Here is a 62500-nt window from a genome sequence, read left to right as displayed (position 1 = left end):
ATTAGGAGCACACTCTTAAAGGGAGTTCTCCTAATCTCAGCTGTTACCTGTATAAAAGACACCTGTCCACAGAAGCAATCAATCAATCAGATTCCAAACTCTCCACCATGGCCAAGACCAAAGAGCTCTCCAAGGATGTCAGGGACAAGATTGTTGACCTACACAAGGCTGGAATGGGCTACAAGACCTTCGCCAAGCAGCTTGGTGAGAAGGTGACAACAGTTGGTGCGATTATTCGCAAATGGAAGAAACACAAAATAACTGTAAATCTCCCTCGGCCTGGGGCTCCATGCAAGATCTCACCTTGTGGAGTTGCAATGATCATGAGAACGGTGAGGAATCAGCCCAGAACTACACGGGAGGATCTTGTCAATGATCTCAAGGCAGCTGGGACCATACTCACCAAGAAAACAATTGGTAACACACTACGCGGTGAAGGACTGAAATCCTGCAGCGCCCGCAAGGTCCCCCTGCTCAAGAAAGCACTTATACATGCGTCTGAAGTTTGCCAATGAACATCTGAATGATTCAGAGGAGAACTGGGTGAAAGTGTTGTGGTCAGATGAGACCAAAATGGAACTCTTTGGCATCAACTCAACTCGCCGTGTTTGGAGGAGGAGGAATGCTGCCTATGATCCCCAAGAACACCATCCCCACCATCAAACATGGAGGTGGAAACATTATGCTTTGGGGTGTTTTTCTGCTAAGGGGACAGGACAACTTCACCGCATCAAAGGGACGATGAACGGGGCCATGTACCGTCAAATCTTGGGTATGAACCTCCTTCCCTCAGCCAGGGCATTGAAAATGGGTCGTGGATGGGTATTCCAGCATGACAATGACCCAAAACACACGACCAAGGCAACAAAGCAGTGTCTCAAGAAGAAGCACATTAAGGTCCTGGAGTGGCCTAGCCAGTCTCCAGACCTTAATCCCATAGAAAGTCTGTGGAGGGAGCTGAAGGTTCGAGTTGCCAAACGTCAGCCTCGAAACCTTAATGACTTGGAGAAGATCTGCAAAAAGGAGTGGTACAAAATCCCTCCTGAGAAGTGTGCAAACCTGGTGGCCAACTGCAAGAAACGTCTGACCTCTGTGATTGCCATCAAGGGTTTTGCCACCAAGTACTAAGTCATGTTTTACAGAGGGGTCAAATACTTATTTCCCTCATTAAAATGCAAATCAATTTATAATTTTTTTTTGTTGTTGTTCTGTCTCTTACTTTTCAAATAAACCTACCATTAAAATGATAGACTGATCATGTCTTTGTCAGTGGGCAAACGTACAAAATCAGCAGGGGATCAAATACTTTTTTCCCTCACTGTATATGGACGAGCGACATTAGAGCTGCATGGACTAAGATACCGTAGAATAGTATAGAATACAGTATATACAGTGGCTTGCGAAAGTATTCACCCCCCTTGGCATTTTTCCTATTTTGTTGCCTTACAACCTGGAATTAAAATTGATTTTGGGGGGGTTTGTATCATTTGACAAAATATTTCCTGAGCTAATAAAGTAAAAAATAATACATAAAAAAACAAAATACCGCAAAGTTTCCTAAGAGCTCGTCGCGAGGCCGCCATCTCCGTCAGCGCCATCAGGTTAGGCCGATACCCGCTAATGATCAAAATCCAGAAAAGAGCTGTTAAATTCTTCAAGCACCTAAAAGGAAGCGATTCCCAAACCTTCCATAACAAAGCCATCACCTACAGCGAGATGAACCTGGAGAAGAGTCCCCTAAGCAAGCTGGTCCTGGAGCTCTGTTCACAAACACAAACAGACCCCACAGAGCCCCAGGACAGCAACACAATTAGACCCAACCAAATCATGAGAAAACAATATAATTACTTGACACATTGGAAAGAATTAACAAAAAAAGACTGGAATGCTATTTGGCCATAAACAGAGAGTTACCTGACCACTGTGACTGACCCAACATTAAGGAAAGCTTTGACTATGTACAGACTCAGTGAGCATTGCTATTGAGAAAGGTTGAGACCTGGCTCTCAAGAGAAGACAGCAAGATTTGTGACCTGTTGCCACAAGAAAAGGACAACCAGTGAAGAACAAACAGTATTGTAAATACAAGCCACGTTTATTTATTTTCTGTTTTGTACTTTAACTATTTGCACATACTGTATATAGACACTTTTTTGTTTATCCATTTCAGAGAGAGAGAGAGAGAGAGAGAGAGAGAGAGAGAGAGAGAGAGCACACACTCTGGGATAACATAGTGAGTGTGGGTGCGGTTGTGTACTCACTACACCAGGTCATTCTCTCACCTCTCAAACCAGTCACCATAAAAACTACCTTGACACATCGTCATTTGTTTGGTTTGGCTCTGTGTTTGAAGGGCTAGATCAGGGTGTCACACATTTCATACTTCTCGCTTATGAAAGATTGTACTTAACTCCATTGTTAGGTTACAGAATAGTTCTCTCTCATCTTCTCTCCCTCTCTCTGGGAAGGTTGAGGGGTAAATGAGGGCATCTTAGCTCTTATGAAAGGATGTATGCCTACTTCCTTCAATTCATTGTGAGGTGAGTATAAGGTTATAGAGTAGCTGTCGGGCAAACACTGCTCGTGTGTGCGTGCGTGTACCGCCGAGTGAGAGTCTGATTATGGTTCCCACCTCCTGTGAGTCGAACTCAGTGACTGTGTGAACTCTCTGACTGTCTGTGTTAGTGTGTCTACCCCAAGAGTGTGTATTATCTGACTTGTGTGGGTTTGTACCGTATGACCCTAGGGCTGGGAATTTGCCAGGGACCTCCCAGTACGAGGTTATAATAATAATAATATAATATGCCATTTAGCAGACGCTTTTATCCAAAGCGACTTACAGTCATGTGTGCATACATTTTTACATATGGGTGGTCCCGGGGATCGAACCCACTACCCTGGCGTTACAAGGGCCATGCTCTACCAATTGAGCTACAGAGGACCACATTATCACGATACTGTGCCGATACGATATGTATTACGGTTCTATATGTATTGCGATTCGATGTTCCGAACAAATTGCTCACTGTATGTCTGCTGCAGAGGAACAAAAAAGAGAGCCATGAGAAATTGAGTTTTGGTACAGCCGATTTAGCGCTAGCGAACGTTAACTACCTAGAAGATACTTTGCCCCATCCCTATATTATCTGATCTGTGTGTATCATCAGATAGATCAGTTTGCACTCTCCATCTCCTCCTGCAGGTTAATCTGTACTCCATGTGCTGGGCTGTGTCCTAAGGTGTGTATGGGCCAGAAGATGGTGGACTCTGTGACAGCAGCACAGGCTCTGAAAGGATGCACCGTGCTCAACGGCAGCATGGAAATCAACCTCAGAGGAGGAAGTTAGTATTGGGAGTGTTTACTACAGTGTGTGTGTGTGTGTGTGTGTGTGTCATTATGTCACCCCCCTGCTTGTAACCAAAGTTCCTTCTGAGTTAATAAGGATTTGATTGTGTGCGTGCGTAGATAACATAGCAGCAGAGCTGGAGGCTAACCTTGGTCAGTTGGAGGAGATTACAGGGTATCTGACCGTCCGGCGCTCCTACGCCCTCGTCTCTCTCTCTTTCCTCCGCAAACTACGGGTCATCAGAGGGGACACACTGATAGATGGGTAAGTTGACTTTCCTTCTCGTCCTCTTCCTCCACCTCTTTCTTCTTCCAAGCCCTGCAGTTCACTTCTTTCTCTTTCTACTCCTCCTCTTCCTCCTCCTCTCATATTCTAAACTATATCTGTCAATAATACTTAAAATACCCTTAAAAATACATAAATATAATGTGTCTGTCAGGGTTGGGATCAATTCCATTTCAATTCCAGTCAATTCAGAAAGTACACTGAAATTCCAATTCCAATTATCTTCAATGCTTTTCACTGAGGAAAATGTGGAATTGGAATTTGGTTTGCTTTCTGACTTGACTGGAATTTAAATGGAATTGACCCCAACCCTGGTGTCTGTTTCTTCCCCAGGGGCTACTCGTTCTATGCGTTAGACAACCAGAACCTGCGTCAGCTCTGGGACTGGAACAAACACAACCTGACCATCCTCCAGGGGCGCATGTTCTTTCAACTCAATATTAAGCTCTGCATGTCAGAGATCCGCAAGATGGAGGAGGTGACAGGCACCAAAGACAGACAGCACAAGAACGACATCGTATCCAAGACCAATGGAGACCAGGCCTCCTGTAAGGACCATACAGTCTTGAGGACACACACGCATGAACGCCAACACACACACACGCACAGACATAAACACACTTGACATTTTTAAAACATTTGTGTTATTTAGCAGACGTTCTTATCCAGAGCAACTTACAGGAGCAATTAGCCTTAAGTGCCTTGCTCAAGGGCACATCAGCAGAGTTTCACCTAGTCAGCTCGGGGATTCGAACCAGCAACCTTTTTGATTTCTGGCCTGACGTTCTAACCGCTAGGCTACCTGCCGCCCCATGCTTGTGCACGCACGTCTGTGGTGTGTCACAGACTTAGGACAGTGTAATACTGACCATATCCTGTGATAGTAACCATGCGTCTGTGTGTATGTGACTCTCAGGTGAGAACCAGGAGTTAAGGTTCACTCAGGTGCGTGCCACGCATGATAAGATCATGATCAGGTGGGAACCGTTCTGGCCTCCTGACTTCAGAGACCTGCTGGGCTTCATGCTCTTCTACAAGGAAGCGTAAGTATGTCCAAAGCACTCAAGTTACTTTTGGGAATGAGCAGTTTCCAGAGAAGTGGGGTTTTAATTGTACCAGTACACTATGGGCCACAAACAGTCTTCCCTAGGAACTTACTGTATTAGATCAGTACCATTTAACGTCTTCCTTTCTGAAGAAGTTCGTGGAACATTCAATGTAGTCAAGTCTTCCCAGGAGCCAAGTACAATTCCTCCTTTCTAAGGACCTTTTTGGAGCAGGAACATTCGTGTGTGTGTCTCCTTATTTCTTATCTATGCTATTCTGCGTCTCTCCCCTCTCCCAGGCCCTACCCCAACGTGACAGAGTTTGACGGCCAGGACGCGTATGGTTCTAACTGGGTAATAGTTGACCTGGACCCCCCAGCCCGGGCTACAGAGGGCAACCCACAGGTGGAGCCAGGTAACGTTTCATTCTCTTCTGTCTTACAACTGTATTGGAAAGGATAAATACCCGTACACTGACAAAATCATGGAGGAAATCCAAAATGGAGGCTTGGATGCAGAAATATGATGTTTGTTAAGACATGATGCCCCAAAATGTGAATAAAGTGCATGAATAAAAGTGGACAAAACAAACGTTTTGGTTGATTTAAAGGTAGACTCAGCGATATGACGTAGATGCAGAAAGTAAACAGCATAGTGGGTCAATTTCTGCAACAACCAAGAGCATTGAAGTGAGAGGCTCAACTTCTCCGCTGTTTTGGTGCCATGGCTACCATGCTGTAACAGCGTGACGTGAACTCTTGCACGTGCGCAGATACTGTGTGTTACTGTGTGAGAGCAAAGTCTTGCATCTCGCTCATCTCTATCTGCGGTGCTGCTTGTGGCTACATCATTTCGCTGAGTCTACCTTTAATCCATCATGAGTGTCACCTGTCTGTCAATCTGTCTTAACAACTATACGGTTAAATGATTTTAGCTGCTTGGCCATTCATATTTATTTGACAACTCTCAGCATACAGTACAGGTACATACTAGTCACTGTAGTAGCAAGGAAGGAACAGCCAGTGTTGCGCTCAGTAGTGTCCGTGCTGCAACACATAACAATACTATTGTTCCTTCCAGGTACCCTGATCAGGTCTCTGAAGCCCTGGACGCAGTACGCCATCATGGTCAAGACCCAGCTCTCTGCCTCTGATGAACACCAGGTCCTCGGAGCCAAGAGCAAGATCATCTACGTCAGGACCAACGCCACCAGTAAGAGCCCTTATTGAGATATAGGCTGCGTCTCAAATTACACCCTATTTCCTATGTAGTGCACTACTTCTGACCATTATGGGCCCTGGGCGAAGGTAGTGCACTATATAAGGAATAGGGTGCCATTTGTGACGCAACCATACAGTTCTTAATTCAATTCTGTGAGTAAGATTCCTCATTCTCCCTGATGATCTCAAGCCCTCCTTCCCTTCCCCCAACCCCTTAATCAGACTAACAGGTAAGTGGACTATCCAATATATCAATCAGCTAGCAGGTTCTCCAGGGTCGAGGGTGGGATTCGACTGCCCCTGGTTAGGATAAGTGGTTTAAGAGCTACAGTAGCTGGTAGATTGGCTGTTGTCCTCTGCCTCACCTCAGCTGTTAGCTGAGGTGTGTCAAGGCTAATGGCACGAGAACAAGGAAGAGGAAGGAGATGATGATGATGAGACAGGAGTGCTACCTGTACCTCCCCATCTCATTGTCTCTTTCTCGTGCCAAATGTCTGTCTCTTTCTCGTGCCAAATGTCTGTCTCTTTCTCGTGCCAAATGTCTGTCTCTTTCTCGTGCCAAATGTCTGTCTCTTTCTCGTGCCAAATGTCTGTCTCTTTCTCGTGCCAAATGTCTGTCTCTTTCTCGTGCCAAATGTCTGTCTCTTTCTCGTGCCAAATGTCTGTCTCTTTCTCGTGCCAAATGTCTGTAGTCACTAGTCACTCAAGCTGAGGTCATGAATCTTCTGTCACCCTGTGTGTGTGTGTGTGTGTGTGTGTGTGTGTGTGTGTGTGTGTGTGTGTGTGTGTGTGTTTGTGTCAATGTGTGTCTCCAGAGGGCAGGCTGTGGTTTAGGGTTGAACACAGACCGGTGTCTAAATGAGTCTGACTGGCTTCCTTTATACTTGTTGTGCGTTGTTTCCTTCCTTCCTGATAAACCACATTACAGTGCAGCCGCGTGGCATGCCGCCTCCTCGCACCACACAGGCTGGTGTGAGGCAACAGTTGGCACACAACCATCAGAGGCAGGGAGGCGGGCAGGCATGTCAAGGGTGTTCTAGTTGCAGTTGAAACAGTGTTCTACTGTAGTTACAGTTTCACCCTCCTCGTCTCTAGCCTGGTCCCGGATCTGTTTCTGCTATATTGCCAAGTTTGGCTGGCATCCAGGCTACCTCTGTCTCTCTGTCTGTGTGGCGGTTGGACCAAACCTGGGTTCACATCCTGTCTTGTGTCATGACTCCATCACCCCCACATACCTCTAGGAGAAGCTGTCGTTAAACATGATCTTTGTTCTCTAAAGTTATAGCGGCTGGCACAGCACTATTGGCAGGTTGGTTGGAGGGTAGGTGTGCGTTCTCAAGGGTGTTCTAGTTTTTCTAGTTTCACCCTCCTCGCCTGTCAGGCACCTGTCCTGTATCACGACCTCATCACCCCCACAAACGCTCACACACACGCATACCTCGAGAGGAGAATCTGTCATTAGACTTAATGTTCTCTAACAGAGTCTGACAATGTGGTCTGACCTGTACCCTGTAGGCGTCCTCATCAGACATGCAGACACTGTCAGTCACTGTCATCATCACTCACAGACCGAATGTAATCACACACCGGTACTGACAGTGATGCCTGGTACTCTCTGTCCTGTCTGCCAGTCAGTCACTCACCCTGTTTTTTTTGTACCCCTCCCCCTTCCACTGCTGATACCAACACTATAGTTATTTAGAAATAAGCATATCGAACACTGTGAACCTTTTGCTCGTTATCATATTGTTATTTGACTAAATAAAGGGGTATTCATGTCCGGGCATTGACGTACGCAGGACTTCTAGTGCTCATTTCTCCCCAGTAGTTAGTTGATTGGTTAATTGACCAGAGAGTACGCTCACAGTCCAAAATTATTCCATGGTTAGCAAGGAAGAATGAATACATACCAGCAGTGCTGCAGACCTCAAGGCCCCGATTTGAATACCCCTGCTCTAACAGAATTGTGTACATCATAGACCAGGGATATTCAAATCTGGTTCTGGACCTTTTTTTTTTACCTGGTAGTTAATTGCACTCACTTGATGTCCGAAGTTTTAATCCGTCCCAGATTAGAGGGCAGGTATGAAAATCAGCAGTGGAACTGGATTTAAGGTCCAGATTTGAGTTTCTCTGTCATAGACATTAGTAACCCCTATGGTACGTATCTGTGTTCTCCCCCAGAACCGTCTGTGCCCCTGGACCCCATCTCGTCATCTAACTCGTCCTCTCAGATCATCCTGAAGTGGAAGCCCCCCACGGATCCCAACGGCAACATCACTCACTACCTGGTGTACTGTCAGCAGCAGCCTGAGGCCAGCGAACTCTACAAGTGTGACTACTGTCAGAAAGGTGTGTTTTAGAGAGACTGTTAAGTTCTATTGTATTCTACAAATGTAACTTCTGTCAGAAAGGTGGTTCATAGGCATCATATATACTGAATAAAAATATGAACGCAACATGCAACAATTTCATTAATTTTACTGAGTTACAGTTCATATGAGGAAATCAGTCAATTGAAATAAATTCATTAGGCCCTAATCTATGGATTTCACATGACCGGGAATACAGATATGCATCTGTTGGTCACAGATACCATAAAAAGTAGCCAATGGGCCTCCGGTTGTGAGGCCGGTTGGACGTACTGCCAAATTATTCTCTAAAACAACGTATGAGGTGGCTTATGGTAGAGAAATTAACATTAAATTCTCTGGCAACAGCTCTGGTGGACATTCCTGCAGTCAGCATGCCCATTGCATGCTCCCTCAAAACTTGAGACATTTGTGGCATTGTGTTGTGTGACAAAACTGCACATTTTAGTGGCCTTTTTATTGTCCCCAGCACAAGGTGCACCTGTGTAATGGTCATGCTGTTTAATCAGCTTCTTGATATGGCACACCTGTCAGGTGGATGGATTAGTTTGGCAAAGCAGAAATGCTCACTAACCGGGATGTAAACAAATTTGTGCACAAAATTTGAGAGAAATATGCTTTTTGTGCGTGTGGAACATTTCTGGGAACTTTTTATTTCAGCTCATGAAACATGGGACCAACACTATACATGTTGCATTTATATTTTTGTTCAGGATAGTTATGCGATTATCATCAGTTTGACAACTGCTAGAAAGGTGAGTGTCTTTCTCCAGTGGACTATTCTATTCTATTGGACTACCAGAAAGGCAGTGTTTTCCATAAGCGCCGGCTGTCATCTAAATAGCCGATACCAGACTCATTGTAAGCCGGCTACTTTTTCTACTTCATAAATGAACTAGGCTTCTTTTCATTTAAAAGTTTCAAATCGCTAGTCAGAAGAGTCTGTATAGTCTTTTCCCGAACGATATGCATCATCTAGTGATCTATTGATAGGACAGGCGCCTGTCTGTCACAAAGCGAGCGATGACAGGGAAACTGCTTGTTTGTCAGTCTGCTGTCTGTCCCGCCTCTCGGTACCTGTGTTATTTTTGTACGCCGTGGTTGGCTGCAGTCAAATTGATTTTCATGGAGGAGGGAGAGCGTGATGTTTCTTAATTGTCTCATGTGAGTGAATTTACACGTCCCATGTAATGTGGTAACGATGAGTTGAAATCCACATAGTTATTGTTATAATGTCCATGGTATAGCATCGGAAGAGGATCGCATCAGTGAGAGGGCCGTTCATTTGGCTCCCTAATGTGCGTAATGGTAGGCTACTACTGCTTTTTGGCGATTGTCTGCAGATAAATTATGAAGATATTCAATGAATATGTTGAACCCTCACTGCAGGAACCATAGGTAGTGGAGAGAGCCTCCTTCTGGCCCAAAATATGATAAAAGAAAACGGATTGAAGGTTATAAAAGCTAATGTCATCATACCTATATGGGCGGCAGGTAGCTTAGTGGTTAAGAGCGTTGTGCCAGTAACCGAAAGGTCGCTGGTTCTAATCCCCGAGCCGACTAGGTGAAAAATCTGTCGATGTGCCCTTGAGCAAGGCACTTAACCCTAATTGCTCATGTAAGTCGCTCTGGATAAGAGCGTCTGCTAAATGACTAAAATATAAATATAAAATAAATATATAATATAATATATAATATAAATATATAATATAATATAAATATATTATTATAGATATTGATATGGCCTACTGATTTGATTAAAGCGTTGACACTTAAGTAGTCAACTGCTACTTTCTTTGTATTTAAGCTATTTGTTTAACACCTGCTTCATTCTTCAATCATACCTGTAGATCTATTAATTGGTGCCAGACTTTGTATAAAAGTGGGGGTGCACATTCTGGTGATGGGTCTGGGGTTCCTCCACATATTGTTTCTCAACAGGGAATCCATGTTTACATGACAGAACACAACCTTTCTTCCTAGGTTTTTTCCCCCAAAGAATTGAAAGTGTAGACTAGTTTTTATGACTACAGTGCATTCGGAAAGGATTTTCAACCCCTTTACTTTTTCCACATTTTGTTACGTTACAGCCTTATTCTAAAATTGATTACATAGTTTTTTTCCCTCATCAATCTACACACAATACCCCATAATGACAACTCAAAAACAGGTTTTTAGAAATATTACATTTACATAATTATTCAGACCTTTTACTCAGTACTTTGTTGAAGCACCTTTGGCAGTGATTACAGCCTTGAATCTTCTTGGGTATGATGCTACAAGTTTGGCACACCTGTATTTGGGAAGTTTCTCCCATTCTTCTCTACAGATCCTCTCAAGTTCTGTCAGGTTGGATGGGGAGCGTTGCTGCACAGCTATTTTCAGGTCTCCCCAGAGATGTTCGATCGGGTTCAAGTCCGGGCTCTGGCTGGGCCACTCAAGGACATTCAGAGACTTGTCCCGAAGCCACTCCTGCATTGTCTTGGCTGTGTGCTTAGGGTCGTTGTCCTGTTGGAAGGTGACCCTTCGCCTCAGTCTGAGGTCCTGAGATCTCTGGAGCAGGTTAACATCAAGGATCTCTCAGTACTTTGCTCCGTTAATCTTTCCCTCAATCCTGACTAGTCACCCAGTCTATGCTCCTGAAAAACATCCCTACAGCAAGATGCTGCCACCACCATGCTTCACCGTAGGGATGGCGCCAGGTTTCCTTCAGACGTGAGGCTTGGCATTCAGGCCAAAGAGTTCAATCTTGGTTTCATCACACCAGAGAATCTTGTTTCTCATGGTCTGAGAGTCCTTGAGGTGCCTTTTGGCAAACTCCAAGAGGGCTGTCATGTGCCTTTTACTGAGGAGTGGCTTCCGTCTGGCCACTCTACCGTAATCGGTGGAGTGCTGCAGAGATGGTTGTCCTTCTGAAAGGTTCTCCCATCTCCACAGAGGAACTCTGGAGCTCTGTCAGAGTGACCATCGGGTTGTTGGTAACCTCACTGACCAAGGCTCAGTTTGGCCGGGCAGCCAGCTCTAGGAAGAGTCTTGGTGGTTCTAAACTTGTTCCATTTAAGAATGATGGACGCCACTGTGTTCTTGTGGACCTTCAATGCTGCAGACATTTTTTGGTACCCTTCCCCAGATCTGTGCCTTGACACAATCCTGTCTCTGAGCTCTACGGACAATTCCTTCGACCTCATGGCTTGGTTTTTGCTCTGACATGCTCTGTCAAATGTGGGACAGGTGTGTGCCTTTCCAAATCATGTCCAATCAATTGAATTTACCACAGGTGGACTCCAATCAAGTTGTAGAAACATCTCAAGGACGATCAATGGAAACAGGATGCACCTGAGCTCAATTTTTTAATTTTAATACCCTTTTTACCCCTTTTTCTCCCCAATTTTGTGGTAGTTACAGTCTTGTCCAATCGCTGCAACGCCCATACGAACACGGTAGAGGAGAAGGTCGTGCGTCCTCTGAAACACAACCGAGCCGCACTGCTTCTTGACACAATGCCTGCTTAACCCGGAAGCCAGCCGCACCAATGTGTCGTGGAGGAAACACTGTACACCTGGCGACCATGTCAGCGTGCACTGACGCTGGACCAATTGTGCGCCTCCCCATGGGTCTCCCAGTTGTGACCGGCTGTGGCCGGCTGTGACAGAGCCTGGACTCAAACCAGGATCTCCAGTGGCACAGCTAGCACTGCGATGCAGTGCCTTAGACCACTGTGCCACTAGGGAGGCCCCCTATAAACCTATTTTCGCGTTGTCATTATGGGGTATTGTGTGTAGATTGATGAGTAAAAAATGTATTTAATCCGTTTTAGAATAAGGCTGCAATGTAACAAAATTTGGAAAAAGTCAAGGGGTCTGAATACTTTCCAAATGCGCTGTATATTACTAATCTACCGCCTTCCATCAAAGTACCACCCACAGAGATTGATTGACAGGTCTGAAACCCTACCCACTCTGTGACTCTCAAACATCCTGCCCCCTCCCCTGACAACCCCAACCACAGTGATTGATTGACAGGCCAAACTGTTAAAGGGATAGTTCACCCAAATTACAAAATGACACATTGGTTTCCTTACCCTAAGTGTCCACAGCAGCAGAGCCAATAAAATACACAATTTGAAGAACAAACATCATTGTGGCAATTCATATCATAAATATGACTTTAAACTCTAGAGAAGACATTTTAATGTTAAAGGTTCTTACTTAGAAAATAGTCATGATCATTTAGACCTAGTAGTGATGCATGGGTCAGCTGTTTGTTCCCCACATCTAATAACCCATCCGCAACCGCCCGACTATATGTGATAAAGTGAAAACCTGAGGCCCACACCTAACCCGCAAAATTAGAAAATGCTCTGTACGGTCGGATATGACGGAACGATTTTGATAGGCTATTTGTTGGTCAACTTGTCTATTATTAGTTTCTCTTCTGTCATTACTTGTTGCCCTAGAAGACTAAATAAACCTTTGCTCACCAGAATAGTTGACATCGGTAAAGTTTCTTTCCTCTTTCCTCTTTTATCTATTCTTCTCTCCTGCAGCAAAGACGTTTAGGGACCGGGTAGACAATGCATAACCCCAAAGAAACTGGAAAGATTTTCCGTGCAAAATGTTCAAATTACATCAGTTTGACCGGTTTTAAGGAAATTAAAAGCTGTTAAAACAATACAATGTGTTTTTTATAAGATTTCATTTAGGCTTGAATGCATATTTTATGTGGTTGAAATAGTATAAACTTTTATGATGCTGATTAAGATAGCACCACCACCTTAACAGACGGACCCTAACCACGCATTCATTCTCTTAAGATGCTGAATGAAATCAATCATATTTCTCCACTCTTGTTCCCGATTCAAAATCATTTTACTGCAAGAAGTGCTCAATTCAGTTAATATTATATTAGGCTATGTGAGAGGTCATAGACCTACAGTCAGTGTCCAGATTTCACTTAGGCTACTATTCCATTTAACCCATCAGGGCCCGGTTTCCCAAAAGCATCTTAAGGCTAAGTTCATCATTAGAACCATTGAGCTCATTGAATAGTATGGTTCCCTTGAGGTGCCATTTTGAAGTCCCCGTCTTGTGACTGACAAATTTGTATAGCGTCTCTCATAATCATCACACATAGCCTGCTATCATCCTCTACCACTACACCAAATCTTTCCGAAACATTATACTACTGTTCTGGCCCTCCCTTCTATTTATGTTTAACTGTCCATTTCACAGCTTTTCTCTTATTGAATTAAACTCCGACATTGTCCTTTTTGCCTCAATGGATCAACGTTACTTTTTCTGCCCGAATTCCCAAAAGCACTTGGCAATTGGCATGTATTTGTCACGGTACAGTTAGGCCCTGAAGCTTAGGCTTAGGCTACGCACTAACGGCAGATAAAAATTATGAAATAAAAAACTCCATGTAGCCTATACAGTGAGGGGAAAAAAGTATTTGATCCCCTGCTGATTTTGTACGTTTGCCCACTGACAAAGAAATGATCAGTCTATAATTGTAATGGTAGGTTTATTTGAACAGGGAGAGACAGAATAACAACAACAAAATCCAGAAAAAAACGCATGTAAATAATGTTATAAATGTATTTGCATTTTAATGAGGGAAATAAGTATTTGACCCCTCTGCAAAACATGACTTAGTACTTGGTGGCAAAACCCTTGTTGGCAATCACAGAGGTCAGACGTTTCTCGTAGTTGGCCACCAGGTTTGCACACATCTCAGGAGGGATTTTGTCCCACTCCTCTTTGCAGATCTTCTCCAAGTCATTAAGGTTTCGAGGCTGACGTTTGGCAAATTCGAACCTTCAGCTCCCTCCACAGATTTTCTATAGGATTAAGGTCTGGAGACTGGCTAGGCCACTCCAGGACCTTAATGTGCTTCTTCTTGAGCCACTCCTTTGTTGCCTTGGCCGTGTGTTTTGGGTCATTGTCGTGCTGGAATACCCATCCACGACCCATTTTCAATGCCCTGGCTTGATGCGGTGAAGTTGTCCTGTCCCCTTAGCAGAAAAACACCCCCAAAGCATAATGTTTCCACCTCCATGTTTGCCGGTGGGGATGGTGTTCTTGGGGATCATAGGCAGCATTCCTCCTCCTCCAAACACGGCGAGTTGAGTTGATGCCAAAGAGCTCAATTTTGGTCTCATCTGACCACAACACTTTCACCCAGTTCTCCTCTGAATCATTCAAATGTTCATTGGCAAACTTCAGACGGGCCTGTATATGTGCTTTCTTGAGCAGGGGGACCTTGCGGGCGCTGCAGGATTTCAGTCCTTCACAGCGTAGTGTGTTACCAATTGTTTTCTTGGTGACTATGGTCCCAGCTGCCTTGAGATCATTGACAAGATCCTCCCGTGTAGTTCTGGGCTGATTCCTCACCGTTCTCATCATTGCAACTCCACGAGGTGAAATCTTGCATGGAGCCCCAGGCCGAGGGAGATTGACTGTTCTTTTGTGTTTCTCCATTTGCGAATAATCGCACCAACTGTTGTCACCTTCTCACCAAGCTGCTTGGCGATGGTCTTGTAGCCCATTCCAGCCTTGTGTAGGTCTACAATCTTGTCCCTGACATCCTTGGAGAGCTCTTTGGTCTTGGCCATGGTGGAGAGTTTGAAATCTGATTGATTGATTGCTTCTGTGGACAGGTGTATTTTATACAGGTAACAAACTGAGATTAGGAGCACTCCCTTTAAGAGTGTGCTCCTAATCTCAGCTCGTTACCTGTATAAAAGACACCTGGGAGCCAGAAATCTTTCTGATTGAGAGGGGGTCAAATACTTATTTCCCTCATTAAAATGCAAATCAATTCATAACATTTTTGATATGCGTTTTTCTGGATTTTTTTGTTGGTATTCTGTCTCTCACTGTTCAAATAAACATACCATTAAAATGATAGACTGATCATTTCTTTGTCAGTGGGCAAACGTACAGAATCAGCAGGGGATCAAATACTTTTTTCCCTCCCTGTAGATATGAATTGACTCATGACTGCGGGTTATGATTCAACCCCGCGCATCACTAAGGCTTAGACCAGTGCCGTTCAAGCTTTTTCAGCGGGGACCCCATTATTTTCACCAGAATTTCTGAGGACCCCATTTTTTTTGCCAGAAATTCCCAAATCTAATGACACCGCCTTAAAATTTGTAAATTAAGATTTTCACATCAACAAATAACCTTCAATTATTTACATGTTCATCTTTCCTATCAAAATTAAGAGAACCAATACATACATTTACCCAATAAAATTTAAAAATTCAAATTATCTTTCTCAATAACATTTGTATATTGTCACATTCAATAATCTGTACTCTTTAATTTTTTTGAATACCACTGGCCTACGATATCCAAAACAATATCCAAAACAACTAACACGCTGAATTCATACATTTTCAGTCATTTTAATTGTTAAGTCACATCTTTCTACTCAATAACACAACTAATTTTTACCAATCTGGGAGGTAAAGTTGTTAAAGTATTCAATAATTTAGCTGTGTATTTCGGATGGAATCAAGGCATTAGAATGTACCAGAGGCCACCAAAATAGAGCTTGTTCTGCAAAAAAAAAATCACAGAGGGGCAAGCCCCTCGGGATCACCCCAGTCCGGAACAGTGTGTGAGAGACTGTGAAGTTCTGTGATTCAGGTGGATGGAATAGTTATTTACCTGATTTGGCCTTCTCCTAATAAGTGGCAGCCACTCACTCTATGGCACACACACATGCTCTACTTTAACTTCTTCTCCTCTACTCCCACTCACTCACCCAAACATTCAAGAGTCTAGACAACACTAGTCTGTAAAGACAATTAATGACAGGCTCCCCCGGCAGTGTGTGTGTATATCTGTCTGTTTCTGTGTGCCTGTCTCTCTGCCTTTCTCTGTACCTCTGTCTCTGTGTCTCTGTCCATCTTTGCCTCTGACTCTGTCTCTCCCTGTCTCCCTCCAGGTATGAAGCTGCCATCGCGGGTGCCCACCCAAGTGGACAGTGATGAGGAGGCCAAGTGGAACCAGACTGAGGACGAGGGTCAGGGTGGCCGCTGCTGTGCCTGTCCCAAAACAGACAAACAGTTGAAGAAGGAGGCAGAGGACTCAGAGTACCGCAAGACCTTCGAGAACTACATCCACAACGAGGTCTTTGAGCCCAAGTACGTATGACATCTACCTCAGTCAATCAGTCAGTCAGTTAATCAGTCAATCAATTAAGGACAAACTTCTCTCTCTATTTCTCTCCATCTCTACCGCACCTGCTGTCTCGACCTCTGAATGCTCGGCTATGAAAAGCCAACTGACATCTACTCCTGAGGTGCTGACCTGTTGCACCCTCTATAACCACTGTGATTATTATTTGACCCTGCTGGTCATCTATGAACGTTGGAACATCTTGAAGAACGATCTGGCCTTAATGGTCATGTACTCTTATAATCTCCACCTGGCACAGCCAGAAGAGCACTGGCCACCCTTGGAGCCTGGTTCCTCTCTAGGTTTCTTCCTAGGTTCCTGCCTTTCTAGGGAGTTTTTCCTAGCCACTGTGCTTCTACATCTGCATTGCTTTCTCTTTGGGGTTTTAGGCTGGGTTTCTGTATAGGCACTTTGTGACAACTGCTGATGTAAAAAGGGCTTTATATAATCCATTTGATCAATCAATTGATATCAATCAGTCAGTCTTTATTGTCTAAATTAGGACATTTGTTAATTTGTTAATTTTTTATTTTTTTTTATTATTATAATTTATTTTTTAGTCATTTAGCAGACGCTCTTATCCAGAGCGACTTACAGTTAGTGCATACATTATTTTTTTTCATACCCCCTGTGGGAATCGAACCCACAACCCTGACGTTGCAAACGCCATGCTCTATCAACTGAGCTACATCCCCTGCCGGCCATTCCCTCCCCTACCCTACCCTGGGCGACGCTGGGCCAATTGCACGCCGCCCCATGGGTCTCCCGGTCGCGGCCGGCTACGACAGAGTAATCAGAATTGTGTAATCAGGGTACAAAAGAACCAACATACATAACATGTACACACACATCATGTACACACACACATTCATTATGTGTTTTAGGTAAACTGTCGTCATTCATAATTTGATATCCCTTCCTGTCCTGTTGTCAGACACGCTGAATCTTCATACTGTTTCCCCAGCAGCACACATCACCCAACTCTGACAACACAGGGCTGGGTTGCGTCCCAATAATCTCTACTTTCTCCCGAAGTCTTCATGGATTTGAAAGGAAGTGACTGACATGGAAACTCTTTCTAGCCCATGTCTACACCGGGGGGCATGCTTTGAAATGTATGGGGAGTAGTGAAAGAGTGCACACTTCAGGAGGAAGGAGAGACTTTTGGGACGCAAGCCTGTTTTTTTCTTCAAGGCTTATTGAAGCCCCATTTCGTTTGGTGCCTTATGAATACGACCCAGCAATCTACCCAGTAGCAGTAACCTCAACATAATGGTGTGATATATTTAGCAAATAGCTGTTATAATAAAATAAATGATTGATTTGATTAATGAATTGATTATCCCTCATTCCCTCCCAGACCAAGACAGCGCCGCTCCGCCATGGGCGTAGCCAATCAAACGCAGCCGTCAGTCGTGACGACGCCCGCCACCCTGCCCGAAGGTTTCGCCACCCGCGGCCCAGACGACGAAGATGGTAATGGTGTGGAGAGCAGTAAGATCCAGCTGACAGTGTTTTCCAAGGAGTCTACGGTCATCTCCGGCCTCCGACACTTTACCTCGTACCAGATTGACGTGCTGGCCTGCAACCACCCCACAGACCCCTCACGCTGCAGTATGGCAGCCTTCGTCTCAGCTCGCACCATGCCTGAGGGTGGGGCTATCTACATGCTAGTACACTACCCATACACACACCCACTACTTAAAGGGATACTTTGGGGATTTTGGTAATGAGGCCCTTTATCTACTTTCCCAGAGTTAGGTGAACTCGTGGATGCCATTTTGATGTCTCTGTGTCCAGTATGAAGGACATTTGATGTAGTTTCGCAAGCCAATGCTAACTAGCGTTAGCGCGATGACTGGAAGACCATGGGTATCTGCTAGCATAAATATGGTAGCCACAAGTTCATCTGACTCTGGGGAATAGATAAAGGGCCTCATTGCCAAAATCCCAAACTATACCTTTAAGAAACCACTGTAAGAAGTAATAAGCCAGTTTAACATGATCATTTCTTGTCTATTTTTGCACAGTGTTTCTAGACCTGAGATGTTTGTAGTAGTGGGATAGAGTAATGAGGCCATTATAACACCTTGTGTATCCTGTCAACAGACAAAGCAGATGACATAGTGGGGCCCATCAGCTACGACGTGACTGAGTACACAGTTCATATCAAGTGGCTGGAGCCTAAAGCCCCCAACGGCATGATCATCCTGTATGAAGTCAACTATAAGAGACTGGGAGACACAGAGGTGAGAGCTCTCAGACACGTCACACACACAGGTACTCAAGCATAAACACGCACACACGTGCACACGCATGCACACACACAGGAACACACACAAACAGACAAATACTGAACATTGGATGTGTCCCACAGCCTCACTTAATATAATATAGATAGATTGAACAGTACCACAGTCTCTCTGCTCTCATTTAGTGAATAGGACCGTTAATGGAAAAGTAATAAAGGTCTGATGTTGCATCAGCGCTGTGTTTTAGTTACCATGGAAACATTGCACAGGCCATAGTCATAGCTGATGTCGCTGATGTTGAAAACAACATAATCACTCCGGTGGTTGTCGAATAATAGTTATTACACAAACATGTTTTTCTAAAATCAGGTCATTTGTTTTATTATTGGCTCATATGCAATGATTTCAAAACACAGCTGATTCACATAGACATTCTTTTCTATTAGCTCTGTGTGTTGTTTTCAATCTTTTCCTAAGTCTGTTATTACGCATGTCCTGTTAATCGTTTCCTCTTCTCAATCAATACTTCACATTTTATTTCTATATCTAAGTGGCTTATTCAACCCTTCTCCTGTCCCCTCCAACTCCTCTCCTCCTAAAACACAGATAAATAAATGAAAATTAAATGTGTGTGTGTGTTCGTTCTAGGAGCTGCACCACTGTGTGTCCAGGAAGATGTACCAGCAGTCGGAGGGCTGCAAGCTGAGAGTGGTGCATCCTGGGAATTATACCGTGAGGATCCGAGCCACCTCGCTGGCAGGAAACGGCTCCTGGACTGACCCCACACAGTTCTACGTAGAAGACCTGCGTAAGCGATGCACACACACACCACAGACCGCTTGGCCAATCAGTGAATCAATCAAATATCATTTGTATATACTTGTATTTACATTAGCAGTACCATTAACCTGGCCTAAATCTCCTAAACATTAGAGCACACCGAGGCACAGTAAAGTTAAGAAAATAATTGTATGTGACCATAACTGACCTTTTCCATGGCGATGTGTTTTTAGGGGTGGATCCATCCAACATGGTGAAGATTATCATTGGTCCAGTCATTTTTATCGTTCTGCTGATACTGGTGGTAGCAGGAGGATTCGTCATGTTCAAGAAGAAGTAAGTATTATGCCTTCTACACATCTATCTTACTACAGCCAACCCAACTGTCTATGAAAGAATCGGCCTGGTGTGTAGTCTCAGTTGTTCAAGAAAAGGTACGTAGTATTACACGGCTTCTCTCCTGATTAGTAGGACTACACCAGTAGTATTTATAGGCTTTTGTTCCAGCCCAGCACTAACACATGACACAACTAATAGTGGTCTAAATTTCCATTTGATTTCATTCAAGTTGGCTGGATGTCCTTTGGGTGGTGGGCCATTCTTGATACACACGGGAAACTGTTGAGCTTGAAAAACCCAGCAGCATTGCAGTTCTTGAAACACTCAAACCGGTGCGCTCTGGCACCTACTACCATACTCTGTTCAAAGACACTTTAAACTTTTGTCTTGCCCATTCATCCTCTGAATGGCACACACACACAATCCTTGACTCAATTGTCTCGAAGCTTAAAAATCCTTAACCTGTGTCCCCTTCATCTACATTGATTGAAGAGGATTTAACAAGTGACATCAATAAGGGCTCATAGCTTTCACCTGGTCAGTCTGTCATGTTTTGTGCACTCAGTGTATAATCATGATATATTATTAACCCTACCTCCTTGTGTTCCCTCAAGGCAAACCCAGGGCCCCTCTGGACCTCTCTACATCTCCTGCAACCCAGAGTACCTCAGTGCTGCTGACAGTAAGGACACATCATAATAATATTCTTTATTCTCAGCTGACCTTTGTGAATACACCTGTGTAAAAGCATAGTTGACTGGATTTTGATGTTCAACTAGTATACCATGTAAATGGACAATCACTGACACATACTAGCTGGCACAACATTAGCATTACGGTGGATGTCTATGCCAATCGGAGATGTAGAATGTACAATACTTGATCGTTTGTGTCTAGTAATGTGTGTTGTAATCTGCAGTGTACGAGCCCGACGACTGGGAGGTGGGCAGAGATAAGATCAACATCCTGCGTGAGCTGGGTCAGGGCTCGTTCGGCATGGTCTACGAGGGCATCGCCAAGGACATCGTGAAGGGCGAGCCGGAGACACGGGTGGCAGTGAAGACGGTCAACGAGTCGGCCAGTCTGAGAGAGAGGATCGAGTTCCTCAACGAGGCCTCCGTCATGAAGGGCTTCACCTGCCACCATGTGGTAAGTGACCTACAGAGGTTATAGAAGGGGATGCCACCTTACGTTTACATTTTTGTCATTTAGCAGCTTGTAATAAGGAAGGTGAGACCACCACATACCATGATTATCAAAAGTAGAATTTTCTTGAAAAAGTAGGTGTTGGTAGCTGCCGCAGTGCAAGAATCAAAGCAATTAAGGTAAACAAAATGTTTCCCTCTCAGGTGCGTTTGATGGGTGTGGTCTCTAAGGGCCAGCCCATTCTGGTTGTCATGGAGCTGATGACACACGGTGACCTGAAGAGCTACCTGCGCTGCCTCCGCCCTGACTCTGAGGTACACACACACACACAAACACACTACTGCCCCCTTGTGTCTCATTGGAAACCAGACTAGTCTTGCACTGTCTCTGGCTGGCTGACTGACTCTGCTCCACTGGCCAGAGCGAGACTAGGTGCACGTCCTAAATTGCACCCGATTCCCTATATAGTGCACTACTTTTGACCTGAGTTTTATAGGCCCTTGTCAAAAGTAGTGCACTATATAGGGAATAGGGTGCCATTTAGGACGTACACCTAGAATGATTGTGACCCCCATGTTTTGTAGAATAGCCCTAGTATTAATACATTTCTGATTGTTTCTTTTTACAGAATAACCCTACAGGGCGCCCGCCCCCCACCCTGAGGGAGATGATTCAGATGGCAGCAGAGATAGCAGATGGCATGGCCTACCTCAACGCCAAGAAGTTTGTCCACAGAGACCTGGCTGCTAGGAACTGCATGGTGGCGCAGGACTTCACTGTTAAGATAGGAGGTAGAGAACACATATATACGCTAGAGTTGGGATGATAAACCGAAAATGATCTCTATTGCCTTCCTCTTACTGAAGTATTTCTGTGGTTTTGCTACACAACGTTCCTGTAGATTGTTCTAAAACCATTATCTGGTCAACAGTAATCGCCTATGCATTATGTTTGTTCCTGTTATGAAAGTATCTGCCTGTTTCGCTTTTGGCAGCTGTGTGAGCGAGCCAGTCTCACTCCCTCTCCCCACTGTGCGCACGGAGGAGGGAGAGATGCATTCTGAGAATATGACCGTTGCTCAAAATGCAATTGCGGGAAAAAGACCGTTTTCAAAGCAACTACTGTTGTTCTAGTTACAGAGAGGAGATTCACAGCTTTCCGTGATTATATAATTTATATATATTGAGTTCATGGCACCACTTTACAACCGAAGTAGGGTATGTAGTATGGGTTTTGTTGTGGAGCCGAGTGGAGCGCTCCACTTGCGGTGAATAGGCCTATATCAAGTAGCCTATGCCTAGTGCTGGAAAGTTTTTGTAGGACATTACAATTACTAATAGATTAATCAATTAGCCTACAAGGCTATCCAGTAAAAAAATAAATATTTAGAGTTAGCAATCTAAGTGTTTTGAGTTCCCACTTTCTCAGGTGGTGAATAGCCTAGGCCACAAAGATGTCAGCAAATTCATCTCGGAAGCACCCAAAAAAGAAATATGATCATTCTGGATCCTATTTTGACAGGTTGCACCTCAAAATATCAATCATTCATTCCATGGATATGTTAGATGAAATAGCTTACTTTGTTAATCATAGGCTACCATCTGTTGTCTTACTTGGCACTTGGGGGAAAAAATGTATAGAGCCCTGCCGCTAATGTAAAGTAACTGTCCATTAAAAACAAAATGTATTGTAGTATTTATCGTTATCGAGCAAAATAGTTACATTTATCGCGTTATTACTTTTTGTCCATATCTCCCAGCTCTAATATACACACACACACACACGGCCGACAGTACTTGAATGTCAAGATAGGAGGTATGGCAACTCACCACCTCACAGACACAATCTAATACTTTCAAAGAAGTGGAGTTGAACATATTCAGTTGTACTGTTTCTGTGGGCTATACATTAATCAGTAAGCTACACCCTTATTAAGCGTTTAGTATGTTCATTTAGTTAAAACCAAGTCAAAGAATATCATTTGAATGTTGTTGATAGGGTCATAACAGATCTGTGGGTTGTGTTCTAATTGCCCCCATTCCTCAGACTTTGGTATGACCAGAGACATCTACGAGACAGACTACTACAGGACGGGAGGGAAGGGTCTGCTTCCTGTCCGCTGGATGGCTCCTGAGTCTCTGAAGGACGGAGTGTTCACCGCAAACTCAGACTGCTGGTGAGGACACTTGACTGTGTTTGTGTGTCTGTCTGTCTGTCTTTCTGTGTGTGAATGCTTGCCGACTGTCCAAAGCAGGGATGGGCAACTCCAGTCCTCAGGGGCCGAAGTGGTGTCACTGTTTTTCCCCATTCAAATGTTATTTGTCACATGCTTTGTAAACAACCGGTCTGTTTTTCACAACAATGCAGAGGGAAATATATATTAAAACACGAGGAATAAATGGTAAACTTGGTAATTAACTACAATGACCATAATCCATTGCGCGCCCGTTTAAACTTGTTCGGTCTGTGCGGAGCAAGACACGGAGACTGAGAGAAGAGAGAACATGCGATCGAGAGGGATAGAATGCAGCTGCTTCGCGAGCCTGAACTCGGTCCCGGGGCCCCCCCTGGGTGCACATTTTGGTTTTTACCCTAGCACTACACAGCTGATTCAAATAATCAAAGCTTGATAATGACTTGGTTATTTGAATCAGCTGTGTAACGCTAGGGCAGAAAAACTAAAATGTGCACCCGGGGAGGGGGGCCCGGGTTTGGGAAACCCTGATCTAAGTGATTGAAAGTTGGTATTCAGCAGTCATAAAATAATGCCTTAATTACTTTGAAAAACTACTAAAATAGTGATTTTGTCAGACAGCATAAGCAGCAGCTCTATACTGTATGAGTTGACATGGAATTAAATAATAGTAATAGTAATCAAATAAAACAAATATTTTTTTTAAGTAACGTTAGTATGAAAAAAATAAAAATTTATGCACTCACTAACTGTAAGTCGCTCTGGATAAGAGTGTCTGCTAACTGACTAAAATGTAAAATGTAAACGTAATAAATAATGGTTAATAAGTATTAAGTATTAATAGTCACGACCATGGGACTTTTATTACTTGTTTTATTCTGTGTTACAGCATTCAACCCACATAGTGCATTTAATGTACAAAAAAATGTATTTAAACCTAAATTGAAAACCGTGATTATTTTTGTAATAATGAAACCGAACTGACCTCAAAGAGTAATAAATCGCTCATCACTACTTGCTGACGTTGAGGGAGAGGTTGTTGTCCTGGCACCACACTGCCAGGTCACTGACATCCTCCCTATAGGCTGTCTCATTGTCGTCGGTGATCAGGCCTACCACCGTCGTGTCCCTAGCGAACACAGCTGATTAAACTAATTGCATTCTAAACTGAATATCATGATTAGTTGATTATTGGAGTCGGGTGTGTTAGCTGGGGCTGGGACAAACGTTTGACACCAATCAGGGCCCCAAAGACTGGAGTTGCCCATCCCTGGTCCAGAAGGACAGAATCTGGTTCCTCTCAAGATTTTCTCCCTACCTACCACAGATTTTGTCTCTCTCCTATGTTTTCGTGTGTGTCTCTCCCAGGTCATTTGGTGTGGTGCTGTGGGAGGTCAGTACCCTAGCGGAGCAGCCGTACCAGGGCCTGTCCAATGAGCAGGTCCTGAAGTTCGTCATGGACGGAGGATATCTGGACCGACCAGACAACTGTGCTGACCGGCTGTAAGTCTCACCTCCGTACTGTACATATCTATGTCCAGCTGTGACTGGTCATAACAAGATTAATCATAATTGAAGGGAACTGTATGGAACATGGATTACACTTTTGTGTGTGATATTGATGAAATCATGTTTAAACGACAATAAACATCAGCTCTTAACTATTTCATGTAACAGCAGCTCCTCTCTCCTCCTATTCAGACACGACCTGATGTCGATGTGCTGGCAGTACAACCCCAAGCTGCGTCCCAGCTTCCGGGAGATCATTGAAATGCTCCACGAGGACCTTCACCAGTCCTTCCAGGAGGTCTCCTTCTACTACAGCCAGGAAAACAAGCCTCAGGAGCAGGAGGACTTTGACCTAGACATGGACAACATGGAGAGCATTCCCCTGGACCCGTCCTCCTACTCCCAGAGAGGGGACCACAGTTCCTCGTACTCTCAGAGGGGAGACCACAGCTCGGAGAGGGACGAAGCGGGTTCGTCACTGGGGTTGAGGCAAAACAGCTATGAGGAACACATCCCGTACACACACATGAACGGGGGAAAGACTAATGGACGGATACTAGCCCTGCCTCGGTCTAGTCCCTCCTAACAGAACATTATATGGATATCGTATCCCTACCTCCCTTATGCCCAACCTTTTCCCTCACACAGATGCATAGATATAAATATATTTTTGTTTTGTTTTTTCATTTTATATAGATGATCACTTTTATCACTCAGAGGCTCCAAGTGTACAGACATACCTCAGGACGTTAATGCTTTCTTGTCAAGATGCCACATCCAATACACTACGGTATGTATGTTAATGTCCCCCCACTGCTTCTTTCTAGTCCTCGATCCTTAAAAAATATATTGCCAATGTTCCACATATGGGAGGTGGTTTGGGGGAAACAACTGTGAATCTAACTGTGGGACAACCAGAAAGCTGCTAACCCCAGGACTCTCCAGACTGTCCCTTGCCCAGGCCGAGGAGCTCTCCCTGGGCAGGTCAGCCCTCACTGGGTCCCTGGGTCTCCCTGGACCATGGAGGTCCACCTGGGTCGCTCAGTGTAAAAGTGCCCTTCTCTTCTATCTCTGGCTATAGCCTGCATAATAGAGCTGTGTCTCTGTATCTTTGTACTCTCAAGTCGTCAACGAACGACAGACTATCTGAGATTTGAGAACTAACTTTTGGATGGATGAATGTGTCAAATCCTTCTTTAAATCTTCAAACAAACTTTATCGATCCACTGGAGAAGCTTGTTGTCGTCTTTCTCCTCACACTCTGCAGTATTCCAGCATCTCACAGAAATAATTACGATTTTTTTGGTTATATATTTTTAATTTATTTACGTTTCATTTACAGCTGAAGGATATTTAAAAAACTGTTTCAGAAAACATTGAGAAAAGAAACGAGTTCCTCAGAAGACAAATAGCTGCTTCTTTTGATATATTTTAATAGGTATAGAAAATATAAATATATATTATTGATATTTTTTTTGTACATAGTGGTTGACATATGTTCTCTTTCATGAGGTATTTCCAGTCTGTAGAAATAAAGTTTTTACATGTTTGTCTCTTATGTTATTTTTTTCTAATCCAGAACTCATACTAATAATCATTTGGACTTGTGATAAACCAGCAGCATTTGGTATTTTCTCTCTCTCTGTATCAGATGCACAGTAAGAGGAGGACGTTGGCTTGGCCCGTTCAAATCAAACTGTCTGCTCTAGATAAATAATGCAGCACGGTGCAACATGACCACGCTCTTTCTCTATCCACATGCTTCTGTTACAGTTTACTTTGTTGTTTACTATGTCATATGTGTACAATTCATCTAATAGGTCGGTCTTTACACATTGTCAATATACAGTGGGGAGAACAAGTACTTGATACACTGCCGATTTTGCAGGTTTTCCTACTTACAAAGCATGTAGAGGTCTGTAATTTGTATCATAGGTACACTTCAACTGTGAGAGACAGAATCTAAAACAAAAATCCAGAAAATCACATTGTATGATTTTTAAGTAATTAATTTGTCAATGTGATTTTCTGGATTTTTGTTTTAGATTCCGTCTCTCACAGTTGAAGTGTACCTATGATAAAAATGACAGACCTCTACATGCTTCGTAAGTAGGAAAACCTGCAAAATTGGCAGTGTATCAAATACTTGTTCTCCCCACTGTATACTGAACAACAATATAAACGCAACATGTAAAGTGTTGGTCCCATTTTTCATGAGCTAAAATAAAAGATCCCAGAAATGTTCCATATGCACAAAAAGCTTATTTCTCTCAAATATTGTGCACAAATTTGTTTACATCCCTGTCTGTTAGTGAGCATTTCTACTTTGCCAAGATATGCCTTTTATTTATTGGTCACATACACATATTTAGAAGATGTTATTGCGGGTGATTGTGTTCCTAGCTCCAACAATGCAATGGTATCTAACAATTCACAACAATATACACAAATCTAAAAGTAAAAGAATGGAATTAAGAACTATATAAATATTAGGAAGAGCAATGTCGGAGTGGCACAGTCTAAAATACAGTAGAATATAATACAGTATATACACTACCGGTCAAAAGTTTTAGAACACCTACTCATTCAAGGGTTTGTCTTTATTTTTACTATTTTCTACATTGTAGAATAATAGTGAAGACATCAAAACTATGAAATAACACATACAGTGAGGGGAAAAAAGTATTTGATCCCCTGCTGATTTTGTACGTTTGCCCACTGACAAAGAAATTATCAGTCTATAATTTGAATGGTAGGTTTATTTGAACAGTGAGAGACAGCATGTCAAAAAATTTATAAATTGATTTGCATTTTAATGAGGGAAATAAGTATTTGACCCCCCTCTCAATCAGAAAGATTTCTGGCTCCCAGTTGTAAATAATAAATAATAAATAAATAATTGGTCATTTAGCAGACGCTCTTATCCAGAGCGACTTGTCTTTTATACAGGTAACGAGCTGAGATTAGGAGCACACTCTTAAAGGGAGTGCTCCTAATCTCAGTTTGTTACCTGTATAAAAGACACAGAAGCAATCAATCAATCAGATTCCAAACTCTCCACCATGGCCAAGACCAAAGAGCTCTCCAAGGATGTCAGGACAAGATTGTAGACCTACACAAGGCAGGAATGGGCTACAAGACCATCGCCAAGCAGCTTGGTGAGAAGGTGACAACAGTTGGTGAGATTATTCGCATATGGAAGAAACACAATAGAACTGTCAATCTCCCTCGGCCTAGGGCTCCATGCAAGATCTCACCTCGTGGTGTTGCAATGATCATGAGAACGGTGAGGAATCAGCCCAGAACTACACGGGAGGATCTTGTCAATGATCTCAAGGCAGCTGGGACCATAGGCACCAAGAAAACAATTGGTAATACACCACGCCGTGAAAGACTGAAATCCTGCAGCGCCCGCAAGGTCCCCCTGCTCAAGAAAGCACATATACAGGGCCGTCTGAAGTTTGCCAATGAACATCTGAATGATTCAGAGGAGAACTGGGTGAAAGTGTTGTGGTCAGATGAGACCAAAATGGAGCTCTTTGGCATCAACTCAACTCGCCGTGTTTGGAGGAGGAGGAATGCTGCCTATGACCCCAAGAACACCATCCCCACCGTCAAACATGGAGGTGGAAACATTATGCTTTGGGGGTGTTTTTCTGCTAAGGGGACAGGACAACTTCACCGCATCAAAGGGACGATGGACGGGGCCATGTACCGTCAAATCTTGGGTGAGGACCTCCTTCCCTCAGCCAGGGCATTGAAAATGGGTAGTGGATGGGTATTCCAGCATGACAATGACCCAAAACACACGGCCAAGGCAACAAAGGAGTGGCTCAAGTAGAAGCACATTAAGGTCCTGGAGTGGCCTAGCCAGACTCCAGACCTTAATCCCATAGAAAATCTGTGGAAGGAGCTGAAGGATCGAGTTGCCAAACGTCAGCCTCGAAACCTTAATGACTTGGAGAAGATCTGCAAAGAGGTGTGGGACAAAATCCCTCCTGGGATGTGTGCAAACCTGATGGCCAACTATAAGAAACGTCTGACCTCTGTGATTGCCATCAAGGGTTTTGCCACCAAGTACTAAGTCATGTTTTGCAGAGGGGTCAAATACTTAATTTCCCTCATTAAAATGCAAATCAATTTATAACATTTTTGACATGTGTTTTTCTGGACTTTTTTGTTGTTATTCTGTCTCTCACTGTTCAAATAAACCTAACCGTTAAAATTATAGACTGATCATGTCTTTGTCAGTGGGCAAACATACAGAATCAGCAGGGGATCAAATACTTTTTTCCTTCACTGTATGGAATCCTGTAGTAACCAAAAAAGTGTTACAAATCAAAATATATTTTATATTCGAGATTCTTCAAATAGCCACCCTTTGCTTTGATGACAGCTTTGCACACTTTTGGCATTCTCTCAACCAGCTTCATGAGGTAGTCATCTGGAATGCATTTCAATTAACAGGTGTGCCTTCTTAAAAGTTAATTTGTGGAATTTATTTCCATCTTAATGCGTTTGAGCCAATCAGTTGTGTTGTGACAAGGTAGGGGCGGTATACAGAATATAGCCCTATTTGGTAAAAGACCAAGTCCATATTATGGCAAGAACAGCTCAAATAAGCAAAGAGAAACAACAGTCCATCATTACTTTAAGACATGAAGGTCAGTCAATACGGAATATTTCAAAAACTTTAAACGTTTCTTCAAGTGCAGTCGCAAAAACCATCAAGCGCTATGATGAAACGGGCTCTCATGAGGACCGCCACAGGAATGGAAGACCCACAGTTACCTCTGCTGCAGAGGATACGATCATTAGAGTTACCAGCCTCAGAAATTGCAGCCCAAATAAATGCTTCACCCGAGTTCAAGTAACACACCCATCTGAACATCAGCTGTTCAGAGGAGACTGTGTGAATCAGGCCTTCATGGTCGAATTGCTGCAAAGAAACCACTACTCAAGGACACCAATAAGAAGATACTTTTTATTTATTTTATTTTATTAAAATTTTTTGGGGGGTAGATCAGCTTAATATTGCAGATAGATTGTAACTTCCATCAATGTAATTGTCTGCATCACTTCCAATCCCCCATGTTTTTATATATATATATATATATATATATATATATATATATATATATATATATATACATATACACACACATACATACATATACATACAGTGGGGAGAACAAGTTTTTGATACACTGCCGATTTTGCAGGTTTTCCTACTTACAAAGCATGTAGAGGTCTGTAATTTTTATCATATGTACACTTCAACTGTGAGAGACAAAAATCCAGAAAATCACATTGTATGATTTTTAAGTAATTAATTTGCATTTTATTGCATGACATAAGTATTTGATCACCTACCAACCAGTAAGAATTCCGGCTCTCACAGACCTGTTAGTTTTTCTTTAAGAAGCCCTCCTGTTCTCCACTCACTACCTGTATTAACTGCACCTGTTTGAACTCGTTACCTGTATAAAAGACACCTGTCCACACATTCAATCAAACAGACTCCAACCTCTCCACAATGGCCAAGACCAGAGAGCTGTGTAAGGACGTCAGGGATAAAATTGTAGACCTGCACAAGGCTGGGATGGGCTACAGGACAATAGGCAAGCAGCTTGGTGAGAAGGCAACAACTGTTGGTGCAATTATTAGAAAATGGAAGAAGTTCAAGATGACGGTCAATCACCCTCGGTCTGGGGCTCCATGCAAGATCTCACCTCGTGGGGCATCAATGATCATGAGGAAGGTGAGGGATCAGCCCAGAACTACACGGCAGGACCTGGTCAATGATCTGAAGAGAGCTGGGACCACAGTCTCAAAGAAAACCATTAGTAACACACTACGCCGTCATGGATTAAAATCCTGCAGCGCACGCAAGGTCCCCCTGCTCAAGCCAGCGCATGTCCAGGCCCGTCTGAAGTTTGCCAATGACCATCTGGATGATCCAGAGGAGGAATGGAAGAAGGTCATGTGGTCTGATGAGACAAAAATAGAGCTTTTTGGTCTAAACTCCACTCGCCGTGTTTGGAGGAAGAAGAAGGATGAGTACAACCCCAAGAACACCATCCCAACCGTGAAGCATGGAGGTGGAAACATCATTCTTTGGGGATGCTTTTCTGCAAAGGGGACAGGACGACTGCACCGTATTGAGGGGAGGATGGATGGGGCCATGTATCGTGAGATCTTGGCCAACAACCTCCTTCCCTCAGTAAGAGCATTGAAGATGGGTCGTGGCTGGGTCTTCCAGCATGACAACGACCCGAAACACACAGCCAGGGCAACTAAGGAGTGGCTCCGTAAGAAGCATCTCATGGTCCTGGAGTGGCCTAGCCAGTCTCCAGACCTGAACCCAATATAAAATCTTTGGAGGGAGCTGAAAGTCCGTATTGCCCAGCGACAGCCCCGAAACCTGAAGGATCTGGAGAAGGTCTGTATGGAGGAGTGGGCCAAAATCCCTGCTGCAGTGTGTGCAAACCTGGTCAAGACCTACAGGAAACGTATGATCTCTGTAATTGCAAACAAAGGTTTCTGTACCAAATATTAAGTTCTGCTTTTCTGATGGATCAAATACTGATGTCATGCAATAAAATGCAATCTTAAAAATCATACAATGTGATTTTCTGGATTTTTGTTTTAGATTCCGTCTCTCACAGTTGAAGTGTACCTATGATAAAAATGACAGACCTCTACATGCTTTGTAAGTAGGAAAACCTGCAAAATCGGCAGTGTATCAAATACTTGTTCTCCCCACTGTATGCTGCTCAGTGGCGACCCGTCATTCAGGGCCCCGACCCGTCATTTGAGCCCCATATGTTTAGCAAAAAAAAAAAGATGTTCCTGTTTTGCATGCTATTTTGGCATTAATACGTGTCACACATCAGTTTGCAAACAATGTAAAAATATATATAATTTCACTTAATAAAGCCGCATACAAACATGTCTCTTTTTTGCTTTCTTGAGTAAGGCAGCTCCAAAATGCAGGTGTTTCAGCCTAGCTCAGTGCTTTCTGTGATTGTGGGGCAGCCAGTGGAAAATACAGAGCGTAGGGTTTGGTAATGTTCTCTAGTTCCACCTTGATTGGCTCAGTGTTCTATCACTCATGGGGACAATACGCCACCGCAAAATCTACAGGGAGAGCTCCAGAATTCAAGCCCCTTGGGTGCTGCCATATATTTATATTAGAAGTACCCATCCAAGAAGGCTCAAGGTCATTGGCCACAGATAAAATGACGTCAAATCACGTTATATCTACCGTAGCTTTGATTGGACTGATCATGTCAACATCATACTTTCAGAGTCTTAGCTAGCAAGCTAGTCAAGCAGTCATCATTAGTCGACAATCTACTGGCAAAACCTTTTCAATCCTTGTCATGTGAAGAGAAATTATAGATAAAACGTATCTATGCTGCTGCATAAATTATGTAATATGCCAGGGAGATATGTATACTGTAGCTAAGGAAGTAATTATAAGTGTATGTTGTGTAGTAAGCTGTAGCCCATGTGCCTCACCCTAATAATTTGGTCCCTTTCCCCCTCATAACTTAGCCTACTGTTCTGACTTGGTGGTGCACGTTTTAGAGAAATGTCATCATCGAATATTGTAAGAGCTTTCATTGTCTGCTTATATGCCTCCTTTATTGATCCTACGGTTCTGACTTGTTGTACAGGGAGAATACTGTAAGAACGGCCCATGTTCTGAATTCTGTTGCTGTACATTTCAAAAGTGTTGAACAAATAGTTATTGACTATGTCTGTTTTAGCTCACTCGTTAATGTCTTAATCGAAATTACGGATTGCCTCTTATCCGCCCATCATTCCCTTATACCATAGTTAGTACATTTCATTTGTCAGTAGAAACCACATTTGTTTAATCAAGTCAGCCATATCAGCTATGTTTTTAAAAAGGCAGTAAATGAGGCTGAATGCACTGTTTCACTGCCAGACAAGCCTCTGCTGATAGCCAGGTGTAGCGGTGGTAAGGATTCACTCCATGGTGCTGAAAAGAAAGCTCTGCTGTTGGGACAGCTTTACGTAGGCCCTAACAGTTTGTGGGCACCGTTTGTCACCGTTATAGTGCAATTAATGTATTGTTTAGTGTTGTGTTGTGTAGTGGCTTTGCTGGCATGCATAAAAAAAAGTATGTTGAGTTTGCCCCACCAAGATTGACAAGATTGACATGCTAAAATCGCCACTGGTAACAACCTAACCATTATCAAACGTCTATTCGATCAAATACGCCTCATATGTAGCAAAGTAGCAATTACATTTTTTGTTACCCAAATTCGACACTCATTGACATCCATACAAAAATTCCTCTCTTCGTGGTCTTATTTTCGTAGACAGATTTTGTCCGGAGTAACCCTCTCACTTCGCCTCTTTCTCTGGTCGAATTTAACCATTAAACGAACAGCTCCCAGAATGCTTTGAGAAGGTAGAACACCATAAAGAATGACATAGGTCTCTAGTGGCCAAAATGATGTATTAGCATTGGCAGCGCCATTGAGGGCTTCCACGATTTTAATGAAGTCAACTTCATTGGCTGATCCCTCCTGGTGACTTTGTTGGAGTCATGTCCAACCAGGTCATCACGATGGATCCGCCAATCGTGAAGAAGGAAATCGACTACTTAAAAATTGAGATATCCTCAATGGCGCAACACATGCTGTCAGAGAAGCTATAAAGCCACAGATACAAAGCGTCGTCTATCTATCTCTATGTAGGAAACGGACACAATATAGTACATGCCAACGCGGTCGATGCTATTCGGGATCCTTAGCAGCTGATACAAAGTAACAACATTTTTACAACAGCTCGCGCAGGAATTAGTTCGACGGTGGGGTAAGAATTGATCGAGGCTAGCGGTTTGATGTCGTATTTGATAGTTTTATTTCACGGGGAAAGGAAATACTTATTGTTGACTTAGGCTGTAACACCTGACCTGACTATGTGGAACTGGCAAATGAGTGTTGCTAGGTTGGTTGGTCGCCATAAAAACTTTATAAAATTGGAATGATCCCAGTAATTTTAACTTCAATGAACTTTTCGAAAATTCCCCCGACATGTATTTGACTTACTGTATTGAAATGCTTTACAAACATATGCATTCTAGCCTTCAAACTTAAATGCAATATTTTCTCAAAATAATCTATTGAAAGTAATTCAATTCACTTGGATGTTATCTGTTGTCAAACTAAGATTTTGAATATATATATCTCTCCAAGACACCAAAGCATAAACGTTAAGACACCCACTTGTACCTATTTCTCTTCACACTCCTCTCCTCTACTGGAAATAACACCTGCCATTCACACTCCTGACTATTCCCTGTTAGGAGGTGAAGAGGTTCTAAACCTCAGTGTCTATGTTGAATACAGTACATGACATTAGAAAGACAGCTCCTTGTGGAATGTTCCTCTCCAAGAATTATCCAAGAACACAGTAGCACTCTGTTTCCATAGAGAATGGCCTCTCCCATGATCATCATGGACCCTGCTAGAAGACCTGACAGGTGTCACTATCACCTCTCAGATAGCAACTTAACATGGGACATTGTTCAGCAAGGGAAAAAGCCCCTGGGCCGGGCCAGACCAGGCCAGCCGTTAGTGAGGCTGTATTCTGTATTTTCAGTCTGTCCCTGCAGAACCCCTGATGGGAGCAGGTCACATGATTATAATTAGGCCTAGCTAACTGGGCTGGAGCTCACACACCCCTCACATCATTACAGTACACCCCTCACATCATTACAGTACACCCCTCACATCATTACAGTACACCCCTCACATCATTACAGTACACCCCTCACATCATTACAGTACACCCCTCACATCATTACAGTAGACCCCTCACATCATTACAGTAGACCCCTCACATCATTACAGTAGACCCCTCACATCATTACAGTACACCCCTCACATCATTACAGTACACCCCTCACATCATTACAGTACACCCCTCACATCATTACAGTACACCCCTCACATCATTACAGTACACCCCTCACATCATTACAGTACACCCCTCACATCATTACAGTACACCCCTCACATCATTACAGTACACCCCTCACATCATTACAGTACACCCCTCACATCATTACAGTACACCCCTCACATCATTACAGTACACCCCTCACATCATTACAGTACACCCCTCACATCATTACAGTACACCCCTCACATCATTACAGTACACCCCTCACATCATTACAGTACACCCCTCACATCATTACAGTACACCCCTCACATCATTACAGTACACCCCTCACATCATTACAGTACACCCCTCACATCATTACAGTACACCCCTCACATCATTACAGTACACCCCTCACATCATTACAGTACACCCCTCACATCATTACAGTACACCCCTCACATCATTACAGTACACCCCTCACATCATTACAGTACACCCCTCACATCATTACAGTACACCCCTCACATCATTACAGTACACCCCTCACATCATTACAGTACACCCCTCACATCATTACAGTACACCCCTCACATCATTACAGTAGACATTACAGTGAAAAGCTTACTGCTATCCCAGCTGACAATCACTCATGCAAAATGTCAATCTATCTTTTTCACAGGCGAGACCTCAGAAGAAGCTCCGTAAAGTGAGGTAAGAAACCTCTTCTAGGGAACTTGGTATAGTGATAAATAGTAATGGCGAACTTTTGTAGGCACTAACTCTGCCATGGTTCGTTCGTTGGACAAAGCCTATGAGGAAAATAAATGCGTTTTTGGATTAACGCCGAAAATCAGGTCTGTGTTAAACACAAGTTTAGGAGATATAATACGTTTGGTTCTATGAGATAATCTTCATCAGCTGACGTCACTTTTTGTGAGTTACATTGAATTTATGTAATCATTAAAATCACGATGGCTTCGTAATTAATACAGCTAATGTTCGCATAGAATAAAACGTATAAAATCTCCTAAACCTGTGTTAACCTCAGACCGTAGTGCCTGGACACAGCCCTTAGCCGTGGTATATTGGCCAAATACCACAAACCCCAGAGGTGCCTTATTGCTATTATAAACTGTTTACCAACGTAATTAGAGCAGTACAAATCTGTTTTGGCTGTACCCATGTTATACGGTCTGATATCACGGTTTTCAGGCAATCAGCATTCAGGGCTCGAACCACCCAGTTTATAATGGAGATTAGGTAGCTATCTAGCACCTATGTGAAGTTGGCCACAATAAGGATGAGCCACAATAGTGGAATTTAATTGAATGTGATGCAAATGTATACAAATAGTGGACTAGATAATGCTTGACAAGGTTGGAATGTTATATAAATTCAACAAAAATATAACATTTTGTTAATTTGACAAAAATAAATAAATCAGTTGAAATTGCACTGGATGCATTAGACTTAAGAATTGCATTGGGGGCATACTGACGTCTACATTTATATTGCACTATACAGTCTTACCCCATTTCATGGATCAACAATCCTTAGGTATCAGTCTACTCAGTGACACACAACTGTGAAGAGTTTACACACAACTATCAGTGTCGTAGCTCTTATTTCCGGGCTTTGACTGTGGGAAATCACCTCCCTGTCAGCTTATTGTGCATATTGACAAGTACATTTTTAGTATTTATTAGGATCCCCAATTAGCTGTTGTCAAGGCAGCGGCTACTCTTCCTGGGTTCCAAATGTTCTTACGTTACACCCTTATTCTAAAATGTATTAAATGTTTTAGTCATCCATCTACACACAATACCCCATAATGAGAAAGCGAAAACAGGTTTTTATAAATTTTTGCAAATGTATTACAAATAAAAAAACAGAAATACATTATTTACATAAGTATTCAGACCCTTTGCTATGAGACTTGAAATTGAGCTCAGGTGCATCCTGTTACCATTGATCATCCTTGAGATGTTTCTTCAACTTGATTGGAGTCCACCTGTGGTATATTCAATTGATTGGACGTGATCTGGAAAGGCACAGACCTGTCTATATAAGGTCCCACAGTTGACAGTGCATGTCAGAGCAAAAACCAAGCCATGAGGTCGAAGGAATTGTCCATAGAGCTCAGAGACAGGATTGTTTCTAGGCACAGATCTGGGGAAGGGTAACAATACATTTCTGCAGCATTGAAGGTCCCTACGAACACAGTGGCCTCAATCATTCTTAAATGGAAGAAGTTTTAAAACACCAAGACTCTTCCTAGAGCTGGCCGCCCGGCCAAACTGAACAATCGGGGGAGAAGGGCCTTGGTCAGGGAGGTGACCAAGAACCCGATGGTCACTCTGACAGAGCTCTAGAGTTCCTCTGTGGAGATGGGAGAACCTTCCAGAAGGGCAACCATCTTTGCAGCACTCCAATAATCAGGCCTTTATGGTAGTGGCCAGACGGAAGCCACTCTTCTGTAAAAGGCACATGACAGCCCGCTTGGAGTTTGACAAAAGGCACCTAAAGGACTCTGTCCATGAGAAACAAGATTCTCTGGTCTGATGAAACCACGATTCAATTCTTTGGCCTGAATGCGAAGTGTCACGTCTGGAGAAAAACTGGCACCATCCCTACGGTGAAGCATGGTGGTGGCAGCATCATGCGGTGGGGATGTTTTTCTGCTGCAAGGACTGGGAGACTATTCAGGATTGAGGGAAATATGAACGGAGCAAAGTGCAGAGAGATCCTTGATGAAAACCTGCTCCAGAGCGCTCAGGACCTCAGACTGGGGAGAAGGTTCACCTTCCAACAGGACAACGACCCCAAGCACACAGCCAAGACAATGCAGGAGTGGCTTCGGAACAAGTCTCTGAATGTCCTTGAGTGGCCCAGCCAGAGCCTGGACTTGAACCCGATCGAACATCTCTGGAGACCTGACAGAGCTTGAAAGGATCTGCAGAGAAGAATGGGAGAAACTCCCCAAATACAGGTATGCCAAGCTTGTAGCGTCATACCCAAGAAGACTTGAGGCTGTAATCGCTGCCAAATGTGCTTCAACAAAGTACTGAGTAAAGGGTCTGAATACTTAAGTAAATGATAAATTGGTGTTCTTTTATAAATTTGCTGTTTTTGCTTTGTCATTATGGGGTATTGTTTGTAGATTGATGAGGATTTGTATTTATTTAATACATTTTATAATAAACGTAACAATGTGGAAAAAGGAAAGGGGTCTGTATACTCTCTGATTGCACTTCATACTGTAACACTACATTTACAATTGATCCATTCAACAAACGCTCCCATCCAGAGAGACCCACAGCTAGTGCCTTCATCTTAAGAGACAACCACATATCATAGTCGTATCCCAAACACATATCACAGTCGTATCCAAACCACATCTCAAATCATTTCTGTGTCTCTCTTCAGTCCCTGTCGTGCCTTAAGGAGTACAGCCTTACCTATGGATTGTGGATCAATGAAATGGTCCAGTTGTGTTCTGTGGGTGTCACTGAGTAGATTGATACCCCATTTCATGGATCTACAACAGGGGTGTCAAACTCATTTTAGCTCAGGGGCCACATGGAGGAAAATCTATTCCCAAGTGGGCCGGACCGGAAAAATCATGGTATATATATAACTTAAAAACAACAACTTCAGATTGTTTTCTTTGTTTTAATACCATCAACATACAACATAAAGCTGGAGCCTGAGGACAGTGTGTCCAAAATAGTACAAGTACAACATCACTATTAATCATAAAACACGTCAAGTTTATTTGAAAATTCTAAAGAAAAAGAACAAACAATGCCTCAGTGATTAACAGAACTGTTTCACAGATGACAGAACTATATCAGGGTGTCATTTCTCAGGCAGAAATGTAGATAAAAATAATGAAATCCTGTTCCCCAAACAAGTGCAAGAACCACAGAGTCAAGAATAGGTTAAATATAAAAATAAAATAAAATCATGCTGTCATAATACTGCGTGACAACTTTGTTGCGCCCTTGCAGCTGTTTGTTCAAGTTATTCAGGTGCTCTGTAACATCCACCATAAATGCAAGGTCCTGCATCCATTCTGCGGAATGAAATTCTAACACTGGTTTGCCCTTTTCTTCCATGAACTGTTCAATTTCTTCTCGTAAATCAAAGAAACGCCTCAGCACAGCACCTCGGCTTAACCATCTTACCTCAGTGTGGTATGGCAGGCCATAGATGTGGTCTTTCTCTCTGAGAAGGCTGTCAAACTGACGGTGATTCAGGCTTCTGGATCGGATGAAATTAACAGTTTGGATGACCACCTTCATGACGTTATCCATCTTTAATGACTTGCAACACAAAGCCTCCTGGTGCAAAATACAGTGAAAAGTCAAAAAATCACGTCCTCCATTTGCAGATTGCACTTTCTCTCGGAACTTTGTCACAACGCCTGCTTTTTTTCCCGATCATTGAGGGCGCACCATCTGTAGCCAGGCTGACAGCGTGGGACCAGTCCACTCCGACCCTGTCCAGCGCGCCGACGAGTGCGGTAAAAATATCAGCTGCTGTCGTTGTATCTGTCATCGGCACCAACTCCACGAACTCCTCGGTGACGGTCAACAGTTGTGCAACATCTGTAATGTCCGTGCTTTCATCAATTGCAACCGAAAACGCAATAAATGACTTTACTTTTTGCTTCAACTGGCTGTCCAAATCCACTGAAAGATCGGAAATCCTGTCTGCAACTGTGTTTCTTGTCAGGCTGATATTTGCAAAAGCCTGCCGCTTTTCAGGGCACACAATCTCCGCTGCCTTCATCATGCATGTTTTTACAAATTCACCCTCACTAAATGGTTTTGAAGCCACTGCGATTTCATTAGCAATGAGGTAGCTAGCTTTCACTGCAGCGTCACTGATGTCTCGGCTGTGAGTAAACACAGACTGCTGTTTCTTCAGACCCGCCAACAGTTCATTCACCTTCTCTCATCTCCGCTGTCCTTGAAAGTTGTCATATTTGTCGGCATGAAGACTCACATAGTGGCGACGAAGGTTATATTCTTTCAGCACTGCAACATGCTCTGAACACACCAAACATACAGCTTTCCCATTCAATTCCGTAGAATAAATAGGATGACAATTTTTCTTGGAACACTCTGCACTCTGTGTCCACTTCTCTCTTTTTTGACAGAGACATATTGGGGCAATGAGGGTGCCAAAGCACATAATGTTAAAAGTAGAAGCCGTAATAAATATCGCGGGCAAAACAAAGTAGCTCATTGGCTGCAAGTGCTTGACCTACTTGCTCTGCCCCGGTATAAACAGTTTGCTTGCTTAACACAATTGCTATTGCGCCATCCAGTGGATGCAATTGGAACAGCAGCTTATTTTATAGAAAAATTGCAGCGCATTTTTATACTTTACAAATTATTATTTATTATAAATATATTTTTTCAAAATCATCTCGCGGGCCGGATTAAACCTGTTTGTGGGCCTGATCCGGCCCGCGGGCCGGACATTTGACACCCCTGATCTACAATCTGTAGGAAAGGCAGTACACCTGCAGTACAGTGAAATATAATTATGCCCCCCCCCCCATTTCAACAGATTTTTGTCAAATTAACTACTAATTATTGTTTTGTGTTGAAGTTATATAACATTCCAACCTTGTTTTGTATCATTTAGTCCAAATATGGCATGATAACACTATTTGTATCACTTTCAAAGGGGACTTTTATTTTGAAGGTGAACCGCAAATTCCACTATTGTGGCTAATCCTTATTTTGGCTAGCTTCACATAGGCCTAGCTAGCCTCTTTTAGAATCTGAGCGTGAGATACTTACTCTCGTTTCTGACATGTAGGCTCAGCAGTCCAGAAAGTCCCATTACAAGTCAGAATGTTAAACAAACATACTTTCAATTTACTTTACCTGTTGTCCACTGATTTTTGTTCCTATGTCTGTGGTAATCTGAGACCAAATATCTACAGGGAAGCATTATCAACCGACCTTCAGTACGCTCAAATCAAATGTTATTATTTGTCACATGCTTCGTAAACAACAGGTTACTTACGGGCCCTTCCCAACCATGCAGAGAGAATGCTAGAAAAATAATCCACAATGAGTAACGATAACTATATACACGGTACCAGTACCCAGTCCATGTTACAGGGGTACGAGGTATTTGAGATGATATGTACATATAACTAGGAATAAAATGACAGATATTAAACAGTAGCAGCAGTGTATGTGATGAGACAAAATACTTAGTGCAAAAGAGGGTAGCTATTTGGTTAACTATTTAGCAGTCTTATGGCTTGGGGGTAGAAGCTTTTCAGGATCCTGTTGGTTCCAGACTTAGTGCATCGCTATCGCTTTGACTGCGGTAGCAGAGAGAACAGTCTATGACTTGGGTGGCTGGTGTCTTTGACAATTTTTAGGGCCTTCTTTTGACAATGCCTGGTATAGAGGTCCTGGATGGCAGGGAGCTCAACCCCAGTGATGTACTGGGCTGTACACACTAGGCTTGGGCGGTATACCGTATATACCCTATACCGGGGTATTTGGAAGAAGCCACAGGATGGTTTTTCAATACCGTTAACTATTTCTTAGATATAAAATTGAATATTTGTAGCTACTTTTTAAGTAAATACCTGCAGTCAAGTTGTGCAATACGTTAGATGATAAAGAACAGTGCGTTCTTCATTTCACTTGTCACATTATTATGTAGTTTACGGTAGTGCCCTGTCACGTCTCAAGTTGTGTTTGTTTACAAGCACACAACAAGAGACCGGAGCCTTGAGTCACTCACTGTTGTGCAGCATGCGCCAGGTGATCTAATTTCTAGGGCTGTCCCTGACAAAAAAGAAATCTTGGTCGACCGAGAGTTGTCTGTTCTTTCGACCAATCGATTGGTCAAAATATTAAAACGTATATTTTTCCATATATAGACACACCCTATGTTTGATTAAATTAACCAAAAGGATTACTTTATCCTATCCCAGGTGTTCCTTAAAGAGGTGGGGTTTCAAATGTCTCCGCAAGGTGGTGAGTGACTCCGCTGTCCTGGCGTCGTGAGGGAGCTTGTTCCACCATTGGGGTGCCAGAGCAGCGAACAGTTTTGACTGGGCTGAGCAGGAACTGTGCTTCAGCAGAGGTAGGGGAGCCAGCAGGCCAGAGGTGGATGAACGCAATGCCCTCGTTTGGGTGTAGGGACTGATCAGAGCCTGGAGGTACGGAGGTGCCGTTCCCCTCACAGCTCCGTAGGCAAGCACCATGGTCTTGTAGCAGATGCGAGCTTCAACTGGAAGCCAGTGGAGTGTGCGGAGGAGCGGGGTGACGTGAGAGAACTTGGGAAGGTTGAGGAGAAATGTACTACTTCTCTTCTAGTCAAGAAACATTTGTGTGTTGAAAATGCCTAACCACATGTATAATCTATTTGCATACACTTCAACCAGACAGACACACCCCACCAGACTCTTCAACCAGACAGACACACCCCACCAGACTCTTCAACCAGACAGACACACACCACCAGACTCTTCAACCAGACAGACACACCCCACCAGACTCTTCAACCAGACAGACACACCCCACCAGACTCTTCAACCAGACAGACACACACCACCAGACTCTTCAACCAGACAGACACACCCCACCAGACTCTTCAACCAGACAGACACACCCCACCAGACTCTTCAACCAGACACACACCCCACCAGACTCTTCAACCAGACAGACACACCCCACCAGACTCTTCAACCAGACAGACACACCCCACCAGACTCTTCAACCAGACAGACACACCCCACCAGACTCTTCAACCAGACAGACACACACCACCAGACTCTTCAACCAGACAGACACACCCCACCAGACTCTTCAACCAGACAGACACACCCCACCAGACTCTTCAACCAGACAGACACACCCCACCAGACTCTTCAACCAGACAGACACACCCCACCAGACTCTTCAACCAGACAGACACACACCACCAGACTCTTCAACCAGACAGACACACCCCACCAGACTCTTCAACCAGACAGACACACCCCACCAGACTCTTCAACCAGACAGACACACCCCACCAGACTCTTCAACCAGACAGACACACCCCACCAGACTATTCAAACAGACAGACACACCCCACCAGACTCTTCAACCAGACAGACACACCCCACCAGACTCTTCAACCAGACAGACACACCCCACCAGACTCTTCAACCAGACAGACACACCCCACCAGACTCTTCAACCAGACAGACACACCCCACCAGACTCTTCAACCAGACAGACACACCCCACCAGACTCTTCAACCAGACAGACACACACCACCAGACTCTTCAACCAGACAGACACACACCACCAGACTCTTCAACCAGACAGACACACACCACCAGACTCTTCAACCAGACAGACACACACCACCAGACTCTTCAACCAGACAGACACACCCCACCAGACTCTTCAACCAGACAGACACACCCCACCAGACTCTTCAACCAGACAGACACACCCCACCAGACTCTTCAACCAGACAGACACACCCCACCAGACTCTTCAACCAGACAGACACACCCCACTAGACTCTTCAACCAGACATACACACACCACCAGACTCTTCAACCAGACAGACACACCCCACCAGACTCTTCAACCAGACAGACACACCCCACCAGACTCTTCAACCAGACAGACACACCCCACCAGACTCTTCAACCAGACAGACACACCCCACCAGACTCTTCAACCAGACAGACATACCCCACCAGACTCTTCAACCAGACAGACACACCCCACCAGACTCTTCAACCAGACAGACACACCCCACCAGACTCTTCAAACAGACAGACACACCCCACCAGACTCTTCAACCAGACAGACACACCCCACCAGACTCTTCAACCAGACAGACACACCCCACCAGACTCTTCAACCAGACAGACACACCCCACCAGACTCTTCAACCAGACAGACACACCCCACCAGACTCTTCAACCAGACAGACACACCCCACCAGACTCTTCAACCAGACAGACACACCCCACCAGACTCTTCAACCAGACAGACACACCCCACCAGACTCTTCAACCAGACAGACACACCCCACCAGACTCTTCAACCAGACAGACATACCCCACCAGACTCTTCAACCAGACAGACACACCCCACCAGACTCTTCAACCAGACATGCGCAATGGGTTTCTTCACTGTACCCAAACCAAAAACAGATTTCATGTGTTGCTCAGTTATGTATAGAGCCATGTCATCGTGGAATGCTCTGCCACCAGAGGATACTCAGTTATGTATAGAGCCATGTCATCGTGGAATGCTCTGCCACCAGAGGATACTCAGTTATGTATAGAGCCATGTCGTCGTGGAATGCTCTGCCACCAGAGGATACTCAGTTATGTATAGAGCCATGTCATCGTGGAATGCTCTGCCACCAGAGGATACTCAGTTATGTATAGAGCCATGTCGTCGTGGAATGCTCTGCCACCAGAGGATACTCAGTTATGTATAGAGCCATGTCATCGTGGAATGCTCTGCCACCAGAGGATACTCAGTTATGTATAGAGCCATGTCATCGTGGAATGCTCTGCCACCAGAGGATACTCAGTGATGTATAGAGCCATGTCATCATGGAATGCTCTGCCACCAGAGGATACTCAGTGATGTATAGAGCCATGTCATCGTGGAATGAAAAAAATAAAATAAAGAAAATGAATTTAAAAAAAGCTGGTTTAGCTTAAAGATCTAATTTAACTGTACTGTATATAACAATTATGAATATGTATATCTCCTACTAACGTTACAGCAGGTATTTGTTAAATTTTTAGTTTTCCGATGATGACCTATTAGTGGTCAGGCTAACCCTAACCCTATTAGTGGTAGTTGAGTGATAACTGTACTGTGATTTTAATTTTGTGAGAACAGGTTTTATTTCGGGTAGGGATTTTTTCTTAACGTTAATGATCCCAATTTCGTTTAAGGGTCTTTCTATAAATAAATGGGGCCAATGTGTGACATTGGGATAAACATTTCTAAATGCTTTGAAAGAAAAATAGAAATAAAATCACATTTTATTTGTCACCTGCGCCGAATATAACAGGTGTAGACTAACAGTGAAATGCTTACTGACAAGCCCTTAACCAACTATGCAGTTAAGAAAAATAAACTAAAAAGTAAAATATAAAAGAGCAACAATAAAATAACAATAACGAGGCTATATACAGGGGGTACCGGTACCGAGTCTATATACAGGGGTTACCGGTACCGAGTCAATATACAGGGGGTACCGGTACAGAGTTAATATACAGGCTATATACAGGGGGTACCGGTACCGAGTCAATATACAGGCTATATACAGGGGTTACCGGTACCGAGTCAATATACAGGCTATATACAGGGGGTACCGGTACCGAGTCAATATACAGGCTATATACAGGGGTACCGAGTCAATATACAGGCTATATACAGGGGTTACCGGTACAGAGTCAATGTATGGGCTATATACAGGGGGTACCGGTACAGAGTCAATGTACGGGGGTACAGGTGTGTCGAGGTAATTTAGGTAATATATACACTACCAGTCAAAGGTTTTAGAACACCTACTCATTCAAGGGTTTGTCTTTTATTTTTACTATTTTCTACATTGTAGAATAATAGTGAAGACATCAACACTATGAAATAACATGGAATCATGTAGTAACCAAAAAAGTGTGAATCAAATCAAAATATATTTTATATTTGAGATTCTTCAAATATCCACCCTTTGCCTTGATGACAGCTTTGCACACCCCTGGCATTATCTCAACCAGTTTCACCTGGAATGCTTTTCCAACAGTCTTGAAAGAGTTCCCACATATGCTGAGCACTTGTTGGCTGCTTTTCCTTCACTCTGCGGCCCAACTCATCCCAAACCATCTCAATTTGTTTGAGGTCGGGGGATGGAAAGGCCAGGTAATCTGATGCAGCACTCCATCACTCTCCTCCTTGGTCAAATAGCCCTTACACAACCTGGAGGTGTGTTGGGTCATTGTCCTGTAGAAAAACAAATGATAGTCCCACTAAGCCCAAACCAGATGGGATGGCGTATCGCTGCAGAATGCTGTGGTAGCTATGCTGGTTAAGTGTGCCTTGAATTCTAAATAAAATCACAGACATCGTCAACAGCAAAGCAATGGTGGAAATGTGTACTTTGGTCTGGAGTCCAAATTTGAGATTTTTGGTTCCAACCGCTGTGTCTTTGTGAGACGCGGTGCGAGTGAATGGATGATCTCCGCATGTGTATTTTCCACGTAATGCATGGAGGAGGAGGTGTTATGGTGTGAGGGTGATATGCATCTTTCAAATGATTTGCCACAGATATAAAGAGCTCCGCACACCATCAACCATCAAAGGCAAGCGATAGTAGTGAAGTCCTGTATGGCAACACTGAGGAAGTCCTGTATGTATAGCAACACTGAGGAAGTCCTGTATGTATAGCAACACTGAGGAAGTCCTGTATGTATAGCAACACTGAGGAAGTCCTGTATGTATAGCAACACTGAGGAAGTCCTGTATGTATAGCAACACTGAGGAAGTCCTGTATGTATAGCAGCACTGAAGAAGTCCTGTATGTATAGCAACACTGAAGAAGTCCTGTATGTATAGCAACACTGAAGAAGTCCTGTATGTATAGCAACACTGAAGAAGTCCTGTATGTATAGCAACACTGAGGAAGTCCTGTATGTATAGCAACACTGAGGAAGTCCTGTATGTATAGCAACACTGAGGAAGTCCTGTATGTATAGCAACACTTTGAGGAGTTAAATGAGTAGGTGGTGAAATGCAAACTTTGCGAGGTGGAATTGAGGTACGGTAATGGTAGTACAGATGCAATGCTTCACCATCTGAAAGGGTGAACAAACCGTTGCTGGCGGCAGCACAGGCCCTAGACTGCTTCACACTATTGAAGTGTGATAAGGGAGTGAGAAAATCACAGCGCTGATTCCAGAAATGACTGCAGCTGTAATGCAGCCATTGTCAATGGTAGAGGATGTTGACTTCAATACCCTGATGGCATATCCAGAACCAGACTACCAGATGCCATGTTGAAAAACCATGATGGCCTTGGTGGAGAAATTGTACAATGATTAGTCTGCAAGTACAAAGCGCAAGCTCTCAAACTATTTTTCTCATGAATCATTCTAGTTAGTGTGTTTTTGTCTCATAATATGAAGTGACAGACTACCGGTAGCCTACTGTGTCTAGGACTGTGGTACGTAATAGGACCATATTCTGCATTGTGATTTCATGTGGAATTGTATCACTTGTTCTTATTGTTCTAAAGGAAACTGGACAAAAATGGCAGTTTAAATGTTAAGAATTTGACACATCCCTATTGTGTTAATTCTCCATGAAGTTGACACTGTCCCTCTGCAGCACAGAGAAAGTGGAACCCAAAGAACAACCAGCACCAGAGAAGAGGAGTCTGGCCCAACCACCAGAGAAGGAGGCAACACAGGAAAGGAAAGCCACATCCTCCTTTCTCCAGAAGCTGAGAGAGGCTGGTCAGTCAAAGCCTGCCTGGTGAGTCCACATCTGTTTTCATTTAACCCAATGAATGATTAGAACTGTCCTGTTTACAATATCCACAGTAGTGGCCCTCCCTGAGTCTCTTTTTTTTAGTATTTTACCCCCTTTCTTCTACCCAATTTCAGGGTATCCAATTGGTAGTTACAGTCTTGTCCCATCGCTGCAACTCCCGTACGGACACGGGAGAGGCGAAGGTCGAAAGTAGTGCGTCCTCCGAAACACAACCCAACCGAGCCGCACTGCTTCTTGACACAATGCCCACTTAACCCGGAAGCCAGCCGCACCAATGTGCCGGAGGAAACACTGTACACCTGGCGACTGAGTCAGCGTGCACTGCCGGCAAAACCCTCCCCTACCCTGGACGGCGCTTGGCCAATTGTGCGCCGCCCAATGGGTCTCCCGGTCAAGCCTGGACTCGAACCAGGATCTCACAGTTAATTGCCTTTGACCACTGTGCCACTCGGAAGGCCCCTCCCTGAGTTTCTAAACCCAGATGCCCAACATCGCAATACTTCCGGGAATGCTTGCGAAGTATACCTGGCTGGAGTTTGGGGTTTGAGAAGTCAATGAGAGAAGTGAAATATTCTTCCTTAGTTGTTAATTGTCTCGAAAGATAAAGGCACAACCTGGATTAGAGCCAATGTCTTCAGTAATTGATCATGGTATTACTCCAACTTCCTGAAAGTGACAAACTGACACGTAGCCAATGTCGTCTACAAGCGTGATTGGGGATTTACATTTTAGTCATTTAGCCGACGCTCTTATCCAGAGCGACTTAGTTAGCTAGGTGGGACAACCACATATCACAGGGTGACTTAGTCAGTGCATTCATCTTCAGATACAGTGAGGGAAAAAAGTATTTGATCCCCTGCTGATTTTGTACGTTTGAACACTGACAAAGACATGATCAGTCTATAATTTTAATGGTAGGTTTATTTGAACAGTGAGAGACAGAATAACAACAAAATAATCCAGAAAAACGCATGTCAAAAATGTTATAAATTGATTTGCATTTTAATGAGGGAAATAAGTATTTGACCCCTCTGCAAAACATGACTTAGTACTCGGTGGCAAAACCCTTGTTGGCAATCAGAGGTCAGACGTTTCTTGTAGTTGGCCACCAGGTTTGCACACATCTCAGGAGGGATTTTGTCCCACTCCTCTTTGCAGATCTTCTCCAAGTCATTAAGGTTTCGAGGCTGACGTTTGGCAACTCGAACCTTCAGCTCCCTCCACAGATTTTCTATGGGATTAAGGTCTGGAGACTGGCTAGGCCACTCCAGGACCTTAATGTGCTTCTTCTTGAGCCACTCCTTTGTTGCCTTGGCCGTGTGTTTTGGGTCATTGTCATGCTGGAATACCCATCCACGACCCATTTTCAATGCCCTGGCTGAGGGAAGGAAGTTCTCACCCAAGATTTGACGGTACATGGCGCCGTCCATCGTCCCTTTGATGCGGTGAAGTTGTCCTGTCCCCTTAGCAGAAAAACACCCCCAAAGCATAATGTTTCCACCTCCATGTTTGACGGTGGGGATGGTGTTCTTGGGGTCATAGGCAGCATTCCTCCTCGTCCAAACACGGCGAGTTGAGTTGATGCCAAAGAGCTCGATTTTGGTCTCATCTCACCACAACACCCAGTTATCCTCTGAATCATTCAGATGTTCATTGGCAAACTTCAGACGGTCCTGTATATGTGCTTTTTTGAGCAGCGTAGTGTGTTATCAATTGTTTTCTTGGTGTCTATGGTCCCAGCTGCCTTGAGATCATTGACAAGATCCTCCCGTGTAGTTCTGGGCTGATTCCTCACCGTTCTCATGATCATTGCAACTCCATGAGGTGAGATCTTGCATGGAGCCCCAGGCCGAGGGAGATTGACAGTTCTTTTGTGTTTCTTCCATTTGCGAATAATCGCACCAACTGTTGTCACCTTCTCACCAAGCTGCTTGGCGATGGTCTTGTAACCCATTCCAGCCTTGTGTAGGTCTACAATCTTGTCCCTGACATCCTTGGAGAGCTCTTTGGTCTTGGCCATGGTGGAGAGTTTGGAATCTGATTGATTGCTTCTGTGGACAGGTGTCTTTTATACAGGTAACAAGATGAGATTAGGAGCACTCCCTTAAAGAGTGTGCTCCTAATCTCAGCTCGTTACCTGTATAAAAGGCACCTTGGAGCCAGAAATCTTTCTGATTAAGAGGGGGTCAAATACTTATTTCCCTCATTAAAATGCAAATCAATTTATAACATTTTTGACATGCGTTTTTCTGGATTTTTTTGTTATTCTGTCTCTCACTGTTCAAATAAACCTTCCATTAAAATTATAGACTGATCATTTCTTTGTCAGTGGGCAAACGTACAAAATCAGAAGGAGATCAAATACTTTTTTCCCTCACTGTAGCTAGGTGGGACAACCACATATCAAATAAAATCAAATCAAATTTTATTGGTCACATGCGCCGAATACAACAGGTGCAGACATTACAGTGAAATGCATACTTACAGCCCTTAACCAACAGTGCATTTATTTTAAACAAAAAAAAAAGTAAGAATAAAACAACAACAAAAAAAGTGTTGAGAAAAAATTGCAGAAGTAAAAATAAAGTGACAGTAGGGAGGCTATATATACAGTAAAATAAAGTGACAGTAGGGAGGCTATATATACAGTAAAATAAAGTGACAGTAGGGAGGCTATATATACAGGGGGGTACCGTTGCAGAGTCAATGTGCGGGGGCACTGGCTAGTTGAGGTAATATGTACATGTGGGTAGAGTTAAAGTGACTATGCATAAATACTTAACAGAGTAGCAGCAGCGTAAAAAGGATGGGGTGGGGGGGGCAGTGCAAATAGTCCGGGTAGCCATGATTAGCTGTTCAGGAGTCTTATGGCTTGGGGGTAGAAGCTGTTGAGAAGTCTTTTGGACCTAGACTTGGCACTCCGGTACCGCTTGCCGTGCGGTAGCAGAGAGAACAGTCTATGACTAGGGTGGCTGGAGTCTTTGACAATTTTGAGGGCCTTCCTCTGACACCGCCTGGTATAGAGGTCCTGGATGGCAGGGAGCTTTGCCCCAGTGATGTACTGGGCCGTACGCACTACCCTCTGTAGTGCCTTGCGGTCAGAGGCCAAGCAGTTGCCATACCAGGCGGTCATGCAACCAGTCAGGATGCTCTCGATGGTGCAGCTGTAGAATCTTTTGAGGATCTGAGGACCCATGCCAAATCTTTTTAGTCTCCTGAGGGGGAATAGGCTTTGTCGTGCCCTCTTCACGACTGTCTTGGTGTGTTTGGACCATGATAGTTCTTTGGTGATGTGGACACCAAGGAACTTGAAGCGCTCAACCTGTTCCACTACAGCCCCGTCGATGAGAATGGGGGCGTGCTCAGTCCTCTTTTTTTTCCTGTAGTCCACAATCATCTCCTTTGTCTTGGTCACGTTGAGGGAGAGGTTGTTGTCCTGGCACCACACGGCCAGATCTCTGACCTCCTCCCTATAGGCTGTCTCATCGTTGTCGGTGATCAGGCCTACCACTGTTGTGTCGTCGGCAAACTTAATGATGGTGTTGGAGTCGTGCCTGGCCATGCAGTCATGGGTGAACAGAGAGTACAGGAGGGGACTGAGCACGCACCCCTGAGGGGCCCCCGTGTTGAGGATCAGTGTGGCAGATGTGTTGTTACCTACCCTTACCACCTGGGGGCGGCCCGTCAGGAAGTCCAGGATCCAGTTGCAGAGGGAGGTGTTTAGTCCCAGGATCCTTAGCTTAGTGATGAGCTTAGAGGGCACTATGGTGTTGAATGCTGAGCTGTAGTCAATGAATAGCATTCTCACGTAGGTGTTCCTCTTGTCCAGGTGGGAAAGGGCAGTGTGGAGTGCGATAGAGATTGCATCATCTGTGGATCTGTTGGGGCGGTATGCAAATTGGAGTGGGTCTAGGGTTTCTGGGATTATGCTGTTGATGTGAGCCATGACCAGTCTTTCAAAGCACTTCATGGCTACAGACGTCAGTGCTACGGGTCGGTAGTCATTTAGGCAGGTTATCTTAGAGTTCTTGGGCACGGGGACTATGGTGGTCTGCTTGAAACATGTTGGTATTACAGACTCAGTCAGGGACATGTTGAAAATGTCAGTGAAGACACTTGCCAGTTGGTCAGCACATGCTCGGAGTACACGTCCTGGTAATCCGTCTGGCCTTGTGAATGTTGACCTGCTTAAAAGTCTTACTCACATCGGCTACGGAGAGCGTGATCACATAGTCATCCGGAACAGCTGGTGCTCTCATGCATGCTTCAGTGTTGCTTGCCTCGAAGCGAGCATAGAAGTGGTTTAGCTCGTCTGGTAGGCTTGTGTCACTGGGCAGCTCGCGGCTGTGCTTCCCTTTGTAGTCTGTAATAGTTTTCAAGCCCTGCCACATCCGACGAGCATCAGAGCTAGTGTAGTATGATTCAATCTTAGACCTGTATTGACTCTTTGCCTGTTTGATGGTTCGTCGGAGGTCATAGCGGGATTTCTTATAAGCGTCCGGGTTAGAGTCCCGTTCCTTGAAAGCGGCAGCTCTACCCTTTAGCTCAGTGCGGATGTTTCCTGTAATCCATGGCTTCTGGTTGGGGTATGTACGTACGGTCACTGTGGGGATGACATCATCGATGCACTTATTGATGAAGCCAGTGACTGATGTGGTGTACTCCTCAATGCTGTCTGAAGAATCCCGGAACATGTTCCAGTCTGTGCTAGCAAAACAGTCCTGTAGCTTAGCATCTGCGTCATCTGACCACTTCCTTATTAAACGAATCACTGGTGCTTCCTGCTTCAGTTTTTGCTTATAAGCAGGAATCAGGAGGATAGAGTTATGGTCAGATTTGCCAAATGGAGGGCGAGGGAGAGCTTTGTACGCGTCTCTGTGTGTGGAGTAAAGGTGGTCTAGAGTTTTTTTTCCCTCTGGTTGCACATTTAACATGCTGGTAGAAATTAGGTAGAACGGATTTAAGTTTCCCTGCATTAAAGTCCCCGGCCACTAGGAGCGCTGCATCTGGATGAGCGTTTTCCTGTTGATTAATGGCCTTGTAAAACTCATTCAGAGCAATCTTAATGCCAGCATTGGTTTGTGGTGGTAAATAGACAGCTATGAAAAATATAGATGAAAACTCTCTTGGTAAATAGTGTGGTCTACAGCTTATCATAAGATACTCTACCTCAGGCGAGCAAAACCTCGAGACTTCCTTAGTATTTGGTTTTGTGCACCAGCTGTTGTTTACAAATATACACAGACCGCCACCCCTTGTCTTACCAGAGTCAGACGTTCTGTCCTGCCGATGTAGCGTATAGCCTGCTAGCTGAATGTTATCATTGTTGTCGTTCAGCCACGACTCCGTGAAACATAAGATATTACAGTTTTTAATGTCCCGTTGGTAGGATAACCGTAATCTTAACTCGTCCATTTTATTCTCAAAAGATTGAACGTTGGCTAGTAGGATTGATGGGAGAGGCAGTTTACTCGCTCGCCGTCGGATCCTTACAAGGCACCCGGATCTGCGTCCGCGATATCTCCGTCTCTTCCTCACGCGAATGACGGGGATCCGGGCCTTGTCGGGTGTCTGTAGGATATCCTTCGCGACCGCTTCGTTGAAGAAAAAATCTTCGTCCAATGCGAGGTGAGTAATCGCTGTCCTGATATCCAGAAGCTCTTTTTGGTTATAAGAGACGATGGCAGAAACATTATGTACAAAATAAATTACAAATAACGCGGAAAAACACACATAATAGTACAATTGGTTAGAGGGCTGTAAAACGGCAGCCATCTTCCCGGCGCTGTTCTCGATAAGAGGCATCACAGGCATAGTATGTATACTTTTCCTAGAAAGGGGTTGGAGGGGGGATTGTTGGTTCCACCGTTGGGGTGCCAGGACAGAGAAGAGCTTGGACTGGGCTGAGCGGGAGCTGCCCTCCCGTAGGGGTGGGAGGGCCAAGAGACCAGAGGTGGCAGAACTGAGTGCTCGGGTTGGGGTGTAGGGTTGGAGCATAGCCTGGGGCAGTTTCTCTTGCTGCTCCGTAGGTAAACACCATGGTCTTGTAGTGGATGCGAGCTTCAACTGGAAGCCAGTGGAGTGTGTGGAGGAGTGGGGTAACATGAGAGAACATGGGAAGGTTGAACACCAGGCGGGCTGCAGCGTTCTAGATTAGTTGCAGGGGTTTAATGGCACAAGCAGGGAGCCCAGCCAACAGCGAGTTGCAGTAATCCAGATGGGAGATTAGTGCCTGGATTAGGACCTGCACCGCTTCCTGTGTGAGGGGAGCGACTCGGGCAGTCCTAGAGGTGGCAGAGCCTGAGACACCCAGCCCTGAGAGGGTGGAGAGGAGGATCTGGTGGTTCACGGTGTCAAAGGCAGCAGATAGATCTAGGAGGATGAGAACAGAGGACAGAGAGTCAGCTTTGGCAGTGCGGAGAGCCTCCGTGACACAGAGAAGAGCAGTCTCGGTTGAGTGACCCGTCTTGAAGCCTGACTGGTTAGGGTCAAGAAGATTGTTCTGAGAGAGATAATGAGAGAGTTGATCAGAGACAGCACGCTCAAGTGTTTTGGAAAGAAAATAAGGGATACAGGTCTATAGTTTTTGACGTCAGAGGAGACGAGTGTTTGTTTCTTGAGGATGGGAGCGACTGGGGCAATTTGAAGTCAGAGGGGACGCAGCCAGTGGTCAGGGGTGAGGAATGGGAGAACGGATTTAAGTTTCCTTTCATCTATATTTTTCATAGCTGTCTATTTACCACCACAAACCAATGCCGGCATTAAGATTGCTCTGAATGAGTTGTACAAGGCCATTAATCAACAGGAAAACGCTCATCCAGATGCAGCGCTCCTAGTGGCCGGGGACTTTAATGCAGGGAAACAGACTACAAAGGGAAGCACAGCCGCGAGCTGCCCAGTGACACAAGCCTACCAGACGAGCTAAACCACTTCTTAGACCTGTATTGACTCTTTGCCTGTTTGATGGTTCGTCAGAGGTCATAGCGGGATTTCTTATAAGCGTCCGGGTTAGAGTCCCGTTCCTTGAAAGCGGCAGCTCTACCCTTTAGCTCAGTGCGGATGTTTCCTGTAATCCATGGCTTCTGGAATGGGAGAAGGTCTCCAGAGATGGTCTGGAGGAGGGGATGGGGTCGAGCGGGCAGAACTCAATAGTCGCAGGATGTCATCTGGAGAGAGAGGGGAGAAAGAGGTCAAGGCGTAGGGTAGTTCTGTGTGAGTGGGACCAGTGGACTCAATAGGCTGAGTGAATGAGGAGCAGATGTCATCAACCTTCTTTTTAAAGTGGTTAACAAAGTTGTCTGCAGAGAGGGAGGGGGTGGAGGATTAAGGAGGGAGGAGATGGTGGAAAAGAGTTTCCTAGGGTTAGAGGCAGAAGCTTGAAATTTAGAGTGGTAGAAAGTGGCTTTAGCAGCGGATACAGAGGAAGAGAATGTAGAGAGGAGGGAGTGAAAAGATGACAGGTTCTCTGGAAGTTTGGTTTTCCTCCATGTTCTCTCAGCTGCCCGCAGCCCAGTTCTGTAAGCTCGCAATGAGTCACTCAGCCATGTTGCAGGAGGGTGGGCCGAGCCGGCCGGGAGGAAAGGTGTGGACTTGACTGCACCACTATGTAAAAAATACAACCAGTATTAATGATATTTACAAAATTAATTAATTTGCACTTAATCACTTAATTCAAGTGTTTAGATTGCAGGAAATGGCAGTTACAGGTGTTCAAAGCACCTCCCCCTCGACTGACTTATCAGCACCACCTTGTTTAAAACTCCTGGGGGGACCCTGAATGCCGTGTTTCTGTTCAGCTCTATGAAAGGGTTAGAGGTTAGAGGTTAGGGTTAATGATGTGTTTCTGTTCAGCCCTATGAAAGGGTTAGAGGTTAGGGGTAATGATGTGTTTCTGTTCAGCCCTATGAAAGGGGTTAAAGGTTAGAGGTTAGGGTTAATGATGTGTTTCTGTTCAGCTCTATGAAAGGGTTAGAGGTTAGGGTTAATGATGTGTTTCTGTTCAGCTCTATGAAGGGGTTAGAGGTTAGAGGTTAGGGTTAATGATGTGTTTCTGTTCAGCTCTATGAAAGGGTTAGGGGTTAGAGGTTAGGGTTAATGATGTGTTTCTGTTCAGCCCTATGAAAGGGTTAGAGGTTAGGGGTAATGATGTGTTTCTGTTCAGCTCTATGAAAGGGGTTAGAGGTTAGAGGTTAGGGTTAATGATGTGTTTCTGTTCAGCTCTATGAAAGGGTTAGAGGTTAGGGGTAATGATGTGTTTCTGTTCAGCTCTATGAAAGGGTTAGAGGTTAGGGTTAATGATGTGTTTCTGTTCAGCTCTATGAAGGGGTTAGAGGTTAGGGTTAATGATGTGTTTCTGTTCAGCTCTATGAAAGGGTTAGAGGTTAGGGGTAATGATGTGTTTCTGTTCAGCCCTATGAAAGGGTTAGGGGTTAGAGGTAATGATGTGTTTCTGTTCAGCTCTATGAAAGGGTTAGAGGTTAGGGGTAATGATGTGTTTCTGTTCAGCTCTATGAAAGGGTTAGGGGTTAGAGGTTAGGGTTAATGATGTGTTTCTGTTCAGCCCTATGAAAGGGTTAGAGGTTAGGGTTAATGATGTGTTTCTGTTCAGCTCTATGAAAGGGTTAGGGGTTAGAGGTTAGGGTTAATGATGTGTTTCTGTTCAGCCCTATGAAAGGGTTAGGGGTTAGAGGTTAGGGTTAATGATGTGTTTCTGTTCAGCCCTATGAAAGGGTTAGGTGTTAGATGCTAGGGTTAATGATGTGTTTCTGTTCAGCTCTATGAAAGGGTTAGGGGTTAGATGCTAGGGTTAATGATGTGTTTCTGTTCAGCCCTATGAAAGGGTTAGAGGTTAGGGGTAATGATGTGTTTCTGTTCAGCCCTATGAAAGGGTTAGAGGTTAGGGGTAATGATGTGTTTCTGTTCAGCTCTATGAAAGGGTTAGAGGTTAGGGTTAATGATGTGTTTCTGTTCAGCTCTATGAAAGGGTTAGGGGTTAGATGCTAGGGTTAATGATGTGTATTCAATCATTTTATCTGATCTGCTTGAGCGCGTCAACGAGCGTCTGCGTAGCCAGGCGCTGAAATAGAACTCGGTTGTATTTGTGACGCTTGACTCGCTCCTCATTGGTTTTTAGTAGTATGGATTACATTTTAAATGTTCCTCATCAATCTACACACACTACCCCATAATGACAAAGCAAAAACACATTTTTCGAAATTTGCAAATTTATAAAAAAATGAATAACCGATATTACATTTGTATAAGTATTCAGACCCTTTGCTATGAGACTCGAAATTGAGGTATTTCTGTTTGCAAAAATGTCAAAACTTTTTTTGCTTTGTTATTATGGGGTATTGTGTGTACAGTGCTGAGGAAACATTTGTATTTAATCCATTTTAGAATAAGGCTGTAACATAACAAAATGTGGAAAAAGGCAAGGGGTCTGAATACGTTCCGAAGGCACTGTATATCCCAGGACCAATTAGCTAGCAACAGCAAGCTAACTAGCTAAATGTTCATGAATGTTTAATGTGTTTCGACCTGTCCCCAAATTAATATAGTAGGTTCAGAGTTCGCTTTGATATTTCAACCTGCGTGTCCTGATCGCGTCTGGTGTGGATGCGTGCGACGGTCTTGTCAGCATGTTAGAGGTTAGGTTAATGATTTGTTTCTGTTCAGCCCTAGGAAAGGGTTAGGCATTTAATGTTTATCATATAAATAATGTAGCCAGCTACAGTTCCAATGTTTTGTTTCAAGTAAATCTTGAATTTTACGGAGAAAAGTAGACTGTCTACACTGAGAAAAGTACCTGAGAAAAAAGCTCCACATCAGTCAGAGCGCTGTCTGCCAGTTCCTGAATCTCATCAGTGCAAAGTGCAATTGAAGCACAAAAATAGTCTGATGCAGAAATGACAATAAGAACCATTTTAGATCTGCATTTAGAGATTTCTTACACGTTTTATATTTGAAAAAGTGGTCCTCTGTAGCTCAGCTGGTAGAGCACGGCGCTTGTAACGGGTTCGATCCCCAGGACCACCCATACACCATTTTTTTTTTTTATAATGTACGCACGCATGACTGTAAGTCACTTTGGATAAAAGCGTCTGCTAAATGGCATATTATATTATAAAAATGAGGAATTCTGCGTTAACTAGCAAGTTAAACTTAGGGGTCACGTTATCTTAGTACGTTGCTGAATTAATAAGGTGACGGTGCATCTTATTGTGTAAGCTTTCTGCCGTATTTGAGAGGTCAAAGCCCTTTGGATGAGTTCTCTGTACAGCTGCCAACATTTTTAATTTCCTTCCATTTTCTCTCCTCTGTTCTCGGCCAGTCTGCTCCTCCCCCATCTTCTCTCAGTCAGGCCCGTTGCCCTACCGACTCCAGACACAGCGTGTACACATGCTGCATTTTAATTAATTAATTAAATAATTAATTAATTAATATGCCATTTAGCAGACGCTTTTATCCAAAGCGACTTACAGTCATGCGTGCATACATTTTTGTGTATGGGTGGTCCCGGGGATCGAACCCACTACCTTGGCGTTACAAGCGCCGTGCTCTACCAGCTGAGCTACAGAGGACATCAGAGCAGACAAGCATCAAAACCTTTTCATTCTCTTGTAAATGACCAAACTCACCATAAATGACATTCAGTCCTGAACTAAAACATAAACGCAACATGTAAAGTGTTGGTCCCATGTTTCATGAGCTGAAATAAAAGATCCCAGAAATCTTTCATATGCACAAAAAGCATATTTTCTCAAATGTTGTGCGCACATTTTGACATCCCTTTTAGTGAGCATTTCTCCTTTGCCCAGATAATCCATCCACCTGACAGGTGTGGCATATCATGAAGCTGATTAAACAGCATGATCATTACACAGGTGCACCTTGTGCTGGGGACAATTAAAGGGCACTCTAAAATGTGCAGTTTTGTCACACAACACAATGCCACATGTCTCAAGTTTTGAGGGAGTGTGCAATTGGCATGCTGACTGCAGGAATGTCCACCAGAACTTTTGCCAGAATATTTAATGTTCATTTCATTACCATAAGCCACCTCCAACATTGTTTTAGAGATTTTGGCAGTACGTCCAACCGGCCAGTCTAGGACCTCCACATCCGGCTTCTTCACCTGCAGGATCGTCTGAGACCAGCCACCAGGACAGCTGATTAAACTGGGTTTGCACAACCGAATAATTTCTGCACAAACTGTCAGAAATTGTCTCAGGGAAGCTCATCTGCGTGCTCGTCGTCCTCACCAGGGTCTTGACCTGACTTCAGTGGGCAAATGCTCACCTTCAATGGCCACTGGCACACTGGTGAAGTGTGCTCTTCAGCGATGAATCATGGTTTCAACTGAAACGGGCAGACGGCGTGTATGGCATCTGACATAGAGGGACCAGGTGAATCCAGGTGAAAGCTATGATCTCTTATTGATGTCACTTGTTAAATCCACTTCAGTCAGTGTAGATGAAGGAGAGGAGACCGGAGTCATGCCAGGCACACCAGTTTGTGTCAAGAACTGCAACGCTGCTGGGTTTTTCATGCTCAGTAGTTTCCTGTGTGTATCAATAATGGTCCACCCCCCAAAGGACATCCAGACAACTTGACACAACTGTGGGAAGCATTGGAGTCAACATGGGCCAGTATCCCTGTGGAACGCTTTCGACACCTTGTAGAGTCCATGCTCCGATGAATTGAGGCTGTTCTGTGGGCAAAAGGGGGTGCAACTCAATATTAGGAAGGTGTTCTTAATGTTTTGTACTGTCAGTTTATATTTTATGTGTGACCAAAAGAACACTGCATGGCTAAATGCATATAATTGCAGGAAATTAGCTTTAAAACCGCAACATTTTCTCTTTGCTACAGGGCAGAATACAGGGAGCTCAAAGTATTGGGACAGTGACAATTATTTAGTTGTCTTGCCTCTGTACTCCAGCACTTTGGATTTGAAATGATACAATGACTGAGGTTAAAGTACAGACTGTCAGCTTTAATTTGAGGGTATTTTCATCCATATCGAGTTTAGACCGTTTATAAATTACTGCCCTTTTGACGTTGTCCCCCCATTTTATGGTAAATAATTGTCATTTTGGAGACACTTCTTTTGTAAATCAGAAGAGAATATATTTTGAAACACTACTACATTAATGTGGATACTACCATGATTACGGATAGTCCTGAATGAATCATGAATAATGATGAGTGAGAAAGTTAGACGCACAAATATCCCACCAAGACATGCTAACCTCTCACCATTACAATAACAGGGGAGGTTAGCGTTTTTGGGGTATGATATTTGTGCGTCTAACTTTCTCACTCATAAGCCCTAGGAAAGGGTTAGAGGTCAGAGGCTGTGGTCAATGCTGTGTTTCTGGTCAGCCCTAGGAAAGGGTTAGAGGCTAGGGTTATAGGTCAGAGGGTTAAAGCCCTGTTTCTGTTCAGTCCTAGGAAAGCCCTGGCGTCTCCAGTGAGAGAACCTCCTCTCACCGAGCTGGAGGATGACTTCCTGATCCTGGAGGATTATGAGCCTCCCTGGTTCTCCCATCGCTGGAAGTTTGACCCCATCAGGACCACAGCCAAACCACGACCAAAGCAGCAGAACCAATCACACAGTAGTGACAATGCCTCAGCAGACATACTCACCAAGGCTACAGCCAATCAGAGATCAGGAGGGACAGACAGACCTCGGACAACTAAAGAGAAGAAGGGAAAGAATCCTACAACCAGGAAGGAGAGGGACTCTAGTCCCCCGGGGGTAGGACCTCAGGGTGATGGGCCTGTTAATCATGTTGACCTCGAGGCAGACCACATAGAACAAGACAAGAAGAAAGTCAACAACCTGTTATCTGAACCAACGACAGCAGGTGACCTGGAACAAGAGGCACCAGGAGGAGGGGCCAAGCCTAAACCTAGCCACACCAAAACAGAAAAGAAAGTTCCCAGAATCTCTAAATCCAAAGCTGGTATCCAAGGTGACAAGGTGAACCCCAAGACGAGCCGAGGACGAGGCCGGCAGTCTGGGAAGACCAGGAGACTGTCAGGTCGAGCTGGGGACGAGGCCGGCAGTCTGGGAAGACCAGGAGACTGTCAGGTCGAGCTGGGGAGGAGCCCGTCACCATGGAGGAGGAGAGTGAAGCGGCTGCAGACCAATCATCAGCTGAAGACCAGGATGTTTCTCCAGGTAATATCCCCTGACAGCTGACATCACACATCATGATGGTTTTTCTGACTACAACGTTCATCACAAGTTCAAGTTGTATCATGCCATTTGTAGGTATAGGAATATGTTTTGTAAGAGCTCTCAACAAATAGAAAAATATATAAAAAACATTCACAAAACAATCAATGGGAAAAAATGTAGTTTACATAAAAGGCTAGATGTAATGTTGTCTTTCCTCCACAGTTCTACAGTTGGCACCAACAGGACAGAGACGAGTCATCTCTAAGGTTCCAGCCAATTGTAAGGCCCAGGAGGTCTGCCCCGCCCCTACTGGTGAGGCTGACTCCTCCCAGTTAGCAGGGAAGAGGAAGAGGACCAAGCCTGGTCCCTGGTGGCTCATCAGTCCTGTCAACACACAGCTCACAGAGACAGACAACAAGTCCAAACAGAATAACAAGACAACTACATCTAAACCAGCAAGACATTCCCCTCTATCTAGGTTTACAATGAACTACTACCCCTCTATCTAGGGTTACAATGAACTACTACCCCTCTATCTAGGGTTACAATGAACTACTACCCCTCTATCTAGGGTTACAATGAACTACTACCCCTCTATCTAGGGTTACAATGAACTACTACCCCTCTATCTAGGGTTACAATGAACTACTACCCCTCTATCTAGTTACAATGAACTACTACCCCTCTATCTAGTTACAATGAACTACTACCCCTCTATCTAGTTACAATGAACTACTACCCCTCTATCTAGGGTTGCAATGAACTACTACCCCTCTATCTAGTTACAATGAACTACTACCCCTCTATCTAGGGTTACAATGAACTACTACCCCTCTATCTAGGGTTACAATGAACTACTACCCCTCTATCTAGTTACAATGAACTACTACCCCTCTATCTAGGGTTACAATGAACTACTACCCCTCTATCTAGGGTTACAATTAACTACTACCCCTCTATCTAGTTACAATGAACTACTACCCCTCTATCTAGGGTTACAATGAACTACTACCCCTCTATCTAGGGTTACAATGAACTACTACCCCTCTATCTAGTTACAATGAACTACTACCCCTCTATCTAGTTACAATGAACTACTACCCCTCTATCTAGGGTTACAATGAACTACTACCCCTCTATCTAGGGTTACAATGAACTACTACCCCTCTATCTAGTTACAATGAACTACTACCCCTCTATCTAGGGTTACAATGAACTACTACCCCTCTATCTAGGGTTACAATGAAATACTACCCCTCTATCTAGGGTTACAATGAACTACTACCCCTCTATCTAGGGTTACAATGAACTACTACCCCTCTATCTAGGGTTACAATGAACTACTACCCCTCTATCTAGGGTTACAATGAACTACTACCCCTCTATCTAGTTACAATGAACTACTACCCCTCTATCTAGGGTTACAATGAACTACTACCCCTCTATCTAGGGTTACAATGAACTACTACCCCTCTATCTAGGGTTACAATGAACTACTACCCCTCTATCTAGGGTTACAATGAACTACTACCCCTCTATCTAGGGTTACAATGAACTACTACCCCTCTATCTAGGGTTACAATGAACTACTACCCCTCTATCTAGGGTTACAATGAACTACTACCCCTCTATCTAGGGTTACAATGAACTACTACCCCTCTATCTAGGGTTACAATGAACTACTACCCCTCTATCTAGGGTTACAATGAACTACTACCCCTCTATCTAGGGTTACAATGAACTACTACCCCTCTATCTAGGGTTACAATGAACTACTACCCCTCTATCTAGGGTTACAATGAACTACTACCCCTCTATCTAGGGTTACAATGAACTACTACCCCTCTATCTAGGGTTACAATGAACTACTACCCCTCTATCTAGGGTTACAATGAACTACTACCCCTCTATCTAGGGTTACAATGAACTACTACCCCTCTATCTAGGGTTACAATGAACTACTACCCCTCTATCTAGGGTTACAATGAACTACTACCCCTCTATCTAGGGTTACAATGAACTACTACCCCTATATCTAGTTACAATGAACTACTACCCCTCTATCTAGGGTTACAATGAACTACTACCCCTCTATCTAGGGTTACAATGAAATACTACCCCTCTATCTAGGGTTA

General features: G+C 44.0%; 2 protein-coding genes across 2 annotated transcripts in view; both read left to right on the top strand.

Annotated features, from left to right (window-relative positions):
* Positions 1–26232, top strand: part of LOC311126218 (insulin receptor-like) — a 56194-nt gene extending 29962 nt beyond the window's left edge. The window contains exons 5-23 of the mRNA XM_084200230.1: positions 3203–3342; positions 3467–3611; positions 3966–4180; positions 4549–4675; positions 4978–5093; positions 5759–5890; positions 8083–8250; positions 16227–16425; positions 17820–18112; positions 18569–18708; positions 19360–19519; positions 19725–19827; positions 20445–20512; positions 20750–20979; positions 21180–21290; positions 21605–21767; positions 23023–23152; positions 24539–24673; positions 24872–26232. Coding sequence (XP_084056356.1) covers positions 3203–3342; positions 3467–3611; positions 3966–4180; positions 4549–4675; positions 4978–5093; positions 5759–5890; positions 8083–8250; positions 16227–16425; positions 17820–18112; positions 18569–18708; positions 19360–19519; positions 19725–19827; positions 20445–20512; positions 20750–20979; positions 21180–21290; positions 21605–21767; positions 23023–23152; positions 24539–24673; positions 24872–25265 — 3169 coding nt within the window. The 3' untranslated portion in view covers positions 25266–26232. The remainder of the gene's footprint in view (positions 1–3202; positions 3343–3466; positions 3612–3965; positions 4181–4548; positions 4676–4977; positions 5094–5758; positions 5891–8082; positions 8251–16226; positions 16426–17819; positions 18113–18568; positions 18709–19359; positions 19520–19724; positions 19828–20444; positions 20513–20749; positions 20980–21179; positions 21291–21604; positions 21768–23022; positions 23153–24538; positions 24674–24871) is intronic.
* A 7923-nt stretch (positions 26233–34155) lies between these two features.
* LOC311126204 (uncharacterized protein) lies at positions 34156–61252 on the top strand (the record flags this gene model as incomplete). Its single annotated transcript, XM_084200223.1, has 6 exons — positions 34156–34296; positions 35289–35320; positions 47012–47158; positions 59627–60225; positions 60276–60365; positions 60588–61252. The coding sequence occupies 6 exons, from the start codon at positions 34156–34158 to the stop codon at positions 60872–60874; spliced, it is 1296 nt and encodes a 431-aa protein (XP_084056349.1). The 3' UTR covers positions 60875–61252.
* Positions 61253–62500: the final 1248 nt, after the last annotated feature.

Source organism: Coregonus lavaretus (genome assembly GCF_964263955.1).
Source record: "Coregonus lavaretus genome assembly, contig: HAP1_SCAFFOLD_398, whole genome shotgun sequence".
Classification (NCBI taxonomy): Eukaryota; Metazoa; Chordata; class Actinopteri; order Salmoniformes; family Salmonidae; genus Coregonus; species Coregonus lavaretus.
Note: the sequence above shows the minus strand (reverse complement) of the source record. Positions and strands in the feature narration are given on the sequence as shown.